The 72,089-nt window shown below is 35.4% G+C and overlaps 3 protein-coding genes and 1 pseudogene across 29 annotated transcripts; 3 read left to right on the top strand and 1 right to left on the bottom strand.

The window, feature by feature from the left end:
* The first annotated feature begins 25,494 nt into the window (after positions 1 to 25,494).
* Positions 25,495 to 25,824, top strand: LOC147396041 (secreted RxLR effector protein 161 pseudogene; annotated as a pseudogene).
* A 1,815-nt stretch (positions 25,825 to 27,639) lies between these two features.
* LOC147396040 (epoxide hydrolase 2-like) lies at positions 27,640 to 36,000 on the top strand. Its single transcript, XM_086452221.1, has 4 exons — positions 27,640 to 27,992; positions 28,701 to 28,883; positions 32,818 to 33,056; positions 35,518 to 36,000. Exons 1-4 carry the CDS (start codon positions 27,711 to 27,713, stop codon positions 35,762 to 35,764), a joined length of 951 nt encoding a protein of 316 aa, XP_086308347.1. The 5' UTR covers positions 27,640 to 27,710; the 3' UTR covers positions 35,765 to 36,000.
* A 3,936-nt stretch (positions 36,001 to 39,936) lies between these two features.
* On the bottom strand, positions 39,937 to 53,252 carry LOC147396039 (uncharacterized). 27 transcript variants are annotated; one of them, XM_086452235.1, is made up of 10 exons: positions 52,564 to 53,252; positions 51,394 to 51,431; positions 48,525 to 48,612; positions 48,415 to 48,449; positions 47,118 to 47,247; positions 42,760 to 42,853; positions 42,194 to 42,282; positions 41,926 to 42,005; positions 41,027 to 41,207; positions 39,937 to 40,657 (listed from the first exon to the last, which is right to left on the bottom strand). In XM_086452235.1, exons 2-5 carry the CDS (start codon positions 51,423 to 51,425, stop codon positions 47,157 to 47,159), a joined length of 246 nt encoding a protein of 81 aa, XP_086308361.1. In that variant the 5' UTR covers positions 51,426 to 51,431; positions 52,564 to 53,252; the 3' UTR covers positions 39,937 to 40,657; positions 41,027 to 41,207; positions 41,926 to 42,005; positions 42,194 to 42,282; positions 42,760 to 42,853; positions 47,118 to 47,156. The 27 variants fall into 27 exon arrangements, 8 of the variants coding, with proteins under 8 accessions (XP_086308361.1, XP_086308360.1, XP_086308362.1 ...); XM_086452234.1 differs by having other exon boundaries at positions 51,394 to 51,430; positions 52,522 to 53,245; XR_015181080.1 differs by having other exon boundaries at positions 40,217 to 40,657; positions 50,363 to 51,430; positions 52,522 to 53,179.
* A 10,490-nt stretch (positions 53,253 to 63,742) lies between these two features.
* LOC147396038 (epoxide hydrolase 1-like) lies at positions 63,743 to 68,143 on the top strand. Its single transcript, XM_086452222.1, has 4 exons — positions 63,743 to 64,061; positions 64,613 to 64,795; positions 67,121 to 67,362; positions 67,680 to 68,143. The coding sequence occupies exons 1-4, from the start codon at positions 63,780 to 63,782 to the stop codon at positions 67,924 to 67,926; spliced, it is 954 nt and encodes a 317-aa protein (XP_086308348.1). The 5' UTR covers positions 63,743 to 63,779; the 3' UTR covers positions 67,927 to 68,143.
* The last annotated feature ends 3,946 nt before the right edge of the window (positions 68,144 to 72,089 follow it).

Below are 72,089 nucleotides of genomic sequence, written 5' to 3'. Positions count from 1 at the left end.
GAATCAGGGACCGTGATTTAATTGAATTTGACTCAATCATACGTGTGAGCACGTGTTATTTTTGAAGTTTATTGAGAATTTGGACCTTTTTGCAATTTTCAAAATTTGGGGGAAACCTACATATTATTTTCTAAAATTTCAGAAGCACTCAAAGAATATCTAACATAGCAATGGATTTCCAAAAGAAATTGAGGGTCCCATGTGAAATTTTAAGTACTTTTGAGGATTTTTTGTAATTTTTTTAAAATTATCATAAAACAAAAATGGGATTTGATCATGAAATCATGTAGGTATTAATATTACCTTCGATTAGAATATTTTACAATCCTAAATCTGATTTCAATGGACCTGGTATCGATAGAACACATAAATCGAGGAAATCACATAATTTGATTGATTTTACATGATCCATCAGTTTCGTTTTGATCCATCAATTTTGTTGTATGTATCCTGCTAAATAAAATGTTAATTTGGTAAAAAAAAATTACCCAAATCCGACCCTTGTTAGCAATTCAGAATACGACAAAAATTTGATTCGTGAAAAATTCAAATTCTATTTGATTTTGGATTACAAAATCAGGTCTAAAATTTGGCCAAAAATTCAATAAATAGACAATATGTGGTATATACTTAATACGTGTATTATCCGTTTCATTTAAATTCGATCATATGATAATGATGTTAATAGTGATGGTGATGATGAAATTGGTGATGTTAATGGTGATGGTAATAATGATAGTGGTGAGAACGAGGACATTGACGTTATTATTCCATTGATTTTTAAAAGAAGACCAAAGTCAAGGGACAAATCTGTTGAGTTGGAAGCTTTTTTATTTTTTATTCTCTTTTTCTCTTCTCTTTTCTTCAAAACTGAGCACAATGATATATAGATACAGAGAGGAATTTTAGGGAGCTATTCTAGGCTTTACAACATATATAGAAGGTTGACCCTTAAAGTATGAGATTTTACATTAAAGCAGATTCCTATAATTTCTCTATTCTAATAGCTCATGCCAACACTCCCCCTCAAGTTGGTACATAGATATCTCTTATGCCCAGCTTGTCAAGTGAGTCGTAGAAGTTCCTTGTGGATACTGCCTTCGTGAGTGTATCTGCCAACAAGTCTTCTAATTTGACAAATGGGAACCAAATAATTTTTTTCTTCAAGTTCTGTTTGATAAAATGTCGATCCGCCTCAATGTGTTCGGTGCGATCATTTTGGACAGGATTGTGGGAGATGTTAATGGTTGCCTTGTTATCACAAAACAAGTTCATTTCGGAGCTAGGAGCAAAGCCAATCTCAACAAGCAACCTTCTAAGCCAAAGAAGTTCGCAACACCCTTAGCCATTCCTCGAAATTCAGCTTCAGCACTAGATAATGCTACTACTTTTTGCTTCTCACTTCTCCTTGTAACAAGATTGCCTCCAACAAATGTAAAGTAGCCCGATGTAGATTTCCTATCAGAAATATTTCTTGCCCAGTCACCGTCCATGTAGCCATCAACATTCAAATGATTATTCTTTGAGAACACAAGCCCTTTTCCAGGAGAGGACTTCAAATACGAAGAATCCGAATTACAACATCCATATGGTCTTCACTAGGACAGTGCATGAACTGACTCACTACACTTATAGCGTAAGAAATATCTGGGCGAGTATGAAATAAATAGATAAGCTTACCGACTAACTGTTGATACCTCTCTTTGTCCGCTAGCACCTGATTTGTATAGTCTCCAAGTTTATGATTCGGAACAATTGGAGTATCAGCTGGTTCACACTCCAGTAATCCTACTTCTGACAGTAAGTCTAATACATATTTTTCTTTGAGAAAGAAATATGTCTTGTCTTGACCTAGCTACTTCAATCCCAAGAAAATACTTAGGCCCTCCCAGGTTCTTCATTTCAAATTCGATTGACAATTGTTCTTGGAGTCTAGAAATTTCTTCTGCGTCATCCCTTGTAATAATCATATCGTCTAAAGAGCCGTCACTTTTCCCAATCGATTTTTTAGGAAGAGTGTATGATCCAAATTGCTTTGTTGAAAACCATATTTTCTCATAGCCGAAATAAATTGACCAAACCATGCCCGAGGTGATTGCTTCAATCCATACAATGCTCGTTGTAACTTACAAGCAATATTTGCCTCTGAGGAAGTAGTGTATCCTGGTGGTGGAATGTCCATGTAAACCTCTTCCTCGATATCACCATGAAGGAAGGCATTTTTTACGTCAAGCTGGTGCAATGGCCAATCTAAATTTGCTGCATGAGATAACAGAACTCTAACAGTATTTAGTTTGGCTACATGTGAGAAAGTTTCATGATAATCTATGCCATATGTCTGTGTATACCCCTTTGCCACCAGCCTTGCCTTGTATCGATCGATGGACCCATCCGTTTTGTATTTAATTGAGAAAATCCACTTGCACCCTATTGTCTTCTTTCCTCCAGGTAGTACGACTAATGCCCATGTTTTATTTTTCTATAGAGCCTCCAATTCTTCCTTTATAGCTTGAGCCCATTTTGGATCTGATTAGGCTTCTTCAACGCTATTGGGAATATTACACGAGGAAAGTGCATGTGCAAATGCTCTTAAAGGTTAGGATAACTTTTGACTAGACACATAGTTGGCTATCGAATACTTAGATCGTCTTTCTTCAATGTCCGGAGAGTATTGATTTGGCGGCTTGCCACGATTGTGTCTGAAAGGTAGAACATAATCTATAGATGTATCCATGACATTAGTACGCAAAGGTGTGGTAGGTGAGCTTACCTCAGGAATATTTTCAAAAGGAGGGTCATCGGGGTTGGGTACTGAGGAGTAGGGGGATTCATCTTCAAATTCCGCATTTGCCAATGATACAGGCTGAGCTCTTGGATACATATCAACTCTTGAGAAGTTCTGAACATCCAATTCAATCATGTCATTTCCATCATTCATATGTGCTGGATTGTCTTCAATATCCAGCCTTTCATCACCCACCCAATTCTGCTTTTCATCTTGGAGCTCCCCCTGAAGAGTGGAATTAGATGCCAATGATGGAAAGAAGGTGTCGGACTCTAGAAAAGCAACATCAATGGTGATGTAGGTATGTTTGGTGGTGGGATCGAAGCACAGATACCCTTTTTTATGTAAGCCATACCCCAAGAATAGGTACTAGACTGCGCATGGATCCAACTTAGTTCGTTGATTTTTATGAAGGTGAACAAAAGCAACACAACCAAAAATTCGGGGAGGAATCATCAAAATAGCAGGTAATGGGACATGATTAGAAAGAACCTTTAATGGAGTCTGAAATGTTAAGACTTTTGTAGGCATACGGTTCAATAAATGCACGGTCGTAGCGACAACATCATTCCAGTAGTGACTAAGCACATGTGCCCCGATCAATAAAGTACATGCAGTTTCTAAGATATGCCGGTTCTTCCTTTTGGCAATACCATTTTATTGTGGGGTCTGAGAAAACGAGGTCTCATGGAGAAGACCATGACTCTAAAAGTATGCCTGAAATTGTTGATTAACATATTCTTCTTTATTGTCAGAACGAAGGATCTGAATCTTAGCAGAAAATTGTGTCTGAACCATTATATGAAAGGATTTGAAAACACAAAATACTTCATCTTTGTGTTTCAGTAAGTAAAGCCATGTCATTTGAGTGCAATCATCGACAAAAATCACAAACTAACGATGACCAGAAAACGTAATTACAGGGGAAGGTCCCCACACATCAAAGTGTATTAAAGCAAAAGGAATCACACTTTTATTCATGCTCATAGGATAAGAAACCCTATGACTCTTGGCTAAAATGCAAGTATTACATTTAAAGTTTGAGTGCATAATATTGGAAAATAAATATAAAAATAAGTGTTTCAAATAACCAAATGATGGATGTCCCAAGCGATGGTGCTATAGCCAAATCTGCCTTTCCTTGTTGTTAACTGTATGGTGCATGTGATTGGCGCTGCCCGGACTGAAGTCATCCACGTAGTATAATCCCCCCTTTTAGTACTACGCCCAATTATCTCCTTGGTGAGAATATCCCGAAGGAGACAAAAGGTAGAATACATTAATACCACACAATTGAGATCAGTAGTAACTTGGCTTACAGACATCAGTTTATTGGAAAGAGATGGAACAAGTAAAGTATGAGATAATGAAAGAGAAGGAAATATAGTCACAGTTCCAACCCCTGTAACCGGATAAGTGACCCCATTAACATTAGCAACATGACTTCATCTTGGCAGAGTTGTATGAGAGAAATCATTGTAATCAAATGTCATGTGGTCTATAGCCCTAGTGTCGAGAATCCAGTTGTCATCATCATTGTGAGTAGAGCTATGAAGTGCGTTACTGCAATTACCTAGATTATGTGAAGATTCTACTTGGGAGGTGAGGGCTAGCGAAGGTTCACCGGTGACCACGGCAGCTACCCTATGTTGTCATCAATAACGGGAGCTACACATTTTTTTTTCGTGCCTGAAGATCATGCCACCAATCTAGATATCCATGTAACTTGAAGCAAGTTTCACGAGTATATTTGGCATTGCCATAGTGAGTGCATTTCATGCCATCAGATGGAGTCTTAAATTTGGAAGATGGATTTGACTTTACACTGCTCAAAGAAAAAACCCCTGTTTTCGGTGGTGTATGATAGTGGCTTGCCTTGATTCCTTTGGATGCCATAACCACTTCGGGAACAGTATCTGCACCTGATGTCATTACCATCTGCCTGACATCTTCCCGTCGGATATGAGCGTAGGCCTGCTCAACCCAAAAAAAATTAACTACCCTGCATTCGTCATGGCATAAAAAAATTGTAAATTTTTGATTTGTTTCTTTTTGAAATAGTTCAATAGTGATTGTCCATCATCCCCTTTTAACTTCATGTGTCTTAACATCTCTTAAATGGTTGTAACAATCTCTGCCATTGAAATTGATCATATCCCTACTAAAAATTGTTCAAACTTTTCCAACTGGCATTTTTTTCTCTATGTAATCCTTTGACTAAATTCTTAGTTGCTTTTGGCATGATTCAGTTTGACTTCATCTTCATTCTCCTAGCTGGTGTAACTACCTTGTGATTATGGTCGTCCTTAAAAATTGATACTTTCTATCTAGTGGTCCATTTGTCGTTTAAAATACCTTACATCCACATTTAACAGTGGAACAATTTCTTTTTTTCTCAATTTCATTTTCTTCTTCTACATTTTTTGGTTTAAATTTACCTTGATGTGAGCAAACGTATGTTACTCCAGTCACCTCATTTAAACCCCATCGTGACTTAGTAGTGGTTTGAATTTGAATACAAAATCTTTGTCGACATCCATAATCCTCATAATATTTTTGAGTTTTTTCACTTGATTTAAACAACATCCCCATATATGATGCTTTTAGATCTTCAATGTCTTTATTAGAACTCTAGCAATGAACATATTTACCACTATCTACTTCGATTATCGATAATCCTACAATGTCATTAATAGGCATTCCCTCATCTTTGTCAACACCAATCTTATCAAGGATGGACTATTACAACTAATAAAAGACCAAAAAACTAAAAATGATTCTTAAGCCTAACAACGATGAATATACCACTAAAAAAATATATTATGAAACCTAAAAATAGCCTGATTTGCCAAAAGACTATTCAAATATGAACAAAGCCATGATTTTGAATTTATTAATAAAATATTATGATACATTAGTATTTAAAAGGCTACTACATTGAATCATGCTTCCATATTATGAAGCATGTCTCAAAGTCTCAAATCCAAACATATTCCCATTACTTTTCTCATCAACCATTCATTCTAAATGTTAAAGGTTTATGTTTTATGATTGCTTCTTTGTATAACAAATAGTTAATTTGAAAGAATTTATTGCCAACTGTAGACACCCAAATTTGACTGGGCCCTCGATACAAAAATGCCCAAAACAAAAAAATAGTGAAAATTGCATCGAACCCTCAAAGCCCAAACCTCCAAAAGTCCTATCTCTTTCAATAAATGGTCCAAGCCTACTCACAAACCATTTTTCTTCACTCCTAAACTCAACCCAATATAAGCTCAACCCATCCTTATTTTACACTCCTCAACCCAACTTTACCTAAGCCTATCACCTAAAACCCAACCATTCCTTAATACAATCCACTACCAAAGCCCAACTCATTACCCAAACCCAACTCAACCCAACCCAACATCACAATCAATCATCACAATCATCAAGGTGGGACACATGTCACCACCCCAACTCACCTCCCTCATCCCCAACCTATCCCATTACCTTTTCTCTAAACATCATCTACCTACACCCCTAACTCATAACTTCTCCTAATCTACCCACATCAACCCATCACATTTTCTCTAAAAAAATATAATCTACCCACACTCCTGACCCATACCTCCCCCTAATCTACCCTCATCATTCCCTACAAAATCCACATCTACAATCTAAACCTACACCCCTCATTTCAAATCAAACACTCATCCACTCCCATCAACTCATCTCAACCCTTCATTTCCACTCATTTTTCCACATAGCATCATGTCCCTCACCTTCCCAAAATATTATCAACCACCCTCTTACATCCCATATTCTTTCAAATCCAAACACCACTCCCTAAACACTCAACCCATCCATCACTCCCTTACACCCCATCCTCACCATTTATTATTCTTCACCTAACACTCAACCAAATGGGTTGAAAGATCCAACCCATTTGGATTGTAAAAAAACTCATTTAACCTTGTTACACAAATACCCTCAAATCTTCTTTAATTTACCCCTACCTTTCTCTTAAACCCCACACCATTCTACCATTTCTCCTCATTTCACCTAACTTTATCCTTCAAAACAATTCCCAAATCCTATAAAACCCCTTTCATTCTCCACTCACAACCCCTTATGAAAAATCCAATATCCAACCTAAAAAAGATAAAAAAGAAATCATTATCTAAACTTAAGACTCAACCTTCTATTCTCAACTCACCCCACTACCTTCAACCCTTTATTCTCAACTTACCTCCATTACCTTCAACTTACAACTTTTAACTTTCAACTTCTTCTCAAGTAAATCCAAGAAAGTCAAATGGATCCATTAAGAAAAATCAAAGAAAGTTAACAAAGGAGCAAGGTGGGTTTGGACAAAAGAACACCCCCTCTACTTCCCTCTTCTACTTCTCCCCCTCTCTACACCTACACACACACACCACCAATGGCTTGAACCATCAAAGGGCCCTGTAGACACCCCATTTTTGCACTCGCCTAATTAATCAACTCGTCAACCCGATCGCAATGATTCCCAATGATGGATGTTATTTTCATTGCTTTATTTTGTTACCAGATATGTTTCAGAAATCCGAATGAGGTATCTCGAACTGACAAAACTTAGAAATCACGCTACGCTAGGAAAGTACGACCCCAGGAACATAGAAATCATCATCTTGCAGACCAAAAAGAAGCTTCACGATAAAAATCACTAAAAATGACCAAATTACCAAAATACCCCTAACATCAAAACAACCCTAGAGCCTACATTATGCTTAGGAAAACCCATTTAAAACACATAAAACAACAAATCGAAATCAAATAAACCACTTCGCCAATTTTCACAAAATTCGACAAAATTACGAAAATACCTCTCATAAAATTCACGACCATTTGACACAAAAAATTTCATAAATGACAAAGACCAACATTCCCATTGGATTCCTTACGAAAAATTGATTCCAAAACATCCTGAAACATTGAAAAATGACTTAAAACGTAAAAAATCCTCTACGAGGGCAAAATGGTAATTTTACAACTTTAATAATTAAAATTTTCGAAATTAATAAACAAATCATTAAATAATGTAAAGTGAAACATTAAAGTCAATCAAATAAGACTAAAGTCAATCTTAAAGTCAATCAAGTAAGACTAAAGTCAAGATATTAAAAGCCAACTAAAAAAGACTAAAGTCAAAGTATTAAAGTCAATCTTATAAGACTAAAGTCAAAACCCTAAATCAAAACCCTAACCTAAACTAATCAAGTCAATCTCATAAGACTAAATTCAAAATCCTAATCTAAACTAATCAAGTCAATCTCATAAGACTAAAGTCAAAACCCTAAATTAAAACCCTAAAGACTAAGTACATCTCATAAGACCAAAGTCAAAACCCTAATTAAAACTCTAAAAGAAACCCTAATTAAACCCTAATGCTTTTAAAAGACTTTATAAAAAGGAGCCTCCACACCCTATTTTCGTATCAAAGAAAAAATCCTAGAAAAAGTAGGTAAAGAAGCCTCCACAACCTCCCCAAAACCCTAATTTTGGAGCCCCAACTCCTTACCTAATACCCTTACTTTGATTTTAGCCTAAAAAACACCTAGAAACCTTTCAAAAACACCTGAAAAATCCATAATAAATTCAAAGCATCCAGATCCAAGAAGGAGATACCTTGCCTCGGAGATCAGAAATCAGATCCGAAGATATAACAAAGCAAGAAGTACGGTACAAGGAGCAGTTTCACCAGATCTGAGGGAATAGAACCTTTGCGTATCGAAGGTAACATTTTTCTATTTTTTTATCTAGGTTTTGGTCATTAGTAATGTAGTCTTACTTAAGATAAGTAGAGACCGGCATTGGCCGGGCGGGGTTGGTGTCTAACACCTTCCAACCCCGTAACATGATCCCCGGATTCAGATTTTCCGTAGTAGATTAGTTTTTTTATCCATTTTAGAGTCAGTTTGGTTCCTAGACCATAATAACTAGGTGGCGACTCCCAAACCTCAAGGGTCAAAAGCGGATCCGCGTACCCCACGGATCGAGGGCGCTTTCAATGGCGACTCCACTGGGAAACTTTGAGGATCAAACTTGAAAAACCCCAAGTATTGGAGCATTGCCAAGATGACCTAGTTTTTTTTTATTATTCAGTTCGATTTATTTTATTTATTTTTTCTGTTTATTTATTTTTGTGACTTGATTGTAGATGATTTTGGGTATTGCATTTTTTTTCCAATTAAGGATCACTTTTTGATGACCCTTAAATAATGAAAGATTCAAATTGACATATGAAAATGATGGAATGATGAAGGTTGGGACAGTAATGTTAAAACATTTTTACAAAACATTCTAGTAAGAATTAAGTCTGGGAACCTCTTAATAAAACGTAGATCTCATCGAGTAGATTAATTTAGAATCTGAGTTCACTCGATTTCGTTATCGGAAGCCTTATATATCATCGATGCAAGTTCAATCTGTAAATCTGGAATTGTTGCTAAATGAAGGTTGGGATAGCAATATTAAAACATTTTTACAGAATATTCTAGTAAGAATTAAGTCTGAGAACCTTTAATAAAACGTAGATCTCATCGAGTAGATTAATTTAGAATCTGAGTTCACTCAATTTCGTTATCGAAAGCCTTAGATATCATCGATGCAAGTTCATTCTGTAAATCTGGAATTGTTTCTGAATGAAGGTTGGGACAGCAATGTTAAAACGTTTTTACAGAATATTTTAGTAAGAACTAAGTCTAAGCATTTATTAATAAAATGTAGATCTCATCGAGTAGATTAATTTAGAACCTGAGTTCACTTGATTTCGTTATCGGAAGCCTTAGATATCATCGATGCAAGTTCATTCTATAAATCTGGAATTATTTCTGAATGAAGGTTGGGACAGCAATGTTAAAACGTTTTTACAGAATATTTTAGTGAGAACTAAGTCTAGGCATCTTTAATAAAATGTAGATCTCATCGAGTAGATTAATTTAGAACCTGAGTTCACTCGATTTCGTTATCGGAAGCCTTAGATATCATCGATGCAAGTTCGGATTGCATTTTCCTAATTCACAAAAAATCCGAATTTATCTAATGTTAGCACAATTAACGTTCCTAAGAGTAAGCTCATCTCAACCATTGTCATTCTATCATCAATGTAACATCTATTGGAATCTCGATTTATTTTGGATCACCCAAAAGTGATCATTGATTGGATCTTAAAAATTATAAAAATTATGCCTATTGCAATGTTTGTTTGATTAATTATTATATGCCATGCTCATTTATTGATTTGCCATGATCTTGATAGATATTTTTTGATATGCATGCTTTGATCTTAATCTTGATTTGATGAATTATGTGGGTAATATTCATATGATATTCATGTTGTGATGGTTTGATTAGGCCTATGGACCCATTTATTTGAAAAGGCCCGGGCACACCCCACCCTGCTTTGCATACACCACATACACGTTTACTGTTTTACCCACTTACACGTCCCATATAGCCAACATGGCACTAGTGCGTGGCCCGGTCTCTTCGGAGATGCGACGTCATTCATAAAAATCACAACTCCAGTCACGTACCTTAGGGTATATCAAACTGGGGCATCAATACCGTCTGATCAGGTGATTCTGAGAGATATATTGATGCACCTAGGCTGGAGCGACCTGAGCCTTTGACCTATTGTAAGCCACACAGTCACATATCCCGATTGCTAACGTAGTACTAGTACGTGGTCGGTCCCCTCGTGGGATGCCAAACCATTTATGAAAGCTACAACTCTTGACTCGTACCTGTAAGTATAAAAATAATCTAAGTATATCAATTGCACTTCTTGGTCAAAACCGGTGCCTAAGCGAGATCTTGCCCCGCTGTACCCTACTGTACGAGGGGGATAGACTACGTCTATTCTAGACGAGAAGTATTTAAGTGGGCCCTTGCTCAGCATTGTGCGCCACCTCTCAACTGGAGATCCAACTGGCTGTTTTTGGCTTCAGAGAAGTGAGTTGAGGTTTTAGATTATCACCTATACGGTATATCAAACCAAGTCACCACGTATCGAGAGGTATATAGGTGTATTTGGGCAGGGGTGGCCAGATAAAATGCATTGCAAGTAGTAAGCTTAGAGTCTAGAAACCTTCCTTGTAGGCCACGACTCGAACTTATCGTGGGTGTTCCCGGGTTGCTCCATTTAATCTAACCAAAAGGTTAGTGGGCAGACCGATCCACACCGTTCAAATTAAACCCGCAATATCAGTCCGACCCAACTGGTAAAATGCACCAATCAATTTGAACCAATTAAACCAGTTGGCCCAATTGACAAATGGATCTAACTGAACAACATCAAATCGGTTAGACCAATTGGTTTTTAAGTTCAAATATTCAACCTAGCTCATATCGAAAAGATACAATCAGGAGGTCAAACTAATAAGTCTAACCCAAGGTTCAACCCCAACCAGGGGTAGACCCGTAATTAACTTCTTTCACCCTTGTGGTTTTTATAGACTTATAATGCATTTGGACTTAATGTTTACAACCGGACTTGGGCTAAATCATGTCAAATTTCTTTTTATCATGTGGTTAAGAATCCAACCTTTCGAGTCAATAGTTGATCCTGATTTACTTCTAATTAGGTAATAATTGCTCATCGGCGTTCTAAACCAACCGTGCCACTTTGGGTCCGTGAAAAGAGTCGTCTCACCAGAGTACCTTTGTCAAGCCCAAGTAGTCAACACTCTCCACAAGAAGAAACAAGTACAATGGATGAAGCAACACTCCGTCAGATTTTGGACTCCTTTCAAGCGCAGATTATTGCTTCTGTCCAGACACAAATTGAGGCCCTGAAGACTGAAAAGAAAAAAGATAAAGTTGTAGAACCTCAGGCCGTGTTTGATCTGGTTGAAGATTTTGAAGATGATCAAGTATCCTTTGACCCTGTATTAACTCATCGAATAACTCAAGTAGAAACTGCATTGAAGAATATCAAGGATCCTGACGATCTCGCCCTTGGATTAGGGGCAATGACATTATTTCCTACAGTCCGTCTGCCAGAAAAGTTCACAATGCCAAATGTGGATAAATTTGATGGGACTGGATGCCCTAGGACTCACTTGAAAATATATGTCGGCATCATGCAGTCTCAGGGTCTGAGTGAAGAACAGATGGCCCAACTTTTTCAGAGAACCCTTACAGGTCCTGCCTTACGCTGGTTAATGTCACTAGACTCGTCTCGAGTAAGAACATGGCATGAATTGATGAAAGAGTTCATTGGTTGATACTCCTTTGACACAGACATTGAACTCACAAGAAGAGATCTAGAAACAACTAAGCAGAAGCCCGGGGAAACCTTCACAGAATTCATTGTTCGATGGAGAGCTAAAGTCGCTCAGCTATGGGATCGACCTCAAGAAAAAGAGCAAGTTAAAATCATCCTCAGGAATCTCACTCCCAATTATGCCAAGTACTTGATGCCTCAATACTTGCCTACATTTCAATCTCTTCTTGAAGTCGGAAACCAAGTTGAGGATGCCTACTCTTCGGGACTTTTTGGCAACTCGTCTGAGTCAAAACCCAAACACTTCAAACCCAGTACAAATACCTTGCAAGTGGCCCACACCTCTTTTGCCCTAGCTCCTCAAGCCACTCAATCCTTACAAGCCAAGCCTAGGAGACAATTCTCCAATCTCGGGATGTCCCTTAGTGTTGCCTACAAAAAACTAATGAAAAGGGGACTATTGACACCGTTACAACCCAAGCCGTTGCCTAACCCTCTCTCTCCAAACTTGGACAATGGGCAATTCTGTGAATTCCATCAAATACCCGGCCATGTTCTAGATAGGTGCATTACCCTCCGCTATGCTATCCAAGACCTTATCGAACAAGGGAAAGTTACCATACCTCCTCCTACTGCGCCTAATGTCAAAACTAACCCTTTGCCTACTTTTCAAAATCAACCCCCTCCTACTCTGAATCTAATATCCATGTTCAAACCTGAATCAGTTGACCCAGCTTCTTTTATCCGCTTGATTGGTCTTGATAGTGCATCTTTATCATGTTAGAATGGGCTCATCTGCCCTGAGACAATGACAGAACTGAAAAGTAAGGACAATATGAAAGTAATGGGTTATTCAGCGTCAAACAAGCTTGAATCAGAACATGAAGGTATGGCAAAAGTGGACGAGCATGAATCATCCCTCGTGAAGATATCCAAAGTGGCATAGACCCTAGCGTTGTGTCCTTCCATTCAGAATCATATCCCTATTTTCAATTTTTTTTCCTTAAGTGTCAGTTGCGTCAGTCTTTAAATTCAGTCGGTCAGTTCCATTATGTTAAGATTTATTTTTTAGTCAAGTTGGTAGGTCTATGTCTTTTTATTCCAATAAAGTAAAGAAGCTTTTGATTATAATGCATGCAATAATAATGTGAACATAAAATCTAACATGAATAATGACTCAGAGCTCACTAATTGAACTTGATAAATATTGGAATAGGAGAGTACACTCAAGAAGTGCATATTGGTACTACATTATCCTCAAAAGAACATGAGAAAAATAATGAATTCATTTAAGAAATTGAATAGTGTTTTCGCATGATCTCATGAGGATATGGTAAATGCGAACACTATCTTACCTTTCGGATTGCACCAAAATGGATCAGAACTTACTATCAAGAGTAAACATCAAAGCCAAAGATCATCAGGAATGATGTAATTGAAACCGTCGACAAAGATGCCAAGATTTGCAAGAAGGAATCCCTCATAAAGGATAAAGGATTTTCTCAGAGTTATAAAAGAAGTGAACAGTCGAATGCGAAAAACTTAATCATATTTTACAAAAAAAGATTGAAAGCAGTTCATTCTCAAAAGAAGATTGAAAGCGGTTTATTCTCAAAAGAAGATCTCGCTCGACAAAGTAATCAAGACATTGAGTTCCCAGAACCTTGACCAGATCAAGTAACTTTCACTAAATGAGGCATTCTTTGGCCAAACTATTCTTTTATCTTGCCAAGAAAGAAAAATGACCCTCTTTAGCCCTTGCAGCCTCTAAAAAAATTCAATAGTCTTTCTCTTTCTAAACCATACCAACTAACCTTGGGAGGGAAATCTTGTATGAACTACGTTTTGACCTGATCCCAAAAAGAAAAAAAATGATTTGGGGTACGTAGGCAACCTGAGAAGTTACTTCAGGCCCGGTCACAACAAAAAATAAAATATACATTCTCTTAAGGAAAGTATCATCGAAAGGGAAACCCCCTGTTGAAATGTGCAAAAGAAAATAATACCAAAAAAGGGGTATTAGAAGAAAAGAATCAAAAGAATTGAAGGAAAAGAAAAGAAACCCAAACTAGGGGCATTGAAAAAAAAGAATAAAAAAATGATGACAAAAATGCCTAACTAGGGGCATTAGAAAGAAAGAGACTTAAGAGAGTTGTCTAAAAAAAAAGAATGTCATACTAGGGGCATTTTGGGAAGTTGAGCCTTATACATTTTCTTTCTAAACCATGTCCTAAGTCCACCTACTAAGTCCTCCTGAATGTTAATTGATTTGGTTAAGGTCCAGAGAACCAAAAGTTGTCAAGTTGAGTATCCAAGATCATCAAAAACAAAGAAGCCCGCTAAGTTGAAAATCCGAAAGGACGACTTAGGCAAAAGTTAGGGCATAACAAAAAAAAAAACAAAACTGCTAGGTTGAAAACCTGAAAAGGCGATCTAGGCAAAAATCAAGGCATCGTCAAAAAAAGAAAAACAAAGTCCGCTAGATTGAAAACCTGAAGAGGCGATCTAGGCAAAAATTAGGGCATCATCAAATCGAAGGAAAGATCCCACCAAGAAAGAAAATTTAGAATAAAAGCTTACACAGAAGTTGGAGAATGTAGAAAATTGTTCAAGACAATGTTGAAGTTGAAGAAACTCAGAAGCCTTTATTTTGAACATTACAAGATCTTTAGTAGCGTCTGCTAATGGGAAATGTAGATTCATTGACCACTTTAAAGAGGAAGATCTTATATTTCAATATTTATCAAAGCCCAGCTCAAGCATTTTTCAAAAAGAAATTCGAAAGAGAATGATCATTTCCTTATTGCACATATGATAATCTCAAGAGTCTTGAATTTAAAGGAATGTCAATTATTTTGTCTTTCATTTATTGGAGTCCGTAGTCCCTTTTCCATACTTTTCAAATGTAATCCAGCCCATCAGTTTCACAGTCAAGTTTCAGATGTAAGTCAACCTTGAAACTAGGGGCATTTTTGAAACTAACTTCGATTCTGAAATTTGTATTCTTGATCCCATGATCAAAAGGAAAAATCTTATTCAAAAGCTTAAAAGTCCGGCGAAGTCCAATCATAATTATGAATCCAGATGCATGATAAGCCAATAAAAGGTCAATTTCTTAATCGTTGAGTTCGATAATACTGAATCTTTAATTGATCCAAGCCCGAGAAGCGTGGCTCCATTGAGTTCGAGTCCGAGAAACAAGACTCCAGCTCCTTTGAATCATAAAATGAGTTAATAGGATTGTTTAAGTTCTTGCGAACCCAAGCCCGAGAAACGAGACTCCAGCAAGTTCGAGTCCGAGAAACGAGACTCTAATCATTTTTGAATCATAAAATGAGTTAACAGGATTGTTTAAGTTCCTGCAAACCTTAGCCCGAGAAACGTGGCTCCAGTAAGTTTGAGTCCGACAAGCGAGACTCCAACTGTGAATTAACAGGATTTTTTAAGTTCCTATAAACCTTAGCCAAAGTCCGAGAAACGAGACCCCAGCTTTGTTTGAATCATAGAATGAATTAACGGGATTGTTTAAGTTCCTATCAACCTCAGTTCGAGTCCGAAAAACGAGACTCCAACCATTTGAAATAGGATTGTTTAAGTTCCTATAAATCTCAGTTCGAGTCCGAGAAACGAGACTCCAATTTTTAATAGGATTTTTAAGTTCCTATCAACCTTAACGCGAGTCTTATAAACGAAACTCAAACTTTTTCTCACTCTAAAAAATAAAAAGAATTTTGATAGGATTTAATGAAGTTCCTACATCACCTGATTCTGATTGTGTTATGATTATCTCATTTTTTTCAAACTTGTCACAATTCAAATATTGTATGATTGATTTCATTGCATATATACATTCCAGTTTGAATCATCATTGTCGACGAGAGAAGATCTCCAGGACCTGACATTTGTTGTTATCGATGAGGGATTAATCTCAATGATCCGATAGATTATTTCGTGAGCATCACACCATTGCACACACATGCATGTTAGCATAAGTCAAGGAGAATTTTTCAAAATTCGAGGATTTGACATTTTTAGTCCAGGGAGAACTTACCTTCAAGGATCTGGATGCCCTGACGAACCACCAAATCAGGCTGCAAAAATGAACTGTCACTAGCTTTGACATTCGGATATCGCACTATCTACCGAAATAGATTTGCTATCTAGTTTGCTTCAACCCTCTGCCAAAGAGCGGCATCTGTAGACACCCCATTTTTGCACTCGCCTGATTAATCAACTCGTCAACTCGATCGCAATGATTCCCAATGATGGATGTTATTTTCATTGCTTTATTTTGTTACCATATATGTTTCAGAAATCCGGATGAGGTATCTCGAACTGACAAAACTTAGAAACCATGCTACGCTAGGAAAATACGACCCCAGGAACATAGTAATCATCATCTTGCAGACCAAAAAGAAGCTTCACGATAAAAATCACTAAAAATGATCAAATTATCAAAATACCCCTAACATCAAAACAACCCTAGAGCTTACATTACTCTTAGGAAAACCCATTTAAAACACATAAAACAACAAATCGAAATCAAATAAACCACTTCGCCAATTTTTACAAAATTCGACAAAATTACGAAAATACCTCTCATAAAATTCACGACCATTTGACACAAAAAATTTCATAAATGAAAAAGACCAACATTCCCATTGGATTTCTTACGAAAAATTGATTCCAAAACATCCTGAAACATTGAAAAATGACTTAAAACGTAAAAAATCCTCTACGAGCGCAAAACGGTAATTTTACAATTTTAATAATTAAAAATTTCGAAATTAATAAACAAATCATTAAATAATGTAAAGTGAAACATTAAATTCAATCAAATAAGACTAAAGTCAATCTTAAAGTCAATCAAGTAAGACTAAAGTCAAGATATTAAAAGCCAACTAAGAAAGACTAAAGTCAAAGTATTAAAGTCAATCTCATAAGACTAAAGTCAAAACCCTAACCTAAACTAATCAAGTCAATCTCATAAGACTAAATTCAAAACCCTAAATCAAAACCATAATCTAAACTAATCAAGTCAATCTCATAAGACTAAAGTCAAAACCCTAAATTAAAACCCTAAAGACTAAGTACATCTCATAAGACCAAAGTCAAAACCCTAATTAAAACTCTAAAAGAAACCATAATCAAACCCTAATGCTTCTAAAAGACTTTATAAAAAGGAGCCTCCACACTCTATTTTCGTATCAAAGAAAAAATCCTAGAAAAAGTAGGTGAAGAAGCCTCCACAACCTCCCCAAAATCCTAATTTTGGAGCCCCAACTCCTTACCTAACACCCCTACTTTGATTTTAGCCTAAAAAACACGTAGAAATCTTTCAAAAACACCCGAAAAATCCATAATAAATTCAAAGCATCCAGATCCAAGAAGGAGATACCTTGCCTCGGAGATCAGAAATCAGATCCGGAGATAGAACAAAGTAAGAAGTACGATACAAGGAGCAGTTTCACCAGATCTGAGGGAATAGAACCTTTGCGTATCGAAGGTAACATTTTTCTATTTTTTTTATCTAGGTTTTGGTCATTAGTAATGTAGTCTTACTTGAGATAAGTAGAGACCGGCATTGGCCGGGCGGGGTTGGTGCCTAACACCTTCCAACCCCGTAACATGATCCCCGGATTCAGATTTTCTGTAGTAGATTAATTTTTTTTATCCATTTTAGAGTCAGTTTGGTTCCTAGACCATAATAACTAGGTGGCGACTCCCAAACCTCAAGGGTCAAAAACGGATCCGCACACCCCACGGATCGAGGGTGCTTTCAGGCCCCTTTTTCAATAAGGGTGCCCTTAATCATTTGAATCAATATTGAAGTCCCTCATACTTGAGGGCACATATCGGATTTTTCGATTCCTTTCTATTTTATTTTTATTTTTAAAAATGGATCGAGTTCGAGGTTACCACCAACGATAGATGGAGTAGGGTGCCTAACACCTTCCCTACTCCATAAATGGACCCCCTTACCTAAAGTCAAAAGTTTGACCATGTACTTTATCCGTACGAGAGTCATCAAATGTCAAAATGACATAATTTTTGAAAAATGTGACATCGGGTGACCATTCACACCCATTTCAAATATGAATGGTGGCGACTCCAAAACAACCCCAAAGTGGATGATATATTCGAAAAATGAATAAATCACATGTCCACACCAACTACTTTCATATATGAATCTATCTTATTTAGAAGTGAAGAACTTGCATCGATCTCTCAATTTCAATTCAAGCATGGGTTCGATTCCCACACAAGGTAGTAAAAGTTAGGGTGCCAATAGCATTCACATACAAAAAAATATTCTCCTCCAATTGTCAGTAGCCAATAGTAATTTCCTAAACACATTCTTCTTGTGCCCTTCTTATATTCCATCTAATCCAAGAAAACCCAAAAAAAAAAAGTAAGAAACCATAAAACAGAGAAGAAAATTCTACAATTTCCCTTCTTACGTTCCATCTAATCCAAAGAAACCCCAAAATGAATAAGAGCCCAAAAAAAAAATCAAATGTGATGAAAATTTGAACCATTCACTTTCTTTCTTTTTTCTTTACTGGTGTGTAATTAGTAAAATTTAAGGTACCAATAATAGCTCTAAAAAAATTCAAAAATGACAGAGAGAGTTATGGTTTCGACTAGATTTGGGTTAGGGTTTAAAGGATATTGCGAGAGGGAGATAATTAGGGTTTAAATAGAGAATGTTAGAGAGATACCTATAAAGAGAAGACAAGGGTTTCTCTAGAGCTTCATGCGAAGAAGATGAGAGAAGGAGATGCTTGCGAGAGAGATAGAGGTTTGATCTCGATCAGGTTTCGTTTGAGATAGGGAGGGTGGAGAAGATGAGGATTTCGTTCGAGAATCTTGATGAGGGTTTAGCAGGGTAGAGAATACAATGGTCGAACCTCTGATATTTTGTTGTAACTTAACAGAGAAAGAAAGAGAGTATGAGTTAAGAGAGGGATCTCTTAAACAAAAAAAAGTGAACAAGATTCTTGTCTTAATTATATGAAATTATTTCTTAAAAGTCGTCAATCTGTTCAAACTTTTCAAGACCGTTGGATCTTGCATGATCCAACGTTCATAAAAACTTGGTAAGATGCTTGGATCTCTTTAAAGCCTCCGACATTTATCCTTTTAGATTTTATGGAAAAACTCATATTAAAATATATATATTTAATTTAGTTTTAATTTTTAAGCTTTATCCATTGTGTTGAAATGGATGGCTACCGAACTCTCAAAACTTAAAATTATAAACGAACAGGGAAAAATAATGGTTTTTTTTCTATTTTTTTATTTATCAAAATTCTTAGAATTTCGTTATCTAGAAGCCCGTGACATTGGATCATGTTTTTGAATTCCAAAATGTGAGGTCACATCTCTTATTAAGATTTGAGTCAATTTTCAACAAATGAAAGATTTGTTGAGTCACTTGGAGTACCCAACAAATTTTGGACCAGTTAAAATAACATTTGTCAGATTTTGACAAAATATGTTCTTTCTTGTAAAGAGCATTCTTGAAGATGCTCTTATTGAATTTTACTAAATATTCACTAAATTAAAAGTGGAGGTGTATGACTAAATTCCCCTAAAATATTCTATTTTCATACATTTTTTTTTATAACTTTTGGATCTTTGGTAATCAACTGTAGATTCAACTTTAAGTTTGAACTAAAGATTTATCAAAGTATACTCGATGTGCTCTAAAGTAGGTGTGACAATAAACTATCTATATAAAAATTAGGTTAAATTATATTTTGATTCCTTGTGATTTGGTATAATTATATATTGACCCCTTAACATTATGACAATTTAAACATACTTCTTAATTTTCAGAAAAATAATTTTACTTTTTAATCATTGAAATTCCACCAAGAGTTGATAATGGAAGAATTGTTGGAATTATAATTATTATTATTTTTATTTTCATTATTAAAATTATTTTGTGGCCTTCACATATACAAATTTTATATAAATATTGAATTGTAATTAGTTCAAAACATTAAGGGTAAAATTGAAAATCATGTTTGTGATCTGGCATTGGTTACTAACATCAAATATGATGGGTTAGTGAATATCCTATCAAAGTTTAAGTGGTGTTCACCTAATATTAGAATTCTACGACGGATAGAAAATCTAGTATCCTCTTTTATAAATAGGTGGTTGCCCCCCCTCTCTGCACACGCAGATTATTCTATTATTGAGATAGAGGTTTCCATCATTAAAGGTGTAGGCAGAGTTGGGGTAATGCACCTAAATCAAAGTATTCTTCGCAGATAATCGAAAAAGAGAATCCATGTATTGTACAATTATTGCTTTTCGAGTTGATTATTCTGTTGTTTGTTCAAGATCAAATCCTAGATCCATGTCTATTATGTTTACAATATTTTACAAACAATTGGTATCAGAGCCTTTGAGGATTTGTTCTTGTTTAAATTATTCAAAACCCTTGATTAAATCTAAGTCGAATCTAGATTTGTTTTGAAATAAATAATTTTAAAATCGATTTATTTCAAAACGAAATCTGCCATTTATTTTCTCCTGCAAAGAAATTTATTAGAGACAGAACATGATGTAATCTCGCTCTGTCAATTGACAAGAATCAAATAAATCGAAATTGTTTTCTTGTGATGTTGGTATTAATTAGAAATCGAAAGCCAATACAAACTGAAGTCGAAGAGATTTTGAAAATTGAATAAATAAACTAAACCAATTGTGAGAATCTGAAATCGAAGAGATTTCAGATCTGTTAAACCGAATAATAAAAATAAATTCGACAACTCTTCGATTCTCAAAAAATAGTGGCTGGGGTTTTAATAGGACGTTTTCCAGTGACCGTTTTAGTCGTCTGATGCCTGCAAACAGACCTACCGGTCGGTGGTGGGGTGGCTGTCGTTTGGGTGATGGCGGCATTTAGGGTTTTTTGATATAGCAGGTATGTTTTCTTGATAAAGAAGACGATCGACCATTTCATTTGGGTTGGGCCAACCCGATAGTTTGTTCGGTTGGGCCTTTTTTTCAATTGGGCTAAGCCTATTTTATTTTTCACTTGGTCTAAGCCCATTTGGCTATTGTGATTGGGCCGAGCTCGATTCATATTATAACTTATAATTTTAAGGTATGTTGGGTTAAACCTGTTTCAGACTCAAACCAACATGTGTTACCCGACCCGTTAGGGTCAACCTTTGACCCGATCCGAGTCAAACCAGTCTAGCCGAATTGGTTCAAGCGTGAACCAGACCATTGAAAAATCATAACTAATTTGTTTTAACTCCAATTTGGACAAAAAAAAGAGTCCATTTTGAATATTTTTTTGAGATTTATTCAATAAAATTGTCAAAATAATTTGTTAACAACAACATATAATAGTAAAATTCAGATTAAGTTGTACCATTTTGGAGAATATATTTATAATTGCTTTCTTTTATGTTAAAATTTTTTTATTTTTATTTTTTATTATACTCACATTCAAAAAAAAATTAGAAAGAAAATTTAGATATATTAGGGTATAGGTCTTGCCTATAGGGTTTTAGGAAGGCATTTTAAGTGATCATTCAAGGAACGTGATGGAAATATAATAGTAGCTTGCCTAAAGGTACCCATTTCATAGAAGTTATGGGTTCTTGAATTTTAAGACTTAATATCTCACTAAGATCACTTTGTAACACTCTTTTGCATGAAATCACTAACTTATTTTGCCTAAAGTTGATTTAGGGATGTTTGTGTGGATCGAGTGAATAGAATAGTCACAAGTGTGAAGGGAAGAGAAGGATAACCCTCTTGCCTAAAAGTGTGGATAATGTTTGTATTGAACTGAAACATGAGTGACTAAGTTTATGTGTGTACTCCAACACAATTTTAGGGAACATACAACATATTAAGATCTCAGTCCAAATGTGAGTCTTTATGATGTGACTTGTTTGTACCTGCAAAGTGGAAAGTTTTACCTTTAATAAAATACTCTAAAACGATTCAATCAAAATCCCTGATATATATTGAAAGATTTGAATCCCACAGTATATTAATGTTTGACCATATCTTATTGCAGTTATAGATGGGTCATTGATTCAAAAGAATCTGACAGAGATTGAGCCTCTTAATGGCTCTGATTACTCATCCTAGAGGATGAACATTGACATCTTGCTGGGATGCATGGATTTTGATTTCGTTCTTTTTAAGGACATGCCACCGGTTTCACTTCCAAATTCTACGGAGTTGGTGAAGACCCGTTTTGCTAAATGTAAAAAAGATTAACATATTGTCTAAGATGATCATTTGAGTATCTATTAGTGAGACTCTTCGAGGTAGTATTCAGATTACACATACAGTTAAGGAATTGTTGCAGATCATGAAGAAACAGTTTGTGAGAACAAAGAGATCTGTTCAGTATGAGTATTTTGGTCAATTAATGAATTTGAAGTATGATGATAACGAAAATGTGGGAGAACACATACTTAAGATATCCAAACTTGTTATTAGTCTCCGAGAGCAAGGGATTATTTTTTAAGATGACCTTCTGGTTCACATGACAGTTTTAGCTCTGCCTAAATTTTTTGATACTTTTAAAGTCAATTACAATGCACAAGAAACTAAATGGGATCTGAATCAACTAATTTCTCTTTGTGTTATTGAGGAAACAAGATTGAGAGGATCGAAGGTTGAGTCAGCACACTTGGCAGTTTACCCAAATAGTAAGAAAAATTTTAAGAATAAGGGTTTTAGGAAATGCGATAATAAGAACTTTAAGCAAGGAAAAGGTTCAAAGGTTTTAAGAATAAAAAAACAATTAAAGAAAAGACAGAGGCTGGGAAAACAAATAATGAAGATTGCTGGTTCTACAAAAAGAAGGGACACATGAAAAGGGATTGCTTTGCTTATAAGAACTGGTTGTAAAAGAATCTAAGAAGTACTAATTCAGTTTTAGTTTGCCATGAGTCTAATGTAGTTGATATTCCTTTAAACTCATAGTGGATTGATTCAAGCGCATCTGTGCATATTTTTCATTATTTACAGGGGTTCGTCAGTATGAGAAACCCCAGGCCAAAGGATAGACTTTTTCTTGGGAATGTAAATGCATTGCAAGTTAAGGCTGTTGGAGTTTATTGCCTAATTCTCGATACAGGACATTCTTTGATTTTAGAGGACACGTTTTACATCCCGTCTTTTAAACGGAACATTATTTCTGTTTCTAGATTAGACATTGCCAGTTATGTTTTTACTTTTCGCGACAATAGGATGCACGTTCTTTATCATGATGACGTTGTTGGATATGATTTTTTATTAGATGGTCTTTATCAGTTATCTATGGATAATTCGTTACTTCTTCTCTGTTATGTTTATCTGTTGATTCGCATGTTCTGGGTTCTAAGCGTTCTAGTTCATCAGAAAACTCTTTTATGTTATGGCATTTGAGATTAGGTCACATTTATAAGAAAAGGCTAAAATATTTAGTTAAGAAATGAATTCTAGGTCCTCTGGATTTATCATATTTTGATATATGTGTGAATTACATTAAGGAAAAGGTGATTAACCAACGGAAGCTTGAAGCTACTAGAGCTACTGATTTGTTGGGATTAGTTCATACAGATATTTATGACCATTTTCCAATTCCTTCTCGAGATGGTCAACGTTATTTCATTACTTTCATTGATGATTATTCTAGATTTGCCTATCTATATATGATACACCATAAGGATGAGGCATTAGAAGTTTTCAAAACCTATCAAGCAAAAGTTGATAAGTAGTTAAATAAGAAGATCAAAGCTATCAGATCTGATAGATGTGGAGATTATATTATGGGAGGATGGATAATGATGGTGTAATTCATGGGAAGTTTGTGGAATATTTGAGGGAGCAAGGAATAGTTCCTCAATATACCACACCTTGAACACTTGAACAAAATGGGGTTGCTAAAAGAAGAAATCAGATTTATCAAGAAGCTGTTCGCAGTATAATGAGTCACTTAGACCTACTAGAAAACTTTTGGGGTAAAGCCTTGAAGACAACAGTTTACATACTAAATAGAGTTCCTTACAAAGTAGCTCCAAAAACTCCTTTCAAGTTATGGACTGGAAGGAAACCAAGCCTTGGCTATCTTTATGTTTAGGGGTGTCTTGCCGAGATAAAGTTGTACAATCCAAATCAGAAAAAACTTGATCCTCGAATGACGACTTGTCATTTTCTTGGTTATCTCGAGATATCGAAGGGTTATAGATTTTTCTGTCCGTCGAGACATATGGTGATTGTTGAAACCAATCGTACTAGGTTTCTTGAATATAGTCTAAACAACAACAGTGAAAAATAAAGGAAAATTATATTTGAAGAGAAACGTAATGATCCACCAATATGTTTTATTCCGCAATCTTTACCTAATTTGGTGGCATCTTCTGTTCGTACAGTCGTTGTTGAAGAAGATACAACAATCCAACCAGAACCCAATCCTCAATCTGTGGTGATCCCAGTTTCAAAACCAATTATTCTCATTAAGAGATCTACCCAAGAATGCAGACCCGCTATTATAGATGATTATGAGGTGTACTTTCAAGAAGGAGATACTATTAAAGGTGATGTAGATGATTCTTCTACATTCAATTAGCGATAGACTAAAATGAATTTCAATTCTAGCAGGAAGCAATGAAAGAAGAATTAAGATCTATGGAAAAGAATAAAGTATGGAACTAACGACGCTTCCAAAAAGTCATAAAGTAATAAAATGTAAATGAGTTTGCAAAACTAAAAGAGATTCAAAAGGTAAGGTCGAGAGGCTTAAAGTAAGATTTGTGACGAAGGATTTCAGGCAAAAGTCAGGTATTGACTTTAATGAAACTTCTTCCTCAATTTCTTCTAAAGATTCACTGAGGATTGTCTTAGCAATAATGGCGCATTATGATTTAGATTTATATTTACATCAAATGGATGTAAAAACTACTTTTCTGAATGGTGAATTGGATGAGGAGATTTACATGGCACAACCTGATGGTTTTAAAGTTGATAAAAGAGAACATCTTGTCTACAAGTTAAAAAGATCAATTTATAAGTTGAAACAAGCACCAAAATAGTATTACTTGAAATTTGATCAAGTAATGACCGGATATGGATTTAAAGAAAATGTTGTCGACAAGTGCATATATTTCAAGATGAGTGGGAGTCGATTCATCATTCTTGTGCTCTATGTTGATGATATATTATTGGTAAGGAATGATGTTCATCTCTTGTGTGATACAAAGTCTTTTCTGTCAAAGAGTTTTGACATTAAAGATATGGGAGATGCTCAATATGTTTTAGGGATTAAAATTTACAGAGATAGACAAACTGGGTTTTTGGATTTATCACAAAAAGCATACATTGAAAAGGTGCTCAAAAGATTTGATATAGATAAATGTGCCTCTAATGAGACTCTTGTGGTGAAAGGAGATGTATTCAACCAAAATTAATGAACAAGTTTGAGAAAATGAAGGTCGATGCATCAGAATATGCCTCAACAGTCGATAGTCTTATGTATGCAATGATTTGCATTCGACCTGATATCAGTTATATTGTTGTTATGCTTGGGAGATATCAGCAGAACCTCGATATTGCTCATTGGAGAGCAATAAAGAAAGTACTTCGGTATTTGCAGAGAACAAAAGATTTTATGTTAGTATACAAAAGATCGAGTAAGCTTCAAATTGTTGGTTATTCTGATACAGATCCTGTTGGATGTCGTGATAATTTTAAGTCTACTTCACGTTATATTTTCGTATTTGGTCATGGAGCTATCTCATGGAGAAGCTTAAAATAGACCATTCTGATAGATTCGACCATATATTCAGAGTTCATTGGATGCTACAAAACAACTCGTCAAACAGTTTGGTTAAAGAATTTTATTGGTGAATTAAAGATTATAGATTCCATTGGTAGACCTATTGTTATATATTGTGATAACAAGCTTGCTATTAATTTTGCAAAGAATGAAAAAGTGACCAAAGGAAACAAACACATCGAAATAAAATACCTTTTAGTATGTAAAAAGGTTCGTAAAGGATTGATCGAGATTGTTAAGATTGATTCTAACAATATGATAGCTGACCATTTCACAAAAGGACTCCTGTCAAAGATTTCAAGGAACATGTAACTCGTATGGAAGTTATCATATCATTTGGTCATGTTATTTGAGTATTGAGTTTATTTTATGCTTATTTTTTTATTGATATTTTTGATAAACTATTCATTGTTGCTTAAAGAAGTTGATTATGACTAGTCATTTTTATGCATTATTGTGTACACATGTTATCTTTGCCTGTGTGTAAATGTACTCGTAAAGTGTTCAAAAATGCTTGGACTAAACGTGACTTGACATCACATTGATGAAGTCTTCATTCTATTCTGGATGGAAATGTGATGGAATATCACATGGTTGATTGTCAGTAAGATTATCAGAATGACATACGATGAGTATGAAACTGGACACCTAAGAAATGTACATACAGACTATATTGAGGAGTGTACATTGTCTTAATATTACAAAGAAAGTCCACGTAAAGATAAACTCCTAAATTTATTGATGGTACTAGTTTTGAAACCATGAAACTGTCTTAGAACTAACAAAAGAGCACTTTGTTACATCCATGATCCACCATTAGTGGTATCTTTGAATGAAGGTGACAGTTAAAAATTATCTGAATTATTTTAAACAATTGTTTTTCAAAATAGTGCACTTGATTATTCAAAAAGTAACAATCCAGAGAGTCGTTCTAAACAAAAGGTATATGTGAAGGCCAAGTGGGAGATTGTTAGAATTATAATTATTATTATTTTTTATTTTCATTATTAAAATTATTTTGTGACCCTTTCATATATACAAATTATATATATATATATATATATATATATATATATATATATATATATATATATATATATATATATATATACTAGATTGTAATTAATTCAAAATATTAAGGGTAAATTAGAAATCATGTTTGTGGTCTGATAGTGGTTATCAACATCAAATATGAGTGGTTAGCGAACATCCTATCAATATTTAAGCGGTATTCACATAATACTAGAATTCTACGATGGGTAGAAAATTTAGTATCATTTTTTATAAATAGGTGGTCGTCCCCCTCTCTCTACACACATAGATTATTCTATTATTGAAATAGAAGTTCCCATCATTAAAGGTGTAGGTAGAGTTGGGGTAGTGCACCTATTTTTCGTAGATCAAGATCAAAGTATTCTTCGCGGATAATTAAAAAAGCGAATCCAGGTATTTTACAATTATTGCTTTTCGATTAAATTATTCGGTTATTTGTTCAAGATCAAATCCTACATCCATGTCTATTATGTTTACAGTATTTTACAAACAACAATCACCTAGATAAAGTATAATTTAAGTACATTATTTTTTTTAAGATTCAATTTTTTTTCACAATAAAAAATATAAAATAGTAAAATCACATTGGAATATTAACTTAAAGTTTTTAACAAGGGGATAAGTCAAATCATTAAAAGGTAAAGGGTAGACATAAAATTATGCCAAGACATTGGGGTCAAAATGTAATTTGCCCTAAAAGTTATAAAGAGAAACTCTTAAAGACCTCACGTTTGGAAGTTCAGTCTTGCGTGTGTCTCTGTGTGTGTGTGAGAGAGAGAGAGAGAGAGAGAGAGAGAGAGAGAGAGAGAGAGATGGAGGGGATAGAGCACAGAACGATAGCAGTTAATGGCATAAACATGCACATAGCAGAGAAAGGCCAAGGCCCAGTTGTTCTCCTACTTCACGGCTTTCGTGAGCTTTGGTACTCCTGGCGTCACCAGATAGTCTCCATCGCTTCTCATGGCTACCGAGCCGTGGCTCCTGATATGCGCGGCTATGGCGGAACTGATGCGCCACCTTCATTCGAAGCCTACTCTGTTCACCATATTATTGGCGATATAATCTCCCTCATCGACTCCCTTGGTCAAGACCAGGTCAGCAAAACCCGACTCTAGAATCTTATAATACAAAACTGAAATTTGGAATCAGAATTTAATTTCCTAAACGGTAAATAACTGTTTTCAAAATTAAATTTGTTTATCTAACAGTAAATATTTTTAAGTAAAATTACAAAAGCACCCTTATAAAAAATACGTTGTTTGATACTCAACACTAAGGAATAAGGAGTAAGGATATTCAAAAATTGAAATCTGGAATTAGAATTTTATTTCGAAAACGGTAAAATTAAAATTTTTACTAAATAGAAAAAGGTTCTATGTTAAATTACAAAAATGCTCTTATCAAAATATATTGTTTTATAATGAACACTAACTGGTATTCAAAAATTGAAATCTTGAATCAGAATTTAATTTCAAAGACGGTAGATTGCCGTTTTTGAAATTATATTTGTTTATCAGACAGGAAAATTTTGAAGTTAAATTACAAAAATATCATTACCAAAAATATGCTGTTTAATAATGAACGCCAAGAGGCATTTTAGTAATTTTAACCAAATTTTCTTTTTTGATAAAAAATCAATTCCAGAAAATATTGATAATTTACCATTTTCATAATTAAAATGATTAGTCTGCTGAAATGGGAATTCTACATTTTTTTTCTCTACTGTTTTGGTAATTTCTCTCTAGTCGAAAAGTGATTCTCTGACAGTCCAAAATTATTAAAAGTGATCTGATTGTTAATAGGTGTTTGTGGTTGGGCATGATTGGGGTGCCTTGATCGCTTGGCATTTATGCTTGTTTCGGCCGGACCGGATTAAGGCCTTGGTGAACTTAAGTGTACCTTTTTTGCCTCGAAACCCTTCAGTAAGTTATCTTCAGGGTTTTCGTGCCTTATTTGGTGACGACTACTACATGTGCAGATTCCAGGTAATCTTTCCTGCTCTTTACACCATCCCCAACTCCAACAACAAGAAGAAGAAAGATTTTTGTCCTTGTTTTCGCACTACTCTCAGACTATCTCTTGTTTTATTTGTAGTATTTAATATAATAGGACCACAAATACCTACTACAAAAGGCCTTTTGTCTATTCTAGTAAGGGACGCTCTATTGGGACCTACCATTTCTTTGCAATGTATCATATTAAACTAAAGATCCAAATTAAGAAAAGAACAATAATGAATGCACGTGATTTTGGGTATGAGGATAAATGACAAGAGCACAACATCACAGATATTTTTCTTGTGCATCCCCAAGAAAAAGATCTATAATTCTGTGCCCTTGCCACATTAACCTCTTATCAACCACGTACCTAAAACCACATGCATTCATCAAGACTCTTAAAAAAAATGATAAAATTATCTTAATTAAAAAAAAAAAAAAAAAAAAAACCAACTTTTATTGGTGTGAAAGTTATATTGAAGATTTTCATTGTGATTCAGTGGGATTTTATTGAAGAGTCCCTAGTCTTACTAAGTAAGGATTTCACCCTTACTAAGGGTTCCGTGGACTCACCTGTTGGCATCCAAAATCATGATATGATGCTTTAGGGTTGTAGAGGATGAGATTCTAATAATTTTGAAAAAAAAAAAGTTATTTTTCACCGTTAAATTTTATTTTTTTAATTTGGGAGTTCGCTAACCGTCCATTTTTAAAATTTTGGATATAGTTCAAAAGAAATTCTTTTTTGAATTTTTTTAAATGATTTTTTTTTTTTTTATGAAAATTAAATGATTGTGGTGTTGGATTTCTGATGCAGTAGTCTATTTTAAAAAAATGATCCTTGGTAAGGTTCAAAATCTTACAGTGTTAGTAAGGAAAGGATTTCACTTTATTGAATTTACTTAAAAGGACTTAGTAGGAACCTATTGAGTGTGTAACATTAGGAACTTACTAAGTCTTTTCAAGCAGATTCAATAATTCTATCAATTCTCTATTAGAGAATTCGATACTGACCTATTGAATTAAATTTCATTTGATGTTCTTTTTCTCTTTTGGTTGTCAAGATTTTATAACAACCCCTAAATCAAGAATTGAGGCTTTCATGATCATTTCTGACCAACTTTGCAATTTCTAAGGGTATTGTATTTCACGAATTCCTTGTTGAAACTTTCATACATTCAAATAAGAAGTGAGAGAGTAAAAGATTAATGTAATATATTGCATTAATGATCGTTTTGACTTAAAAGACTAATAGTTAGAATCTAAGTTTAAATTATGGTAAGAGCATTTTTGGAAGAAAATTTTGATAGCAACGATCCTGTATCCACTTCCTCTTAATATAATAGTAAAAATTGTGATTATTTAAACACAATATGGTAGTTGTGGTACCTCAAATAAGCCTTTATCAAATTGATTGAATGTGATTGCACCTTTGTTCAATTTGGTTGGGTCAATTTACATTTATTATAGTATTTTAAAAAGAATAATTTTCATGTATCCCTCCAGGTTTTGGTGTAACTTATAGATAACAATTAACCACTTGTGTTCTCAAAGTCAAGATTTTGGTTTTTCGGCGGGAGACTGATATAAAATGTTTGAAATGCCCTTATTTTCAACATCTGTCGAAGTATTTTTTCTTACCCTAAAAATTTGCACCCTCATCTTCAACACAACATTCCACCTTCTTCAAAGTGTTTGTGTTGCAAGAGGTTGAAATTGAGGGCCTTTCGGTCATTTTCAGCCATGGTTTTAAATCTCGTTCGAGACCAAGATGAATCATCCATTACGTCTCGCTATCATCCACGAACGAGACGGATAGACATGTCAAATGTATGACAAGATTTAAAACTACAGTTCATTTTTTCTCATTGTCGAATGAGACAACTCAAACATATTAGAAAAATCTTTCGAGACGACTCAGTCTCGTTCTTGGATGAGACAACATGTCAAAAATGAGTTTTTAAACCATGTTTTCAGCTGGTCTCTCACAGAATAAGGCATTAAATGTGTGTTGTTAGTGTTTGATTATTGAATTTTAATAATATGATGCAGTTTGTGGCTAACGCACTTAACACCATTTTCTCTCGCCTGCCTATAGTGAAATAATGAAAACATTCTGATCTCATCACCTTATGACATTAAAAACATGATCTGATGCAACACAATTGTAGAGTAAAAAATTATATGACAAAAGAAAAAAATTATTTTTCATTGTTGACTGTTATTTTTAAATTTGGGTGCTCACTGGCCATCCAGTTTCAACACCTTGGATCAAGCTCGAAAAATAATATTTTTAAATTTATTTTTTTTAATATGAATATTTTCATGAAATCTAAAAGGCTGTGTTGTTGGATTGTAATGTAATAATCAATGTGGGCCCAACGACCCCTTTTATGATTTGAAATCTAAAAAATAAATACGCAGGCAGCAGTGAGCAAGAGAGAGAATCTCTCTATTGATGAAGTCATTTGTGTCACATGTCATATGTTTGTTGGGCTGTGAGCAAACAAGTCAAGTGTGTGTGCCAAAACTGCATCATATTATCAGCACTCTTGGTTATTAAAGGATCTTCTCGTTGATGAAACGAGTGGGAGGCATGTGCGAACGTATCATAAAGGCCTTTTTATAAGGACTAATATAAAAACAATGTATTAAAATATACGCTGTCTGTATGTGACTGACATGGTAAATGCATATTACCATAGATAATTTTTCTTGTGTATCCCGAAGAAAAAGATATATGGTTCTGTGCATTTGCCATGTCAGCCATGTATAGACCGCGTACGTTTTAGCACATCCCTTTATCACGAATCTTTTGTAATTTAAAGAGCTGTGATAAATCGACATGGCAAAACATACACGCTCTACATGCGGCTGACGTGGCAAGGGCACATAACCATAGATCTTTTTCTACACGATATAGAAAGAAAAAAAGATCAACGTGTTTTGTGCCCTTGCCACGTCAGCCACGACACCACATATATTTTGCCGCATCGATTTATCATAATGTCTAATTTAAAATGTTGATTATGAGGAATTTGAAGACAACATAAAAACAAAAATAAAAAAGATGAATTGTGATAAATGAATGTGTTGAAACATAGGCGGCTGACGTGGCAAGGGCACAAAACCATATATCTTATTCTTCTGGATATACAAGGAAAAAAGATCTATTACTTTGTACGCTTGCCACATCAGCCATGTATTTTTCAGTGCGTCATTTTATCATTAGTCAAAAAAGATTATGTAATTTTATAAACTAATATGATTATAGGGTCGTGAATCGTGATATTATACTTCTTTGGTCCAAAATAATCCAATCTCGTCCGAGAGTAAGACCCAAGTCATCTCGGCATCCTTCCATGACGATACGGATATTCAATTTGAGTTTTCTCACTCGTTGTCTCGTTTGACAATCAGGAGGACTCGTTGTACTTTTTATTAAAATAATTATATTTTACGATTTAAACATTTATTTTCTAAATAAAAATAGGATCTTGGAGATACTTATCCCGCTGATAAATCTCATCCATTTGATTTTGTGTTTAAATGGTAGGGATAATGTGTTTTTTCCATGAATCATTCTTCATGAGTCAAGGGAACCTAACCTCGATTTGAAAACATGGAATTTTTTTTTATATCAGTAGATTTGAAACCATCGTTGAACCATCAATTCTATAAAATTGATGACATTGATTTTTTACATGGACTGTAATTGGACTTCAGTTTTCATATTGCAGGTTTAATCAAATTTGCTTTTTTTTTAATGTCGTGATGACTCCATGAACTATTTTATAACTCCAATTGGTTAAATGTTTTCGCTGCTTCAATGATAACTCGTCATCCAATCCTTACATGAGGGATGAGTGTGATACTTAGCTCATGATAACTAAGTATATTTTGCTTAAATCTGTTGTTGTAGGAGCCTGGTGAGATGGAAGCGGAGTTCGCTCGTGTTGGTGCTGCAACAGTAATTAAGAAATTTCTAACTATACGTGATCCAAGTCCACTCATGATACCCAAAGAAACAGGACTTGGAGTACTCATTACTCCAATTCCCTTGCCTTCTTGGTTGTCTGAAGAAGACATTGCTTATTTCGCTGGCAACTTTGAACAAAACGGCTTCACTGGAGGATTAAATTACTACCGAGCTCTCGACATGTATGTTTGCTCCAAAGTTTGGCTTAAATCCTTATTTTAAGGAAAAAAAAATGTTGTACAGTGGGAATGGGTTATTATTATGAGTAGGGATTCAGTCCATGGTTTCAAAACTCGTCCGAGACCAAGACTTATCGCCTGAGTCATCTCAGTATCAGGCATGGACGAGATGGACAGACAAGTCAATGTATTGGACCAGATTTAAAGCCCCACGTTCATTTTTCTCATTGTTGAACGCGATGTCTCAGACGTATCGGAAACTCTTCCGAGATGACTCAGTATCTGGCATGGATGAGATGAGATGCGAAACCAAGTTTTAAAACCATGATCTAGTTAGGTCTCCCATACCCACTAACCGTATGGATATGTGGTCCATCCCTTGGTAAATCTACACCCAAAAGATCAGTTTGATTGGTAACGTGGATCCATTGTCTTAAGAATGAATTATAATCTTTGGATTTAAATTCTTTTTCAAGAATTTATATCTAGTGGATACAAGTTCTCAAACACTTCGATTTTCGGTACATAGGTTCACCAAGGGATGAACCACATATCCATACAGTCAGTGGGTCCCGAAAAATGATGTGGCATAAAATGAGGTGCCTCTTGACCTTAGTTAGGAATGGGACGCTTGACTGGATCCCTACTTTATTATTATTAGAGTTGCGATCCAAAACAGTTTCCCATTCATAATTCCTATGACACCATTAGGTATCTACATGGCACATTTTTATTGGAGTTCAAACACATTGAGCCACAGACTTGGTTAAGAGCCATTGGTGTTCTAAATTCCAACAAAAATGTGTCATGCAGACACCTAAACCTTATTATGGGAATGAGACATAGTTGTGGATCCTAACTCTCATTATTATATGACTAATGATTTTTGAACTCAACTTGACAGTCGGGCTCAAAACTCATCAACATGTCATGCGCAAAGACCCATATATTCTTTTGCTTGGGATACACAATTGTAACCTCAGGATGCACAACTACAGTGGCAGGTCAGTCATGTCGGTTGTGTATCCCGAGGGAAAGAATCTATGGTTCTTTGCTCATGCACATTAGTGAGTTTTGAGTCCTCCTGTCAGGTTGAGTTCAAAAATCAGCACTCTTATTATATTACAATTGGATTTCTTGTCGAAGTGATTTTCTAGTTCTACTACCAGCCACTATGCTTAGACTTCTACTTTACTTATAATTTGAATCTTAGTATCTTAGTTAATCCTAGTCTTACTCATTATAAATGTGTATATTGTGGGTAGTGATCTTTAATTCATTATTCAAGTCGGGTAGCCAAATTGTGGGAGTTGGTGAGAGATTGAGTGTGGAGTACTGTTGTAGTATGTGGCTCATATTGAGTGGAATACATACACAATGTGAAACAAAGCCTAAATTTGATGGCCTTGGGCCGTCAAATTTCATAAAATTTGACAGACAAAGGGGTCGAATTGGCGTCGAATTTTTCATTATCAAATTTTTTTTTTTGACGAGTTGAAACTGTCAAAGGATTGGAGAAATTCGACAGCTCTAAGCAGTTAGACTTGGGAATATTTAGAATTTTGATGGTCCTGAACCGTCAAAATTCAGTATCTAAAATTCGTAGGCCTTGGCCCGTTAATTTTTTATGTAGAATTTTTCAGTTTTCACGTAGTGATATATAGAGAAAGTAGACAGATGTCGGAGTGGAGAGAAGGGAGTATAGCGTTTCGAGCGGAGCGAGGAACGCATAATGAACTGAATGAAATAGGTTGGGGGTGCGGGGGGCAACGCCCCTGCGGTACAGTACAGGGGTATTATTGAAATTTTTTAATACCTATTGTACGGCTAGGGTTTACTATAAATTCATATGATGTAACCCTAATTTAATATATAATATAAATTGAGCTCCTCACTCTTGTGAATGTAGGCACACCGCCGAACCACGTTAAATTCATGTGATTGCTCTATTTTTCCTTTCGTTTTTATTTTATTCTTTAGATCATCCTTTGCACCATATTTTTCATAACAAAAAAAAAACCAAGAATAAATCAAAATCTTGCTGTTTCTTGTAATATACACTATGTGAAAAAACCCATATTTGACTGCCTTGGGCCATCAAATTTCATAAAATTCGATGGACAAAGTAGTCGAATTGGCGTCAAATTTTTGTTTCCGACGGGTTGAAACTATCAAATTAATGAAGGATGGGAGAAATTCGACAATTCTAAGCCGTTAAATCTCGGAACATCAAGAATTTTGACGGTCTTAGACCGTCAAAATTCAATTTCTAAAATATCGCCTTGGCCCGTCAATGTTTTTTTGTGGAATTTTTCAGTTTTCACGTAGTGATAATATTATTGATGTAATTGTTCTAAGCTTAATCTAGATCCAATTTCTATTTTATGCACTATTCCTTTCATTTTAGAGAATTTGTTGCTGACTGATAAGCTCGACTTGAATAGCAATTTTTTTTTTTTGGCAGAACTTGGGAGCTCATAGCACCATGGACCGGGGCACAAGTAAAAGTACCAACTAAGTTCATTGTAGGGGACTTGGACCTGGTGTATGGTATCCCGGGTATGAAAGAATATGTAAATGGAGATGGATTCAAGAAAGACGTGCCATTCCTGAAGGAAGTAGTTGTAATGGAAGGAGTTGCTCACTTCATCCAGCTAGAAAAGGCGGATGAAATCAGCGCGCATATTTACAACTTCATCAAGAAGTTTTGATCTTCGTCGTTTGTCCATTCAGGCAGCATCACTATAGTCCTATTGGGACATTTACAATCCCCCTTATTATCAAGTCTCAGAGTGTTCATCTCTTCTACCAGCAGTGTTTCGGTTACTTCCCTTAAGATTGTTGTCACCTTAATACATGATAAGTTTGATTGTAGGTTGCAAAAGAATATTCAGCCATGGATCCTCCTGTTTTTCATGTTTAGTGCAATTATGTGACCTGTTTTGCATTTCTCTTGCTCTATGCATCTATGCGTGTATCATTTCTTATTCAAATTTGTGACAATCTTCAGTTTAGTGACAATTAAGAAAATGTCACATTTCATATTTTAGCCGTCACACTCTTCATACATATATTATTGAGAAATTTATTTTGAGGACCCTAGCAGAGGGGTTTCTTTCTCAATAATCCCTAAGTTTTGGGTGATAGCTTGATATTCCATTTAGTAAACTTTTTATTTCTTAATCGTCCCTTAACCTCATTTCACATTATAACGTTTTTGAAATACCCAAGCCATCCTTTTTCTCATCTTCTTTCACATACTTACGTTTTTCAACAGGTATTGCAATCATTTCCAATGACTTTTTTTTATCATGAATGATGATATATTTCTAAATTTGAACATTTAGATGTATTTTTTTTTTTTCGATAATTAATAATAATAAAAAATGAAGAATGAAGTTGAGATATATTCCAAAAAATTTATTTAGTGTCGAGTTCACCTCATTTTATTGCCGAGCTCGATATTTTTTATTGTTGAATTCGACAATTTTTAAAAAATGTCGAACTCAACAATAAAAAGTGGTGAACTCGACACTGTAAATGTGATCTAGATTTTTTCATTTTTCCTTACCATTTTTTTTACTACGATAGTGGATAGTTCTTCTGGCAATACCTAATTTGGAGATATTATAGTTGTGAAATAGACGATTGGATCAAAAGTTACAATGAAATCTTCAAAAAATTTAGAATTTCAACTTCATTCTTTAGTTTTTTTTGTTATAAATCATTAAAATAAATCAAAAAATACATCTAAATATTCAAAATTAGAAATATATCATTCTCCATTCATCATTCACAACGAAAAATCGTCAGAATTGATCTTAATCGTCGTTGGAAGACCAAAGTATGTGAAGAAGATAAGAAAATGGTACTTTGGGTATTTCAAAAATATTATAAAATGAGATTGGTTGAGGGACCATTAAGAAAGAAAAATTTACTAAGTGGACTATTAAGCTACCTCCCAAAATTTAGGGACTGTTTAGAAAGAAATTCCTCCGCTAGAGTCCTTCAAATAATTTCCCCTATATTATTAATATTATGTTATTAGAAGGTGGCACGTGTGAACACATATGTATCTAGCACAATGTGAAAAATGACCAAATTTGATGGCCTTGGGCCATCAAATTTCATAAAATTCGACAGACCAAGAGGTCGAATTGGTGTCAAATTTTTCATTGTCAATGTCGACAATAAATTTCAACGGATCTACCTCGAGATTCGTGAAATAAGATCGTAAATGATTTTATTGATTTTTGATGAAAAGTGGATACAGATCTCAATGTTTCCTCTGATTAATAGTCAAGTACAAAAAATAGTGACGATGTATGTAGCTTTTCTTCTCTTCGGGCTTCGCGCTTTATCGGTTGAGAAGGATGCTTTGACGTTGACTTTGTTTTGTGTTTGATCTTCTGTAGAGGCTTCTATAGATTTTCTTCTCTCCGGGCTTGGCGCATTATCGATTGAAAAGATTTTCTTGACTTCCGGAGAAGGGCTTTATGTTTGATCTTCTCTTTAGTCAGAGTCCGGATTTCTGAAAAACTTTTGCTTCGTCTTTGGAGGAGGGCTTAAGAGCTTCTTCTTCTCTAGAGGGAGAGCTTCTATCTTCTGAGAGAAAGTGATCCCCCTCTCTTCTCAATAAGAGAAGCTCTTGTATTTATAGACTTAAAGGTAATTTAGCTTTCCAATTATACCCCCAACTTAAAGAAGTTTAATTGATTTGTGTAAGAGGCTAAATTTGTCCAAATTCCATTTAAGGATTTTACGGATTGTTATTGGGCTAAACTCATTTATTTGGATATAAAGCCCAATACTTAATGAGTGGATCACTTGATTTAGTTTAGATCATGGACTTTATCTACGAAAACCCAAACCCAAACATATGAAGCCCGTCCCGATTAATAAATCCCCAATTTAGACTTGTGGGCCTAACTGTGAGGTTAAGGACTTTATTTTGACTTATAAAATTTATGAGGGCCTCTTTAAAATTTTGATGTCTACAGTCAAATTTCTTTTTTTGACGGACTGAAACTATCAAATTAATGAAGGATTAGAGAAATTCGACAGCGCTAAGCTGTCAAATCTGGGAACATCAAGAATTTCGACGGTCATAAATCGTCAAAATTCAATTTCTAAAATCTGTGGGCCATGGCCCGTCAATTTTTTCTATCGAATTTTCCAATTTTCACGTAGTGTATAGGGTTTATTTGTAATTTAAAATATTAATTGAAAGTGATTTTGAAGATTATATAGTACAAATGATATTTTTGTAAAACATGATTTTAGCGACTTGGCATTAAAATTTTCTTTATTTTTGACTAAGATGATCTTAATGGTATTAAGTTAATTAAATGTTCAGGTGTGGGCATTTTTTAAATCCAACTTTTGGTGTCCAACCACATTTACTCCGCCTCCTCTCATTATAAAAGTAAGAGTGCTAATAATTTGATGTACTTTTAGCGAACGCACCTGACGCGACTTGGAAGCACATATCTTATTTAAAAGGAAAAAAAAAAGAGAAAGTTTCTCTCTCTTGCCCATTCTCTGCCCATATATTTAGTTTTTTAGATTTCAAATCTTAAAATGGATCATTGAGCTCACATTAATTATCAAATTGACAATCCAACACCACAACCATCTAGATTTCATGAAAATATTCATATTAAAAAAATAAATTTAAAACAAGTATTTTTCGAGTTTGATTCAAAGTGTTTAAAATGGATGGCTACCAAGCACCCAAATTTAAAAGTAAAATTCAACAGTGAAAGCTAACTTTTCTATTTTAATAAAAAAAGTTCATATAATTTTATCCTCTACAATCCCATTTCATTGGATCATGATTTTGAATGTCACAAGGTGATTAGATCTGAAAGTTTCTTCTTCTTTTTTTCACTATGTGCAAGAGAGAAAAATTCTCTTTTTTTTTTAATAAGTTATGTACTTCCCCGTTAGGGTGTGTCAGGTGCGTGTGCCAAAAGTATGTCAAATTATCAACACTCTAGATCTAAAAGTAAAAAAAACGTACCATATATTAATATAAGTTACTGGCGCAGACCAATTGTCTGAAAAAATATTATTGTTTTTGCTTTCTTGAACTTGTCATCTCAACTTTATTATTTGAACGACCCAACTATTTTTATATAAAACTTGTTTCAAGTTCAAATTAGTAGATTTAGAGTTGGGAGAGAGAGGAAGATGGAGGCGATAGAGCATAGGAAGTATGCACATAGCAGAGAAAGGCAAGGGCCTTTCCATATTATAATAGTAAGGATTATGCGTATTCAAACATAATATATAGCATATAATGAAACTGTCTCTATCAAATGCCCAACAACTTCAAGAAATGCTTTTTAGTCCCAAAAGATGCCTTCCCCCAATTTCTTAAATGCAATTCTTACGTAGAGTTCTACAAAAGCACTTTGGTTGAAAGCTGTGCTTCTTCAAATGAGTCTTTTATGAAATTGGTTGAACGTAGTTGAACCCTAGTTAAATTTGTTAATTAGGTGGAAAATAATCAAACACTAACAACGCACATTTAATGTCATCTTTGCACCATCATCTTCACTAAAGATTCCATTTCCTTCAAATAGGGGGCACACTATGTGAAAAAAGCCCATATATGATGGTCTTAACCCGTCAAATTTTGAGAAATTTGATGGACCCTCCCGTCAAATATGCCCATCAAATATTCTCTTGTAGAATTTTTTTTTTTACCGTCCTAAACTATCAAATTATTGGAGAATGGGCTTAAAAAAACACAAAAAAAAATCCATAGGGTATGACCGTCAAATTTGGAGATTTAACAAATAATAACACAGTCCTCTAATTCACCAATCACAATAAACAAAATAAAAAACAAAAGAGAAATCATAAAACAAACTCCAAATTAAATTAAACAACTCAAAATTCATATTATATATTGAAATTTCATTACTAAACAAACTCTAATAAAAGTAATTGGGTACTAACAAATGAAATTGAGTCACATAATTGCTTAAAAATAAAACACAATTAGAAGCAAATGGTCGTGATGCCTTTCATCTCTTTTGACTCTCTCCGCTTTATCGTGTCCTCTTAAACGCACTCCTCTATGTTCTAGATTTCTTTTACGTACTGGACGATTGTCTAGTCACTATTGAATTTACCACTATCAACTGTGCTCAAAATTGATGAAAATATTTCATAACAAATCAGAAAACCAGGTGAGTACATTTGTTGCTTGTTAGGGTATGCACGTACACAAATATACTTTGTCAAATTTCCAAGATATCAATTGAAGGAAAATACAAATTTTGACATTGATGGTAAAGGTGCAGAAGATGACTAAAACCAACTATAGATTGGTTACAAATCAAGTTGCTCCCATGAAGCCAAATAATAAAAATTGTGATGTTTGAAGACTCAATATGAATAAAACTTATAAAAAAGAAAATATGAAAAGTTTGTACCTTCAAATAATTATTGACCTCGGGATCACTGTTGACAACACCACCAACATCATTCACCAACTTGATTATCCTTTTAGCGTTTGTACATGTTGCAAATGCTTTTCCTTCAATCATGATGGTGCGTCGAATAGTTTTTGCACGTTCCTTTGAGCTCATTTCCTAAGAAAGATCAGTTGCAAGAATAGCATTGTGTTTATAGCCAACCAAAAACACGTTAAATGAAAAATTTATCTTCTAAAACCAAGAGTAGAAATATAATTTAACAAATGCAAATACAAAACCTTCATTAAATGGTCCAAGGAAAAACACTCCATGGATTAGATGACTTTGATCATGTAATCAGAGTGAACTTTTTATCAATAAAATATCTTAGATGAGACTCATTAAATGATAAACTCCCACCTTTTAAATGTGTTTTACATATTGTGAATTTTCATTTATAAATGATAACTTTCATCTAAACTCCAAAATATTTAGATAAAAACAAAGCAATTTTTTGCAATTAGATTGTTGGGAAGTCTTTCATACCTTTAACTTCTTATACATATAAATTGCACCCAGAATATTCAGCAACTGTCTCTTATATTTGTGGATGCAATATGTACTATGTCAAACGACGTTTGTTAGCCATTTTGCCAATGCCCACTCAGTTTGCAGCCACCAACTTCCTCTAACCTTGATTCCCCACATTTCTCCAAATAAATGGTACCTGTATCAGTAACAAAAGAAATTAACCGACCCCATGATGGTTGCAAGCTAGATTTTAAAAGTGAAAATATAAGTTACCCCATGATGGCCTATTATGCAAAGTACATATATAAGTGGAAAATACAAAAACGACATACATCAGATTTTCCTCTACCAGGTCAAAATTTGGCCAACTAGATCACCTTGGGATAACCATTGAATGGTGCATCTAAGCCGTGTCAATGGTTACAAACAATACCTTGCTTAAATAGGTTACAAACAATACCTTGCAAAATAAAAATATTTTTCTAGTCTGATCAAAGATTGAAAATGAGACTGTTTCGGCGCCCAGTTAAGATCATAAAAAAGTAATCGCTAAAAGAAATTAGTCAAGAAAAAACCGTCCGCTTTACACTAACAAGTTTCCTCTTGAAACATAAGTTTGTCTGCGGATCGTTTCATCATAGTCTAGTGTAAACCAGCAAGATATTACCTTCTTGGGAAAGAAAGGGAGTTGCATCGAACAGTTATAAATTCCTCAATGGCCAGAAAAACCACCCGAAGATCAATAAAGGTTCAAAGTCTCACTAATAGACCACAAAAAAGGTAATAATGCCTTTATAAATGAGTTAATAAACAAGAAAACAGTGTCAAATTCGTAACTCATGTTAAAGCAGAACAACATTGGTCACTTGAAGTTGTTGGGACTCAAGTTTGAAGAAAGCTATAGAGCGTGATACCTTGCATGAAAAGTGTCCATGCGGCTATCATAGCTAAGCTCGGCATCGTAACAAGTCAACATAAATCCAACATGTCCATGCTGAAGTAGAAGATAAGAACAAAGTTTTTAGTAACTTTCTAACAGAACAAGGCATCAACAATTGAGTGCCACACATCAAACATCGAAGCTTATATAATAAAAAAGAGTTCCAAGACATTTAGAGCTCAAAAAAGTGAAATGGTTAAATTTTCAGTTTTGTCATGCTCTCCTAATTAAATAACACCAACCTGGCAGTGCTACGGCTGATAGTTAGAGTTTTATCACCCATTTTCAGACCTTTAAGAGCAGCACAAGCAATGTTAGTAACTGCTGGATCCTGAAAAGTGTGTACATAGATGGATCAAAAATCAAAGAACCAATTTTTTTTAAAGGGTGCCAACTTAGCTAAGTTGGTAAGACGTGTGGAGTGTTCATCGCACGACCTAGGTTCAAACCTTGTTGAACCCACCTTCACCATTGACCACTAAAACCCCTTGCTTGCCTAGTGAAAAAAATAAATAAATAAAGAGGATGCTAAAGGGTAAAAACTAGATCAAAGGGAATGGAAAACTCATCAATCATTATTTTAATAAAGCAGGTCAAGTAGAAAGTATGTAGCCAAAAGAGAGAATAAAAGGAAATTAAACAAAAAGGAGTGATATATGTATTAATATATTATTTTATGTGATTATTGTTCTAAATAAAATTCTGGAAGCACCATAGCTGTATCAGTAATGTATTCTACTGATACCTATTATTTTAATCATATACAGGTATCTGGGTATCATAAAGTAGGAGAGACTAGGGATCTTGCCTGGCGAATGCCTTCATCAAAATTATTCAAATAATATTGTGAAACAGCACTCATTCCATCCTTAATCAGTCCTGACACAGTCTGTCTTCCAAATCTGCAATGTTGTGTAACCGAAATTAATTTGCAAAAAAGGATAAATTTGTATTAACTTTTATATTGCATTATGCAAGTACTTTGCAAAAGAACTCATCGTCAGTAGTTTTAAGCACAGATTTCTATTTTAAACATAAGAAAACCATTTCAAATCCGTTTTTCTGTTAAACAATCAACAATAAATTCTTATAAATTCTTAGGGCATCATGAAAATTTTGATTTTCTTATATGCCTTCACGAGTCACTTTGTCTTTGAAGATCCTAGATTGCCTTTCCACTGGCTTCAAATGGCAGGGAATGAACTTCTCTCTATAAAATGCTACCTCTAGAATACAACTCACTGCCTACCAAATGTATCAATTTAAATTGCCACTTTGAACAAATCATAAGTCGACTAATAAATTTTCAATTATAATTTATTTACAACAGGTATCTCCTTTAAGTGTATGCCTAACTTCTCTAAGAAGCTTATAATTGAATTCTAGAATCCGATGCATAGTTTGGTTCGAATTGTTGACCTGATTTTCTCTTAATTAGGAATCAAAATCATGGAGAATCAGAAATAGTTCTCAAGTTATTTCTCCTGATTCACATAGATTATCCACTTATGACAATCTTGAAATACATCTATTATTATTATTATTATTATTATTATTATTATTATTATTATTATAACAATAATGATATTAACAACTAATAATGAAAATATCAATATAATTAGGATTAATAACAATAGTAGTAGTAATAAGAACAAATGAAATAATAATAGTTTTTGAAATAAAAATAAAAAATCATCATAATTGTTTGGTCAATCTTAACATATTATTCACTTGAAATCTAATAGAAAATGACTTAAATGTCATCTTTTTCAATTCTTTTAAAAAAAATTCTCTCAAAAATTCATTATTTCCAATATCTAGGAGGTGTATTTTTACTCTCATTTTCAATCTCAAGAAGTGTAATTAGGTATTTTTTCCACTAGATCAATTTTTAGAGATTTTTCATGTCTTCCACTCCTAGAAATCCGTATTACAACTGATGTGATTCTTCGATCATCTTCTTCGATGATCTTCTAAATTTTTGATCGTCTTCTTCGGTGAACTTTCATTTTCTGGATCATTTTCTTCGCTAGCCTTAACCTAAAAAAACACATTATATGAGCCAATTAAATTTGAGGTGCAATTGTAGTTGGGTGATTTAGGGAAATTTTTTTTGCTCAAATTAAGACTTTTTCCTTGTAGCATTCACATTAATATAAAATAAATACAAAGCAAAAGAAACAACTCAAGAAGTTGGAAAATAGCACAAAATTTTTCTTGTATGTTTACCATTGATTCAATGAATGTTTCTAGGAATAATGATTTTGTGACGCCCCCTGACATAGCATGTGCTAGAACTGTAGATTCTTTTCCTCAGGATACAATACTGCACATACTTATGGGGATGTACAGTTGTGTTTCGTAAGGGAAAGCAATATATGGTTCTAGCCCATGCGACGTTAGGGGGCGTATGGGGGCATGTGTCAATGAGGGAGTCAGAAAATCACTTCTTTTTTTTTTCTAGAGGTTTTTGTACATGTTTTACATCTCAACAATAGAAAAGGACATATTTGAATATATATTAATTACCTTGGTAATATTTTCTTTGATGATCAAGATCTTGATTGAAATCTTAATCTTGATCATCGAGATATTAATCTTGATGAAAAAATTTTCATAATTCAATGAGGACAAGATCTTGATGATCTCGATACCCAAAGGTCCATTATAGTTGATATTATAAATGATCGTCAAGGTCACATATCAAGTGATATTTGGATGGAACATGTTAGAATTCTATATTTAAAATTAATAATGCAGATTGATTATAATCCTATAATTTTTTAATAGTTGATTTTATAATAATGTAGGTCGATTATGAGTATCTTTTACGAGTATGATATCATTCGCAATTTTTTAGAGATTGAGACATTAGTGATCCGTGAGAAGTCATTGTTGTTCTGCTGATTTTAAATACTATCAATGCATCTGATGGCTACATCATGATTCAGGTTTATGTTATGACTTAGATGAGAGATTTTGACCACAGACTTGCACATTCCACCTTCCATTTGGAGAGATGACTATCACTCTGAGGATACTACTCATTGTTTAGGACTGAGGATCAACGAGTACTTTGTTATTGTGCCACATACAACGAGAGAGGATTGTCACAATCTCATTTATGAGTGTCTTGAAATTATATCTCGTGTTGCTAGGAACTCTTACTTCAGTTTTATTACCTTTACATGACTACGTGATATATTGGGAGATTGTTAGATAGACAGATGTCCATGGATGAAGTAAAATTTAATTATTTATTATAATTAAAAAAATTATATATATATATATCAGGCACAATGTTATACTTGTGCCAATTTATTGGCACTATGTAGAGTCACGTTATTTTCAGATGGATTGGGTAAGATTGTTGACAGCAGTTGACTATTTTTTTAGAATTTATTTTATACATATTATTATGCTTGGGGTACTGCTATTCTAGAATATTTGTATTATTCTCTTGGTAAATTTGTAAGGAAAGAGTGAAAATGACCATCGAAACTTCTTAAATATACAACGTTATTACAAGTATGGGAATACGAATGATTGCCAATAAGGAGACCCATAATTATGAGTTAGGATCATATATTCCTAAGATCATATTGGTGGATGACGCATAATAAAATCTATATTGGATATTCATATCATAATGTATTATCTTACTGGATCGAGCTAGATTTTCTTATTCCTTTATCATAAATATAAGGACTTTTTATTTATCTATGTTTAACAAAAAAGTTCAAACCAAGCGTCTAGAGTCCATGGTTTTAAAACTCATTTTGACGTCTCGTCCATGAACGAGACCGAGTCATCTTAGACGAGTTTTTCGATACTTTTGAGTCGTCTAGTTCAACAATGAGACAAATGAATCATGATTTTAAATCTCATCCGATACATTTCACTTGTCTATCCGCACCACACGTCAAACTGATGTTCGGCTGTGAGCAAATTTGCTCAAAACACTGAGCAAAAAATCATTCAAAGATGACATTAAATCGGTGTTGGTAGTGTTTGGGTTATTAAAGAATCTCATTAATGAAATGTCTTTCAAAGTCTTTTTAAAAGGGAAAATTTCAAGATTTTGTAAATGAAATTATGGCTCAAAAAATTGGCGGATCACCATCACTTGGTGGTTGAATACATGGTTTCAACTCTTGTCTGAGACTGAAAGTCATCTCGATATGATGCCACAATATTGTCAACAGAGATATCAAAGATCTATAAAAATTGTCGTCAGAGAAGAATTTGAAAAAAAAAACATATAAATTAATTAGAAATGAAATTGAAACATGGAATCATCAAATATTGAGGATTAGAGAAAAGAGAAGAAGAATTGCCTCGGTTCGAGCATCAGCTAAGACTTGTCTTACGTATCCTAATTTAAATTTAGAGGTTTAAGAATGGCTGAAATGCCATTAGCACTTACTCTTCTCCTTCTTTTTCTTATTATTATTATTAGCTATGATATGAACATGAAACGAATTAATGCTACTGCTCATCACAATAACTGATAAGAAAAAGAACAAGACAACCATTAGCATCCAAATCCTAGCACTAGTTTCTTTTAGTAAGGGAAGACGAAGGGAGAAAAACCTCTCTCCTTTTGTTTTATAAGTAAGCCTACTTGTCCTATTGTCCTGCATCAAATGGAGATTTTGCAAATATAGAAACTTCGAACCAATCAACAAAACCTACCTTTACGAGATCTCTTACATAACCAAGACACTGATGGAACTGATCAAAACACTATCTACTAAAACATGTTCAGAGGGTTTCACTCAGTATTCAAGAACACACACTTAATGTCATTATTTACGTCGAAAGGACGACTGAAAATCCATAATGTATTTACGAATCCTCTGGAAAAATACTAGAACTTCTAGACTCCCTGATACTAGCAAAGAATTTCATGTTTCAATATCGAAGAAAACAATGCTCAACCAAAAGTAGGATTGAAATTCCATGATGGATTTACAATTCCTTTAGCTAGAACTTCTACACTTACTAATACTGGTAAAAGCCATAAATATTTTAAGAAAAACGAGCTCAACTGCTGATCATGGTCGCTAATATTGGATCTAAGTTGGAATTTAATTATATACAACAATTTTATGCAATAAAAATATATAAAAAATCAAAAATAGTAAATTAAGTTGAGATGCTCACCAAGAAGAGTGCCTGGGAGACAGTTGCCTGAACCGACTGTTACAAAAGAACACCTTTGATCACCGATGAGAGAGGAACCAAGTTCTTCTCCTCTTGTGTGCAAATGATAATGATCCAATGGAGGTAATATCTGATAAATTCCAACGTACAACCAATAAACTACTATCAGTGAACCAACATTTATAGCATTGAAATGTTGCTCATAGTCTCTGAAAGAAACTAATGGGATACATATGGCGTTATGATGCCTGAATGCCTCCACAAAAAATCTTGATGATGCAATGAAGTATGAAATTGGATGTCAAACAAACCACCAAGGGCCACAGGGAAAGACAGGCATAATGGCCCAAAGGATTCAGTCCTTTAGTGGATGATAAACTCTCAGAATTAACATAAGGTAAAAGACATTATTAAAACACTTCACATGGGTAAAACTCCCCAGAACCTTCTCATTCTTAGTTCTGCCAATAAAAGGAAATTAAGAAAAAATATAAACAATAGGGATATTTCCCTTTGAAATCCAACTAATGAAAATACTATTAACCACAAGAAATGAATGGGAATACCAGTGGAAATTTAATCACAAAAATTTTTTACAAAAATATTATAAAAGAAACTTGATAGACAACAATATGACCAAGTCATACTCAACCACCTATCCTTCTAAGTGGAGTGTTGTTCTACATATTCCAAGCTGAAATGCACTACCGATTCAACGGTACTTCATCACCCGAAGATATAATTTGAATAATGAGATCATCTCAGCCAACAATATGACCAAGAAAACTCGAACCTAATTGTTTTTATCTCACTCAAATACACAGTATCTTACCATTTGGGCCTCACCCAAATCGTCAAAACGGCAAGTTAAGGTACATGATTGCAAGTAATTGATCAGCTATACATCACTAATAACTTACCCTATAAGACCAACTTAGAATTTCTTATAACTTGATTACATACATAGTCTTAATTCATTTACCATACATATACATCCCACCAATACAATTTTCATAAAGCATAACCATCATAACAAAAAAGAGAAGAAATAAACAGCAAGAAAACAAATAAATCCATATCTAAATATATAATCATAAACAATCTGACGTAGTGACTGTGCTGACGAGGAGGTGTGCACAGAAACATCGATGCTTTTCCTAATGATATGAGAGAAAAATCTTTGGTTCTATGCACACCTCCACGTTAGCATAAAGTCTAACTCAGTGTCTCGCACAGTCACCCAGAGAATAAACAAATGAAACAGTACTAGTAACGAATTAGATTTAATTCTTACTACCTGAAGGTACATGGGTAACTCGAGGCTTTATCGCACTGAAAGCATCAAGGCGAAATCCAGTTGATATGCACCAATGTATAAAAAAAGAAAAAAGAAAGAAAGAAACGCACCAATGTTGATATGCTGTTGTCTGATGATGACTTTTTCTCCCTCTTTTCGTCGTTTTTACAACTTTTGATAGTGCGGGGCAGAAATGTCCTGGATAAAACAAAACACTCTCAATCAGAATTGTTCATACAAACAATTAGAGAACTTGCATTAGGCGAGAGATTGGGTATTAAAAAAAAACCATCTCTGACTATGAACTCCACTCCTTCAGATTTTGAAACCAACATTCCATTTTCAAGACAAGGAAATAAATGCAAAGGCCTAATGTTAAATAAACCCCACTATTTCCACCAGCAGCGCTGATGCCAAAACCTACGTGATGATGGTTTGACAAATTGTTGTACGAGAAGTTCATCAATTCATTGCCCAATTTTTTAGGAGGAAATAATCACCAATACAAATAATTAATAGAGAAGAAAATATACTATGAATCAAAACATTTATAGTTAGGAATAATAGTCGACGAGTAATGGATCATGATTAAGAATTTAAATACAATTGCCAATAGCTATAAAAACACTACAATTACATCTTCTTCCTTCCTTTTCACATGTGAAAATTTGAACAATTTATAACACAACCAAGACAAGGATTTCACACTAAATTAAGGTATTACATAGCCTACTATATGTGTTTGAGAGTTGCCTTCCAACAGGAAATGAACATTTTGGTTGTGACGCGAGAAACAAGGTTGTGTTGTGTTGGGGTAAAATGAGGCCGGTAACGTCTCTCATATCACACAATGTCAACATTAACAAAGACAGTTTTGAAAGAGTTGATTTTAAAACTTGCACCAGGGTGAAGGATTTGTCTTGGGAGGTGAGAAAGTCTGCTTCATTTTCAACTGATAAAGAAGAATCTCTGTACAAGGAATTCTATAGCTGTGAAGATTGGAAAGAAGAGTGAAAGCAAATGAGAATGATGAAGAAGAGGAACTCAAGGTTTGGAGATGGGTTTCTTTGATGACAACTATAGCATGTGGCACCTCTCCCATTTATTTTTGGGTGACTTACAAACAGTCAAACCAAATTAAAATTGTTATTTCCTCCAAATTACACCCATTTGAAAGTAATCTTTTACTACAACTTTTTGGGGTAATAATCTTATTGAACAAAATTTGTTCAAAATACACTAAATCAAGTTGAATTTCATAATATAGTCCATACATATATCTTTGAACCTACAACAGAATACAAACTATGTATCCAATAGAGAGAATGGTCAATTTTAAAAGACCTTACCATCAACCTCTTTCAGATATGCTCTTATCTTATTCAGAATGACAGACTTGAAGCAATATCTCAATATAAATTTCAAACATAGGCTTCATAAGGCTTGGGATGAACATAAGAAAATTATATAATCAAGAGAAACCGATGGATGTTAGTTATTTTAAGTTGCAATACTTGATTCAAATCTTTGAATTAAGCGATGGAGTAATCCGTTGCTCTGTTCAAAGAAAGCAAGAAAGTGATCTGATCCTAACTCGGAGTAGATAGAAGAGCCAAGTGGCCCCAGTGTAAGTTTTCGCATCATCATCAACATTTTTTGTTTTTCGATGGAAGAACAAATGGAGAGGATTGAAAATTAGAATCCAGTTTTGGGTTCCCAAAGAAGAGCCCAAAGAAACTCTATTCTCCCTCCAAATTTAAAGCAATTGTCCAATAAAAAACTAATACTATAAATTCCTTGAAAATGACAAATCAATAGATTAAGAAGCTAAAAACTACAAAAAGAGAAAAACAAAAATCATGATATGTCATAATATTCTGAACATATTTGAAAATAACCTCTGAGAAAACTAAGATTATTATAATAAAGTAAGTAGTTGTCACTTTACCGAAGTAAAGACAACTGCTGCTTGTACCATTGGCTTGGCTAAGGTTTTGGCTTCTAAAAATTTGGGAATGATACTGTGGTTTTGTGTCCTATAGATCTCAACTGTGATCCCATCACATCGCATCTGATGTGAGTGAATGGAGAGAGACTCGTTGTTCCTTCATTTGGTAGGAGGTCCCTCATCATGGTTTAAAAACACCGATGAATCAGAACAAGTGGCCCACAGAACGAGTGGTCTAGATTACTCAATCACTGGTAGATAAGCTTAGCTAATATTATGTCCAGCTATCAATCCAGCCATCACACACAAAATAAAAATACGAAGTATATGCTGCATTTAGCCAATGGGTACATAATTAACTAGGTTTTTTAAGTTCTGAAGCAAACCTTGAGATTGTAGCTCGTGATTCATGACAATTACACTTTACAAAAATATACTATGCATTCCTAAGGATTTTTATGAGAATGTATCGCCCGTGGACTACATGTAGGTAATTTAAGAGGACTTTTTGCACAAACAAAACAGTGGCACTTGTGGAAAATAGGTTTGAGTGGCATAGCGTTAGAAATGTTGACCACATTATCAAAAAGAGTCAAGCTTAATACTTGACCGTGGGGAATAGACAAAAAAAATATATTTAACACTTTTACGGATAACTCATGGAAATAGGAACTAAATTAATGTTTCATGGTGCTTGCCATCTGAATTAAACAAGAAAGATGAATGTAATAAGCTAAGGATGGAACTAAACAAAGATCTAGACCATAGAGGGAGCCAAATTTTGTTACCAAAATATCAGATTAATGCACTTCATGCAAGATAGCCAACTGGGGATCATTAAATGCATTGTTACAGAGGTCATAAATTACCAAGAAATTTGAAATGTGATAAAAATATGTTGTAACAAATGGACAACTAGGTTATGGCAAATGCAAACAAGCTAAGTATACTTCATGTGCAATCAATCCAAGCAATAGAAGATAAAATATATAGTGCAAATGATGAACTTCACATATCGCTAGAAAACTTACAACATCCCAGTCAAATAGCCAAAGCTGTGCATTTGTGCTGAAGGACCGTAGTTATGAGTACCCCCCAAAAAAAAAAATTAGGCTTAAACAAGTACCCAAAAAAAAATCCGATTTTTATGTTATGAGTAAGAAAATTATAAACCAATGAAATCTAATACAACTATCCAAATTAGGGCATAAATTGTGACAACACATAAAACGACGAAATATGAGAACTTCACTTAAAACCTAATTTTCTTCAATTGTGATGTTCAAGAGAGCGTTCCAAGCCAAATAATTGAATTGATACTACCATATTAGACATCCAAACAGACACTAAACAAATAACATTTGACAAAAACAAAATTTGGATCAATAAATAAAAATTAAAGATGGGAATGAGATACAGGAACATTTGCCTCAGGATACACAAGGAAAAGATTATGATTCTATGCATCCTGTGGTAAATGATCCAAGTTTTCTACTTCCTACTTTAGATGAGGTCCTCAACAGATGATGTAACATACACTTTGATTAAAAAAAGCTTTTAGATCTTCACTCCTAGTACATTAAACCATATACTATACCAATAAAATCACATAATTTGTTCAATAAATTGAAATATTTACATAATAATAATATATTTATTTCAAAAAATCCAAAATTGGATGGTTGGGTCTCAAAAAATCCAAAATATTTACATACTATATCAAAGAAAGCATCAAATGACATAAAAGTAGAAAAACATCAGTGAAACAATATAATTTGGTTGGGTCTCTAAGGACTAAGAAGTTTGTTTCCCCTAAACAATATAGTGCAGATGATGAAAATGCTTTATAATTATTATTTTGGAAAAATTCCAAAAGGTTGAAATTTTTAAAACCAGAATTAAACTTCAAATCAACGTTATATAGCTTATAACCTATATTGATTTGGAGATATGAAGACAGTTCCTCCAAATCAATATAGATTATCAATGTAATCGTATTTCCAGTTAACCATATTTACTTGAAAAAATTCATGAAATTATATACATAGCAAGGCGAAAAATCTGAGATTTCACAAACAAGAGAAACATCATCGACGTAAAATGAAATCAAATCACATCAAACCAACAAATATAAAAGAAAAAAATAATTATTATAAAACCTTAGTAAAGATTCCAACACCACACTCCATGGAAACTTTAGCCAAGAACAGATCATCAGCCAACAATCGCTCCTTAAATCCCCCAAACTGAAGCTACCATCGAAACACTGCAGACATCTCCTATTCGAAGTAACGATACACAATTGATCCAGGAATCCTACCAGATTCAATCGTTGAAGCAAGATCTGACTGTAAACTATCCAAAGATCTCCCTATTTCAAGAAAAGAGGGATTAGAGAGAGTACCTAGTCCGAGAGATCGATTGAGTGAGCGACTGAGCAAGAGAGAGATGAGATCGAGTGAGAGCAACTGAGATCAAGCGAAACACTGAGCGAGAGAGACGACCGAGCAAGCGACTGAGCGAGAGAGAGATGAGATCAAGGGAGCGCGACTGAGATCGAGAGAGAGAGGGACGATAGAGCGAGTGACTGAGCGAGAGAGAGATGAGATCAAGGGAGAGCGACTGAGATCTAGAGAGAGAGACGATCGAGAGAGTGACTGAGATCGAGTGAGAGAGACGAGAGAGCGACTGACATCGAGAGAGAGAGCGGAGTGAGAGAGACGACTGAGAGTTCTATCGGACTTTCGTTCCATCTAAGGAGATGTATATCGGGTCGGATAAAACGGTTTTTAAAATAAAACGGTTTAATACCGTTTTTTAATAAAAACGGCTTAATGCCGTTTTAATCTTATGTTCCAATTTTGCAATTTTTTTGTAGTGAATGAATGTGACTCATTTCACATGTCGTCTCATTTGACAACCTGGGACAACTCATATTATTTTGAAAATCTTGGCCAACACTATGTGAAAATTGGAAAATTAAACTACTAAATTTAAAAATCAAATTTTGACAATTAAAGATTGTTGAAATTTTTTATGTTCCTCGAACTTGATAACTCTCTCCCATCCTCCATTAATTTGACTATTTGGGCCCGACAAAAAAAAAAATTTAGAATGAAAATTTTGACGCCTTAGCTTGTCGAATTTTAAGAAATTTGACGGCCTTGGACCATCAATTATGAGCTTTGTGTAAATCGGTAAAATTAAGTTAGTGATGTTGAAATTTTGTATTTTTTTTAATCAAAATAATTAATTTTTTATAACTTACATATTTATTTTCTAAATAAAAATAGGATATTTTGACTAAGTTTTCTCTAATCCGCCATATTTTCTTTTTTTTTTATTAAATGGAATTATGTTCATATTAACATATATTAATAAATAATTTTATAATATCGACTTAAATGGTTTATCCCGTCCGAGATGAGATGACTTGTTTGAGACAACTTGGTTTCATCCATGAATGAGATAAAACATCAAATCGAGATTTGAAAACATAGTTGAACTATCAGTTCTATATAATAGATGATTCTTTAGAAAATCCAACGTATGTGTAAATATATTAGTTTGCTATTTAATTCTTACATAAGCAGTATCTTCGTCCATATATACCATTGGTAATCTTCTTCATATCTCTAAATATCTTATTTGCAAGAAATTGTTTCTTCTCACTTATGCTTTATAGTCTTTTTTTATACATGCCAAAATCATTTTAGTGAATTGTAAAGGGAAATAATTGTACTATGATCTTAACCCTACACGTGTCCAAGCCGACTAAGTGGTACCTAACACAGATCAGTTTATGAGGCAAGATTAGCTTATGAGGCGCTGTCCAACAAGCAGGGCAAGTCAGAGTGGAGATCTCCCTAGTTTGGCTAGTAGGGCAGTGTAATGATAAGCGAAGCCAGTCCTACCAGGTAAGGCAGGCCAAGCCTCTAGAAACCCGCGATACTGTTGCGTGCACATCAATCTCAGAAGGGATCTTTGCATATAAGTTCGATCGATCCAAAAGATCTCGATTAGGTAAACAACACCGTAGAACCACAGAAATCCCATGATTGTAGCCTATAAAGGGGAAAACCCTAGGGTAAAGTAGGGGGCTTAAATAGCACTATTGAAAGGGGGGCTGGCTGAAGAGATCGAGAGCTAACCAGTACTGATTATTATTTCTCTGTTTTTCTAACTTGAATGTCGGAGTGTCTGTGGCAGGTACCAGGCCGCTCGCGATGAGGGAGGCACTAGGAACGACTTCCGATTAGTGCAGGTTGGGATCATTAGAGTCGTCCATTGGATTCTTACCGCACAGAACTAACGCCATAGTAAATTGATTTCAGTTGAAACAATGGTGAAATCCATAAGAACAAATGAAGTCAATGTGCCCCCACCAACAGCTCCGGCCACAGACGCACATCTTTTAACAATGTTGGAGGCTATGAGAAAGTAGGAGGAGGATATGCAGAAGAAGATGGAGGATTTTGTAGAACAGAACTAGAACTTGAGCCAGGGTCTCGACAATCGACAGCAGGTGAAACAAGATAGCATGCCGAAGAATCCTTAGGAAACAAGTAAAGATGGTCATGCCTTTAGTACAGAAGGGAGCACGCTGTTACTAATCCTTACAGAGGAAGATGGAACAAAGGTTATTATGACAGCCACTTGAACTGAACCTGTAGTAGGTTTAACTTGAGAAATGATTAGAGAGATGATTAGAAAGAAGAAGGAAATGATGAAGAGTGTGGACGTGGGCACAACAGCAGCGCAAGTTGTTCAAGGAATTCAGAAATCTCCCTTTTTCAGTATAAACTTTAGTCAAAGGAATTTTTAAGAAGTTTGCGCCACTGTAATTTACCCCTTGTTCCAGCATGAAGGATCTGGTAAAGCATTTGTTTCACTTCCGACAAATGCTCGCATTGTGGGAAGAAAAAGAGGGGTTAATGTGTAGGTTGTTCCCTTTAAGTTTGCAGGAAAATGCTTTGACTTGGTTCCACAAGTTGCCATGTGGATCCATTAACGCATTTGAGGAGCTCTACACTGCCTTCGTCACGCGGTACATCGACAACAAGAAGAGTGGAGGAGATGTTGACACATTACTTAGCATGAGATTGGGATCAGGGAAGAGTCTCAGGGAATTCACCAGGAAGTTCAAGGAAAAAAGTAATGTTGCTAGAGAGTTGTGACGAGTGAATAGCAGTAATGGCGTTCAAAATTTCCTACCCTCTAACTCAAGGTTATATAGATTCCGCATGAAAAAGAGGTCGGAGACTTTGAACAAGTTGTTCGAGAGAGCGAAAAAGTACATCCGCTTAAAAGACGATCCTCGAAGCTCAACTGGAAATAGGTAGGTCATACACGTTATAGAAAAGCCTAGCAAACAGCACCAGCCACAGTGACAGAATAAGAAGAGGCCGTTCAAGGAAGATGGGGAGAGAAAAAGGACTGGGACATATTTCGCTATGCCTCCTAGGAAAAATTGCCATTTATTGCTCAAGAACCGTATTTTGAGTGGCCTGCACTGCTTCCTCGAGATCAGATCAATCAGTGTGAGAAATACTGTGAATATCATAAGGTGCGGGCCCACACAACTAATAGATGCTAGGCTTTGAAAAGATTCCAATAGAAGCTGGCAGAACAGGGCAAGCTAAGAGACTTGTCTAGGAGATAGAGGGAGGACCTACTTCAAGACAAGAATCGCAGGGTAGATCAACCGCCAATAAAAGGGCAGTTGTAATACACGTTGTCCTAAGAGAGGAGAGTAGCAGGCCAGAATCAATGAAAGAATAAAAGGAAAGCTGAGCATCTGGCTCACATTTTTATAATAAGGAGTGGACCTACCAAACTGGAACCCTTTGGAGAGCAAATGGTGGCGTTCACTGAGAAAGATTTTGAAAGGGTGGAAAAACCCCATTATGATGCGTTGGTACTAAACTTATAGGTGGGCACTGTAGACACGTGATTTCGTCATTACGACGACCACATCTACAATGGTTTGGAGTCGCCACCATTCATATTATAAGTGGGTGTGAATGGTCACCCGATGTGCATTTTTTGAAAAAGTAACATTTTTGACGTTTTAGCGACTCTCGATAGATAGGAACTAATCGACCATTTAGATTCGGGGTAAGCGGCTCGGTTGGAGAAAAGGAAAAGTGTTAGGCACCATTTTCTCCCCACTAAATAGTGGTAACCTCAACTCAACTCGGTCATTTTGATTAAAAAAATACGAAAAGCGATGTGCCACGTGTTGTGCATTTGTACCCTAGATAGGGGTTCATTTTCGGCTTGATCATAGGGTCAGTCCATTGATGGAAATAACCCTTATAGACCTTTAGCCTTGGGGTCCATTCATCCTAAAAAATAAAATGAAGGGGAGAGGGTGGTAGAAGAGGGAGGAGGAGAGGGTGTAGAAGAGAGATAGGGGGGGATTGCCTTGAACCCACCTTGTATCTTCTTTCTTCTTTTCTTCTTCTTGAGTCCTTAGTATTTTATGAAAATACAATTCTTGTATGGTTGAAGGAGTAAAGAATAGATGATGAGAGAGATGAGTGGAGTATAATATTTTTTTTTTGTATATGAGACTTGAGGAGGATTGGTGATGGTTGTTAGTAGTGAGAGTTGGAGATAATTTTGTAGTGAAAGTTGGGGGCCATTTTTGGGAAGAGGAGGAGGGTATTTATAGATGTTGAGGAGTTATTTTAGGGATATAATAGGGTGAAGTGAAGAAAAATGGTAGAATGGTTATGAGTTTGAGAGAGAAGTGGGTGTAATTTAGAAGAGATTGGAGGGTATTTAGGGAAGGGGGGTTAAATGGGTGAGTTTTGACCCAAATGGTTTGGATCCTACCCAACCCATTTGGGTGGAGTGTTTGGTGAGGTAAGTTTAAGATGGTGGTTGAGATTAAATGGTATTTGGTTTAAGAGAATGAAGGATTTAAAGAGGTGGTTGATGATATTTTGGGAGGGTGAAGGAGATGATGCCATGTGTTAAAGTGGGTGGAAATGAAGGGTTGGGATAGGTTGATGGGAGAGATTGAATGTTTGACTTGAGAGGATGGTGTAGGTTTAGGTTGTAGATGTAGGTTTTGTAAGGAATGATGAGGGTAGATTAAGGGAGGTATAGGTTAGGGGTGTGGGTAGATGTGTTTGATTTGAGAGAAAAGGTGATGGGTTGATGTGTGGGTAGATGGGATTTAAAGCAAATTAATGGGGTAGGTAGTTGGGTGAGGGAGGTGAGATGGGGTGATGACATTTGATGATAAAAGAGTGATTGGTTGATGTGGGTTGTGGTTTATGGGTTAGGATTGTGGGTTGGATAATGAATTGAATATGGTTAATGATTTGTGGGCTTTGTAGTGTTGGGCTTGGGTTTTAAAAATGGTTTTGGGTTTTAGGGATTGGTTGAGGGTTGTTTTGAAATGGATTTTGAGGGTATAGGTTGGTTTTAGATTTTAGGTGATATGAGATTGATTTTAGGCTAGGGATAAGATCAGAAATCGATTTAGGAAAGTGTTGAGGGCTTGTGGGCCTATGGTTTTTGCAGATTCAGAGGCGGAGCGATGATAGTAGAGGAGGGGTAGGCATCCCAAGTCTCACATTTTTAATTTTTTAATTTTTTTAGATTTTTGCAATCATTAGTTTGATCAAAAATGCCACGTGTTGGCGAATCGGGCTTTTTAGGCCCGTTGGTGAAATTTATCGAAAATTTGGCGTTTTTAATTTTGGAAGCGGAGCGGTGAATAATGGGAAAGCGTAAGGTAGGCCGAGTCCTTTTGGTGGCCTCCTAAACCATTGAGAGGTCTTAGGGGCCTCGGTTTGGTCAAAATGTCATTTTTCAACAACTTGGGCCCTTAAGGCCCGTTGACCCATTTATTTGGAAAATCGATATTTTTGGGCCCTTTCGAGAAGTGGCCCGTTCAAATTGAGGTGTCTACAGGCACCTTCATGCTTAAGAAGGTGTTCATAGATAGCGGTAGTTCAGTGGACATCTTGTATGTTTCGACTTTCTTAAAAATGGACATCGACAAAAATGTGCTTGCCCCAACAGGAACTCCACTGATCGACTTCGACGGAAGATCCAGTCAGCCCTGGGGGGAAAGATAATGTTATCAGTACAAGCAAGACCGGTGACCTTGATGACCAGGTTCGTGGTCATTGAAGCAAGTTTCCCGTACAAAGCCATTCTAAGAGGGTGGTGGACGCACGAGATGAAAGCAGTTCTGTTCACATATTACTAAGTTCTCTGGTTCCCCACACCGTAGGGGATGTGGGAAGTATGAGGTGACCAAATAGTGGTGCAAGTATGCATATTAAGCAGGGAAGAATAGTCTGGGCGCAGAGTGTAGCAATAACAATTACAGTGGGGGAGACCAAACTTGGTGGACCTCTATGCTTAGAAGGAATTCAGATGGTAGACGTAGGAGAGGGAAAACAAATAGGTATAGGGGCCGAGTTAGAGTCGAGAGAATTGAAGGAGATAGTGATGTGCTTTAAAAAAAATCAAGACGTCTTTGCTAGGTCCATCGAGGAGATGTCAAGGATTAGCCTAGAGGTGATTTGTTATCATCTGAATGTCGAGCCAACCTTCAGACCAGTTAAATAAAAACCAATGAGACTAGTATCGCAATTCAAAGAGGCGATGAATGATGAGGTGAACAGGTTGATCAGGGTTGGATTTATAAGGGAAGTGCAATTCCCGGAGTTGATAGCAAATATCGTGGCAGTACCCAAGAAGAATGGAAAAGTTAGAGTCTGTATAGACTTTATGAATTTAAATAAAGCCTGTCCCAAGGATAGCTTTCCGATTCCAAGGATAGACCAGTTTGTAGATACAACTTCTAGCCATGAGAGATTATCTTTTATGGACGGTTATTCTGACTACAACTAGATACAACTCAGCCCGGAGGACCAGGAGAAAACAATATTCATTACAGACCAAGGGCTCTATTATTATAACGTGATACCTTTCGGATTGAAAAATGTGGGAACTACCTACCAGAAGCTAGTGACGGAGCTGTTCAGAGATTTTTTGGGCAAAACAACAGAGGTGTACATAGACGACATGCTAGTCAAAAGCAAGAAGAATGAAGATCACATCGGAGACTTAGAAAAGGTCTTCGCTAGGATAAGGAAAGTGGGAATGAAACTCAACCCAGAGAAATGTACCTTCGCATTAACATCAGAGAAATTTATGGGTTATCTAGTCACTAAGAGAGGAATCGAAGCCTACCCGGATCAGATCAGAGCACTATTAGAGATGCCCTCCCCAAAGACTCAAAAGTAAGTCCAGAAGCTCGCAGGAAGAGTAGCCGCCTTAAATCGCTTTATAGTCAGATCTTTCGATAAATGTAGGTCCTTGTACCAGTTGCTGCGGAAGAATTCCAAGTTTGAGTGGACAGAAGAATGTGAACGAGTATTCTTAGAATTGAAACGATATCTCGGCAAGCCACCCATACTCTTCAAGCCAAAGGCAGGAGAAGAACTCAGGGTGTATTTGGCCACTTCCGAGCCTGCACTCAGTTCAAATTTTGTCAGAACCAGGACAGCGATAAAACAACCCATCTACTTTATAACTAAGACCTTTACATATGCGTTATTCAAGACTCGAAAAAGTAGGGTTAGCCTTGGTCTATATGGCATTGCGCCTACGACCGTACTTTTAGGCACATCGGGTGCAGGTCATCACAGAGTTTCCTCTAAAGTTTGTGCTGGGAAAAGCAGAAGGATCAAGCACAATGGCAAAGTGGATAGTGCAATTAGTGGAGTTTGGCCCCGAGTTCAAATCCAAAGTTTCAGTGAAATGCAAAGTAGTATCTAACTTCTTGGCAGACTTCCCGATGGAAGAGAAAACATACCTGTTGGTAGAAGAGTTGGAGCAGGTGGATGACGAGCAAGAATTGCATAGCGGATTGGGATGGAAGGCTTACGTAGATGGATCATCCAATTTTGAGGGGTCAGGTATCAATGTAGTACTAATCACCCTGGACAGAGCAAAGATAGAAAATGCGGTGATTATAGGATTTAAAGCCTCTAATAACGAGGCAGAGTACGAGACAATGTTGTTCGACCTCGAGTCCTTAGCAGGTCTGGGGGTAACTAAGGCCACGATCTATAGCGGCTTGTAGTTAGTAGTCAACCACATCATGGGACGTTTTGAGGCCTGAGATCCTCAGATACAGCTCTACCTTGAGAAGATTAAAACTGCTATGCATCGAACGGGAACACATCATGGTTGAGCACACACCGCGGATGGATAACAGGCATGTAGACGCTCTGGCCTACATCGCTTCGATGTTAGCTGGGCAGAATAAGAGATAACTATCGTTGAACTATCAGGAATGCCCGTCAATAAACGAGCTTGGATTACCCCGTTTAGTAGCGGTTGAAGGAGACTAGTGATGGATAAGTCTGATCCTAGCTTACTTACAATAGGGGGAGCTGTCCAGCAATCCAAAGGAGACCAGACAAGTCAAGAGCAGGGTAGAGAAATACACGGTTCTAGATGGGACTTTGTACAGAAAGTCCGTAAGGGGGCCACTCCTACGATGCTTAACTTCGGAGGAAGCAAAAGAAGTTTTAAGAGAGATTTACGAGGGTGATTGTGGGAACCACTCATGAGGGAGAACTTTAACACATAAGGTACTCTCTCAAGGTTACTTCTGGCCCTACTTGCAGAAAGATGCAGTATTGTATGTCAGGTACTGTGATAGTTGCCAAAGGCATAGAAAGATAATTCGGTAACCAGCGGTACAACTTCACTCCCTTATCAGTCTGTGGTCATTCGTTTAGTCGGGGATTAACTTAGTAGACCCGTTGCCTAGGGCACCAGGCAATCTTACCTTCTTGTTAGTAGCGACGGATTATTTCACTAAGTGGGCGGAAGCGCTCCCTTTGGCCAGAATTCAGCAACAAGAAGTTCAAAAGTTTCTCTAGGAGAATATTATTTGCAGATTCAGTTTGTTGCGCACCATAGTTTTCGATAACATAAGACAGTTTATAAGGGAGCAGATAAGAGAGTTTCGCAATGAATATGGGATAAAACAAGTGTTCTCTACACCCTAGTACCCTCTTGGTAATGGGCAAGCCGAATCTATGAATAAGTTGCTGCTAGACATTTTCAAGAAGAGATTCGGGGAAGCTAATGGCAAATGGACATCAGTCTTGCATGGAGTTTATGAGCTTACAGGACAACTATTCAAATGTCCATAGGAATGTCCCCATTTGCCATGGCATACGAAACGGAAGCTGTGATCCCCACAGAAAATAACTTTCCCACTGTGAGGACCAGGGTAGTGCAGTCTGAGGGAAATAACCAACAATTAGTTGCAAAATTGGACTTGTTGGAAGAAAAAACGAGATACAACATTGGTCAGACTAGAGCATTATCACAAGAAATTATGGAGCTACTTTAATAAAAAAGTTTGTCCCTAACAGTTTCAAAAAGGTGATTTAGTGCTGCGACGAGTATTCCGGAACACGAAATAGTCAAATAGTGGCAAGCTAGGAGCAAATTGGGAAGGGCCCTATAAAGTGGCAAGTATGGGCCAGAAGGGAGTTTATTACCTACTCACAATGTCCGGTCAGAAGCTGCCTAGACCATGGAATGCATGTAATTTAAAAATATATTATCAATAAATGTTTTGTCATGTTTGTCTTTCAAATGTATTTGCAGGGTTAAGCTGAAGGAGAGGGATCCAGCCGAAATCCGAGCCTACGTGGGTCTTTTTTGTCTTCATTAGCAGAGTAAGAAGCTGGTCGGGGCCTAACTCTGACACGAGTAACAATAGTCATGTGGATCCAGTAAGGATCCGGACTTACAAGGGTCTTCCCTGCCGTCATAGGCAGGGTAAGAAGTTGGTCGGGGTCCTACTCTGTCATGAGTTTCAAGGATGTTTCAGTGGAATCCAACCGAGATTCGAGCTTACGTGGGTCTTCTTTGCCTTCATTGACAAAGTAAGAAGCTGGTCGGGGCTCAACTTTGGTATGAGTAACAATAGCCGTATGGATCCAACTGGGATCTGGACCTACATGGGTCTTCTCTACCCTCGTTGGTAGAGTAAGAAGTTGGTCGGGGTCCTACTCTACCACGAGTTTACTAGCCAAAAAAAATTAGCCGAATGATTATAGTTGAGAATGTAAGTAGAGTAAGAGCCTTTTTCAAGGATAGTGACTCAAATAGCCATTTGCAGGATTAGCTCGGTGCAGACTATTTTATAGTTGAGAATGTAAGCAGAGTCAGAGCCTTCTTCAAGGACAGTAACTCAAATAACTATTTACAGGGTTAACTCGGTGCAGATTGTTGCTGAAAATGTAAGTAGGGTCAGAGCTTTCTTCAAGGATAGTGGCTCAAAGAACTGTTTTCAACATTAGCCCGGTAAAGGTTCCACCAAAAGTAAAATTTACTTTAGATAAAACCTAGGAGGAAGTAAAGTAAAGGAAAGTATGCTTGAGCAATTGAGTAGTTTACAGCAGAGTGTGTTTGAGCAGGGTGTGCTTAAGCAGAGTATGTTTGAGCAGTTTTGCAACTGAAAAGGTTGTTTGTTGAGTAAGGTATGCTTGAACACTTGAGCAGTTTATAGTAGAGTGTGTTTAAGCAAAGTGTATAAGCAATTTACAACAAAGTGTGTTTGAGCAAAGTGTATAAGCAGTTTACAACAGAGTAAGTCGATTAGTGTATAGTCAGAACAGGTTTGGGTAGTTTGTAGCATGCTTGGACTGATTCTTGAGCAAATTATGTTTGAGCAGTTTGTAACAAAGTGAGTTGAGCAATGTATGATCAGTATATGCTTAGATAGTTTTGCAGTTGAATGGGCTAATTGTTAAGACAAAGTAATAGTAAGTCTCTGAGCAATTTAGTATATGCATGGGCCGTTTCAACTAGTATGCATGAAAGCAGTACAGTCAGCAGAACATAAGTGATAAGAGAGAAGACAAAGAGGAAATTACAAAAGTAACTGTAAGTATAAATTTTTTTCATTAATAGTTAAGAAAAAAATAAAAAGGAGAGATCTCGAAAAATGAGATAGCACAGAGAGCACCACTATAACAATAGAGTATTTAATGAAGTCAATTTAGAAAGGCTCTTTATGAAAAAAACTACACACAAAAATTTGGGATCCACCAATCACATGCACTCACGTGTATTAAGGCATTTCTTAATTACAAAATTACCTTTATTAATTACAAAACTAACCTTGACGTGACAAGCAGAGTCAGAGAGTAAAAAACGACTCCTCATTTAGTAGAATCAAATTACCGCCCAAAAGAAAATTAGGGACAATCTAGAAAGGAACTCCTCCAACAGGGTCTATTAAATAATTTTCAATATTAATAAGGAACTAGGGGAAATATTGATATGCTTTTAAGTAGAAGTTAGTGGGGGAGAGAGCACATAACGATAGCAGTTAAAAGTTAGAGAGAGAGAGATGGAGGGGATAGAGCACAGAATGATTGCAGTTAATGGCATAAACATGCACATAGCAGAGAAAGGACAAGGCCCAGTTGTTCTCCTACTTCACGGCTTTCCTGAGCTTTGGTACTCCTGGCGTCACCAGATTGTCTCCCTCGCTTCTCATGGCTACCGAGCTGTGGCTCCTGATATGCGCGGCTATGGCGGAACTGATGCTCCACCTTCCTTCCAAGCCTACTCTGTTCACCATATTATTGGCGATCTAATCTCCCTCATCGACGCCCTTGGTCAAGACCGAGTGAGAAATTTCCGATTCTAAAATCTGATTTTATTATGTGGTTCCTCTAGATTTCAAGTTAATTTACAAAAATAACCTTGTCAATATAGTATATACCCTTGTCCAGAAGAAAATTTCTATTACTGCACCAACTTTTACTTACAACACACCAATCCTTTTGGAATTACGTAGTTGTTTGTTTCGAGATGGGTTGGTGTTTTATAAGTAAAAGTTCGTGTGCTAATACCATCTCTCTTCAAAAATTGAAATCTGGAATCAGATTTTAATTTTGTAAACGGCAAATTATCGTTTTCAAAACTAAAACTTTTACTGAATAGGAAATGAGAATTAATTCGAAATAATGGTAATTTACAATTTTTGGAATTAAAATGAATAATTTGCTGAAATGAGAATTTCACAATTTTCTCTATTTTAATTTTTTCTTTTCTTTTTTTGGTTATTTCTCCTAAATTGTAAAAGAAAAACCCTTTTTCTTATCAAGGAGAAGTGATTCTCTAATAATCCAAAATTGATTCATTGTTTCTGATTGTTTTAATGGTTGTTAATAATAGGTGTTTTTGGTGGGACATGATTGGGGTGCATTCATGGCTTGGCATTTATGCTTGTTTCGACCGGACCGGGTTAAGGCTTTGGTGAACCTCAGCGTCCCTGTTTCTCCCCGAAATCCTTCAATGAGTTCTCTAAAGGGCTTTCGGACCCTCTTTGGTGACGACTACTACATGTTGAGATTCCAGGTGATCTTTCCTGCACTTTACACCAACCCTAACAACATTTAAAATTTTCTTTTTTTAATCCTTTTTTCATAATTGGAGTTGTACCTCTCAAAAGTGCTTTGTCTCTTGTTGTATTTGTTTGGTATTTAATAAGGGTCATAGAAAGTCAACATGTTTGTCCTACGTGACTTAAAAGTTTTGAATTGAACTATTTTTTTTGGTGAGGCATCCACCGATAGAGATTCAACACACGTTTGTCCTATGTGACTTAAAAGTTTTGAATTGAACTGATTTTTGATGAGGCAGCCAATGATAGAGTCAACACGTTTGCCCTATGTGATTTAAAATTTTTGGATTGAACTGATTTTTAGTGAAGATGAGATATCTCTATGGTTCGACAATTTTTTATGGATTTAGAAATTTTAAATCTGACTGATTTTTTGTAAGTATGATCTCTAACAATAGGGATTGTGGAGATCATTTTTGTGATTAACCTTGAGATTTGATTTTTAATAAGATCATTCACCAATAAATCATAGAAATAATGAAAAAATAACGAAAAAAAGAAAGAGTACAAAAAGATTTTTTACGTGGTTCGACAAGCGTGCCTACTTTCATAAACTCGATGAGCCGTTTCACGATAGATCTCACAGTTACATAACCTCCTCTCCCTCTTCCTCTACATTCCTCCTTTTTATAATAGCTTCAAGGCTTTTAAATAGAAAAATCCTAAAAAGAGTCCTAATCCTAATTAGGTTAAAATTGACCATATTGCCTTTATTCAAATTAACAATTACATAAAAAAGGGGAAAAATCCTTTTAAATTGAGATTCTTCCTTAATAAGATAGAATATTCTTCAAATAATACCACGTATTTACCTCGGGATACGTGTTTATAATACAGATGAACGATCCGAATGAGAGACGATTTTATTCCTCCACAGAAATCATCCTCACAAAAAATCAGCTCAATTCGAAACCTTTAAGCCACATAGAACAAATGTGTTGGCTCCCTAACGTTGGCTGCCGAACGCCACCCTTAAAGTAACATGACCCACAAAATAATTGTTATATACTTTTCTTTTTTATGACTAAGAAGTGCAACTACCACCGACATGGGCACCCACCATTTCTTTTCAAAATACTAAGCTAAAAAGTAAAGACCCTACTTAAGAAAAGGGAAAATTACTTAAAGGACCCTGGTGGAGAGACATTTTCTTAATATTCCCTGAACCTCATCTCTCATTATAATATTTTTGAAATACCTAAACTACCATTTTCTCATCTTCTTCACATTGTTAGGTTTTCCAATGACAATTGTGATGATTTTTTATTGTGAATGACGGATTTAGGATGTTATGCTCTTAATTTTTAACATTTACATGTTTTTTTTTTTCAACGATTTATTAAATAAAATGAAGAATGTCATCTTAACAACTATTTCCCAACAGTTGTCTTGTAAAGACATATTTTTTTTTTTTTCAGTTTAGGCTGCACATCTAAAGCACATAACAGTTTAGGAGTTCCCCTCCACTTGTTCATTTGTTGTGCAGAAGCAAAACAAGAACAAGAATCAGTTTGAAAAGTTATACACATACAAAGAACACAAGGTTCTATTTGGTTTAGCAAATTTCCTTCGAGCTAAAACCCCTACCCTAAAAAAACTCCCCTTTTATTTCTGAATTGGCCTCTTCAAACCAGGGGTGCAGCCAGGATTTTGCCCATGTGGGGGCAATCAAGAGTAGAATTTTTTTTGTGGGGCAACTAAGAGTGAAAAAAAAAAAAAAAAAAAAAAGTGGGGGCAACTAAGATTGGAAAAAAAAAAATTGGTGGGGGCAATAGTGGCCCATTTTTTTATCCGCCGCTAAAATCCATCGCAATTAATCACTAATTCATAGATTTCGAAAATTCTTGTGGGGGCAAGTGCCCCCACAACCCCCACTCTAAATCCGCCCCTGCTTGAAACCCAAGCCCAACTTAGGAATACTAATTGGACTGCACTTTTCATATTACAGGTTCTATCAGAATTTATTTTTATTTTTATTTTTAATATGGTGATGATTGTTATGGTTTGTGGAGCTTAATGGTATTAGTCAGCCAGGAGTATTGTTCATCATTTAACACAATGCTCACCGGTTGAGCATGGTGTTGAGCTCACTGGGGGGTTGGATGGGGGCTAGCGCCCCCTGCTTGGAAGGTGGGGGTACGGGGGCAATGACTGAATTATTTGGTGTAACTCCCATTGTTAACTGTTTTCGCTGCTTCAATATTTACCTATCGTCCAATCCTTACATGAGTATAAAACTCAGCTGATTAAGTATATTTTACTTAATTCTGTTGTTGCAGGAGCCTGGAGAGATGGAAGCCGAGTTTGCTCGTGTTGGTGCTGCAACAGTAATGAAGTTCTTCCTAACTTTACGTGATCCAGGTCCGCTCATGATACCCAAAGATACAGGACTTGGAGTTTCACCTAATGGTCTGATTCCCTTACCTTCTTGGTTGTCTGAAGAAGACATTACTTATTTTGCTAGCACATTTGAACAAAAAGGCTTCACTGGAGGATTCAATTACTACCGAGCGTTGGACCTGTATGTTTGCCACAAACTTTGGTTTAAATCTTCATTTAAAAACAAAAATAAAAGACCAAGACTAAGCAGCCTAAGAACATGGTTTTGTTTCATGAGATTTAATTTTATTTATGTAATTGTTCCATGCTTAATCTAGATTCAATTTCTTTTTGCCATATTCCTTTCATTTTAGAGTATTTGTTGTGGGCTGAGCTTGAAACTCAGCCCAAGCTCATACGGGTTCAATTAAGTTTTGGGCTTAATGAAGCTTGGCCTAATCCACCCATCGACAGCCCTACCTTGAATAATAATTTCTATATTTATTTATTTATTGGCAGTACTTGGGAGCTCACAGCACCATGGACCGGGGCACAAGTAAAAGTACCAAGTAAGTTTATTGTAGGGGACTTGGATCTGGTGTATGGTATGCCGGGTAGAAAAGAATATATAAATGGAGATGGATTCAAGAAAGTCGTGCCGTCCCTGAAGGAAGTAGTTGTAATGGAAGGAGTTGCTCACTTCATCCAGCAAGAAAAGCCCGATGAAATCAGCGCGCATATTTACGACTTCATCAAGAAGTTTTGATCTTCTTCGTTTGTCCCTTCGGGATGCCTCAGTATTGTCCTATTGTGACATTTGCAATCTCTTTTATAATAAGGCTCAGTGTTCATCTTTTCGAGCAGCCTTTTGTATTCTTATACAATAAGTCTGATTCTCTTGTGTGTTGAAGGTTGCAGAAGAATATTTAGACATGGATCCAACTGTTTTTCATATTTAGTACAATAATATGACGTGTTTTTCATCTCTCTTGCGCTATGCTTCTGTGTGTCTAACATTTCTCATTCAAAATTGTGTTGATCTTCATTTTAGCGGCAATTAAGAAAATGACACATTTCACATTTTAGTGGGCACATTATACATACTTAGATTATAATATTATTATGTAACATATATTGATATAAGTTGTCAGGCCAGGCCAATTGTGTGGAAAATTTAAACCATCTGTTTTCTTGTACTTGTCCTGGATCTCAACTATATTATTTCAACAACTGTACTATTTTTATAGAAAACTTGTTTCAAGTTCAACGGGTCTAGAGTTTGTAGAGAGAGAAAAATGGAGGGGATAGAGCATAGGATGATAAGTGGGGAATGGTATAAAAATGCACATAGCAGAGAAAGGCCTTTTCTTATTATAACAGTAAAGATTATGCGTATTCAAACACAATATAAAGCATAATGAAGCAATTTTTTTATCAAATGCCCAACAATTTCAAGAAATGCTTTTACACCCAAAAGATGCCTTCCCCCAATTTCTCAATTGCAGTTCTTATATAGAGTTATACAAAATCAATTTGTTTGAAGGCTGTGTTTCTTCAAATGAGCCTTTATCAAATTGGTTGAACGTGGTTTGGTTCAATTTGGTTGGGTGGAAACTAACCAAACACTAACAACACACTTTGCACCCTCGTCTTCACTAAAGATTACATCTCCTTCAAACAAGGTGTCTGCGTTGCAAGAGGTTGAAATTGAGGGCATTTTAGTCTAGTTTCTCATAGAATACAACTTTTTTTTTAAACGATGCGATCCCTGTGGTAGCGAGCCAGCCATTGGACCATTGAGATCCAAAGACCAACCTTATCCACAGGACTAACCCTGGACCGCAGGCACTATTCCACCTTCTCACGTGAAGCCTTTAACTAGCCACACAGCTAGACATCGGTAGAGGGGTTATAGAGATTCAAAGTCTCGACCTGGGGAGTACACCCATTTGCCTCTTACCATCTCAGCTAGACATCGATGGGTATAGAATACAACTTTAAATATGTCATAGAATATGACATTAAATGCCTATTGACGTATAAAAGAATCTCATTAATGACATATCTTTCAAAATCTTTTCAAAAGGGAAAATTTCAAGATTATGTATATTAGAATGGCTGAAGAAAATTAGTGGTTCACTTAATTCAGTGATTGAATCCATGGTTTCAAATCTCATCTGATGCTGAGATCCAAATCATTCCACAACGATACAGACATTTAGTGTCTTTTTTCACATGTCATCTCGTTTGACAATTGGAAAATTCGATGCGCCAAGGCCCATGATTTTTAAAATCGAATTTTGACAGTAAAGGGTCATTGAAAGTTTTTATGTTCTTCAGATTCGGACGGTTTAGAGTTGTCGAATTTTTCCATCAGAAGAAACAGGTCAAAGACAGTTTAAAAAGATTAATTTTCCACAGTAATTTTCAAAAAATAGACAGGTACACATAAATATACATCAAGAGATCAGTTACTAATCAGTTACACAGTTAGCAACTTACTACATATCAGGACAATCAGTTGCATTCAGTTGTGGAGGAATGGCTCCAAATCAGAATTGGTTTCAATTATTGTGTCAACTGAGATATTTTATCTTTTGACCATGCTTTCTAATCGACAGTATTTTATATAAAAACAAAAAAAAAAACAAAAAAATTGGAAGTATTTAAATATTAATAGATTAATAAATAATTTTATATCAACATGATTGGTTTATCCCAGCCCATCTTAGATGATATGACTTGTTTGAGACAACTCCATCTCATCCATGAATGAGACATCAAACCAAGATTTGAAACCATGGTTGAACCATCAATTGTATAAACTAGATGATTCTTTAGAAAATCATATATATATATATATATATATATATATATATATATATATATATATATAGGGTCCCGTTCACCACCCTACGCTTTACCCTACATTTTACCAAACGTGTTTTGTCCTACATGGATTAGAAGTTTTGGAATAGGCTGATTTTTGGTGAGGATGATCTCTATGGTGAAGAGATCATCCTCACCAAAAATCATTCCAAAACTTCTAACACCATAAAAAATGATTTACAAAAAATGATCGGTCCACGATTTTTCAACTTGTAAACATGGGGCTAGAAATTTCGGAATGGGCTGATTTTTGGTGAGGAGGATCTTCTAATGGTAGAGATCATCCTCACCAAAAAGCAACTCATTCCAAAACTTCTAACCCATGTAGGACAAAACACGTTTGGTAAAGTGTAGGGTGTTGAACATTTCCCATGTATATATATATATTAGTTCGCTATTTAAACCATTGAATTGCCTTAAAGAGAGTCAAACAATATTGTGCCAAACATTTTTTTCAATGTATGGGTTAGAGGTTTCAGAATGAGCTGATTTTTTGTGAGGATGATCTTTATGATGAGAAGATCATCCTCACCAAAAATCAACCCATTCCAAAACTTCTAATCTCATCAAAAGTGGTTTATAAAAATTGGACGATCCACGAAAAGATCATCCTCACAAAAAATCAATCCATTCTGAAACTTCTAACTCCTATTTTCAAAAGTGTTTGGCTATCTTTAGGGCCTCTGAACGCTTCTCATATATATATATATATATATATATATATGAACATTTTCATGAAATGCAGACGGTTGTGTTGTTAGATTGTCGATTCGATAATTAATGTGGGCTTAACCACTCTTTTTAAGATTTAAAATCTTAAAAAATAAGTTGATGGACAGAGGGCGGCGAGCAAGAGTTAGATACTCTCTCTATTATTGATGTCATCCGCACCACATGTCAAACTGATGTTGGGTTGTGAGCAAATTTGCTCACAACACTAAGCAAAAAATCATTCAAAGATGACATTAAATCGGTGTTGTTAGCGTTTGGGTTATTAAAGAATCTCATTAATGAAATGTCTTTCAAAGTCTTTCTAAAAGGGAAAATTTCAAGATTTTGTAAATGAAATTATGGCTCAAAAAATTGGCGGATCACCATCACTTGGTTCATTGGTTGAATAAATGGTTTCAACTCTTGTCTGAGATTGAAAGTCATCTCGATATGATGCCACAACCAATGTGACTCATTTCACATGTCGTCTCATTTGACAATTGGGACAACTTATGTTATTTTGAACATCTTGGCCAACTCTATGTGAAAATTGGAAAATTCAACTACTAAATTTAAAAATCAAATTTTGACAATTAAGGATCGTTGAAATTTTTTCTGTTCCCCAAACTCAACGGCTCTCTCCCCTCCTCCATTGATTTGACTGTTTGGGCTGCAAAAAATAATTTAGAATGAAAATTTTGATGCCTTGGCTTGTCGAATTTTAAGAAATTTGACAGCCTTGGACCGTCAAATATGTGTTTTGTGTAAATTAGTAAAATTAAGTTAGTGATGTTGAGATTTGAGTACACATCTATCCAAAATGCATCCAACACATGGACTAAGTACAAACACATATTCCCAGATTTTCTTGTAAATATATGAGACTAAATGCATGCATGTAAAATTTACAATTTCAAGGAATGGATGCATACTAATACATCTCAAATTGTGTTAGCTAGGTAGTGAGTGGAAATACCAGCATACAACTATCCTTATCAAGATGAGAAGATCCTTCCTCAATCTCGTTGAAGTAGAACTTTGCTCCCATAATCTGCTCTTTCGTGAACTCCTTCTATCCATCATAATCTGCTCTTTAAACATTTGTCTTGCAAAATATTAAAAAAAAAATCTTCGTACCTTCAAATTGGCAAAGACCCAACTAAAAGATTATAACACAAATGAAGTATCAATAATGATAAAATTAAGTGAAATTGAAGGTAGATATGAGTTGTTGATCCTAAGACAAACAAAACATTTCAGGTGAAGAATCCATCCAATAAGAGAGTTCAAATTTGCTAATAACTACATTATAGGAATAATTAGAGCAGA

Source organism: Akebia trifoliata, chromosome 8, assembly GCF_017979445.1.
Source record: "Akebia trifoliata isolate Shusen 1 chromosome 8, ASM1797944v1, whole genome shotgun sequence".
Classification (NCBI taxonomy): Eukaryota; Viridiplantae; Streptophyta; class Magnoliopsida; order Ranunculales; family Lardizabalaceae; genus Akebia; species Akebia trifoliata.
The sequence above is the reverse complement of the archived record's forward strand: the minus strand, read 5'-3'. Positions and strand labels throughout refer to the sequence as shown.

Bases quoted from the DNA above. Each gene is read 5' to 3' on its own strand.
- LOC147396040 (XM_086452221.1), top strand. From the start codon at position 27,711: ATGGAGGGGATAGAGCACAGAACGATAGCAGTTAATGGCATAAACATG. The intron at 28,884-32,817 runs GTAATCTTTCCT...CTGTTGTTGTAG, and splicing joins ACTACATGTGCAGATTCCAG to GAGCCTGGTGAGATGGAAGC. The intron at 33,057-35,517 runs GTATGTTTGCTC...TTTTTTTGGCAG, and splicing joins TACTACCGAGCTCTCGACAT to AACTTGGGAGCTCATAGCAC.
- LOC147396039 (XM_086452232.1), bottom strand. From the start codon at position 51,425: ATGCACAGCTTTGGCTATTTGACTGGGATGTT. The intron at 48,613-51,393 runs GTAAGTTTTCTA...TGTTTTATCCAG, and splicing joins GGCTATTTGACTGGGATGTT to GACATTTCTGCCCCGCACTA. The intron at 41,208-47,117 runs GTGAGCATCTCA...TTACTGATACAG, and splicing joins TCTCCCAGGCACTCTTCTTG to GTACCATTTATTTGGAGAAA.
- LOC147396038 (XM_086452222.1), top strand. From the start codon at position 63,780: ATGGAGGGGATAGAGCACAGAATGATTGCAGTTAATGGCATAAACATG. The intron at 64,062-64,612 runs GTGAGAAATTTC...TGTTAATAATAG, and splicing joins ACGCCCTTGGTCAAGACCGA to GTGTTTTTGGTGGGACATGA. The intron at 67,363-67,679 runs GTATGTTTGCCA...ATTTATTGGCAG, and splicing joins TACTACCGAGCGTTGGACCT to TACTTGGGAGCTCACAGCAC.